This window comes from Oncorhynchus clarkii, chromosome 12, assembly GCF_045791955.1.
Source record: "Oncorhynchus clarkii lewisi isolate Uvic-CL-2024 chromosome 12, UVic_Ocla_1.0, whole genome shotgun sequence".
In the NCBI taxonomy this organism is placed as follows: Eukaryota; Metazoa; Chordata; class Actinopteri; order Salmoniformes; family Salmonidae; genus Oncorhynchus; species Oncorhynchus clarkii.
Window position 1 is genome coordinate 43364880 of NC_092158.1, and position 72089 is coordinate 43436968.

The window sequence follows — 72089 nt, forward strand, 5'->3', positions numbered from 1 at the left end:
TAGAAGACTAACAGGTTGTCCTGCTGTTGTTCATCCTCTACAAGTACATGAATTGTTGAAAGTGCCACTGGATTACACATTTCATTAAAAAGGTTTCGTGTCACATTTGGATTGAACGGGATGTAGTTGGAGTCAGATACCAGTTGGTTTATTTTTTGTGTGTGCAGGAGATCATCCTGAGCCACAGGATGAGATTAGTAGTCTCAAAGTATCAATGATTTAGCTTGGCTGCCGGTCTGTTTTTGCTTTTGAAAAATGTTGGTAGTCTTGCCAAACAACGGGAAAGTTTGGCAAGGCAAGGATGAAACTCTCAGGAAAGGTACTGTACCTAGGCTAATGTCCACTGCTACTTTAGAAAGACCTCCTAGAATAAGTTTTCATAACTAAGAACTTACCAGACTGAGACTTTATATGTTTTATTATCAATAAGGCCACAGTAGAAGATATTGGGTTAGTTAAGCTTCAAATGATAAGTAATGCATGAAAATGTATATAAAAAGGAATAATTATTCCTCATCTCGGGTGAGACATATTAGTCCAGTCCTACTGAACCTATTCTTATAAAAGGAGGACCTTTACAGCGTGTGAGAAACATATTCTACTTATTGCTCAACGTGCACATTTCAGCAGGTACATAGGGCCAAATCCTAAGTTTCATGTTAAAAGGAAGAGAAATGAAACAAACTCTGAAAGAAAACATAACTACATCTTCCAAATTCTAGTCAACCAACAAATGGTTAGCGCTCAAAATTGTTTTTGTATAGAGACAAAAGCACATTTAATAATAAAAAATAAAAAACGGAATAAACGGTCTTGTGTGAACAAAGTGTCATTAAAAGAAAAGAAGCAGAGAATGGGTTGGAAAGTCAGCGTTCATGGTTCTTTAAATTAAATCAGTCGTAGATATTTACATTCTATTGCAAGTAAATGGTCTGTACAAATTCGCTCCGGAAGTTTTCAATTTGCTGTAATTAATATGAAACCAGACTGAATGCTGCCCTCACCAGTGTGCATTCAGTCTGTTTTAACCAGGCTAGTTGGATCATAGCGCTTGGAAGATTCTGGAAGACAAAAATAGTGCTGTAGTACAGTAACAGTGCCACTAAAAGCACAACACTCTCTAAATATTTGTTTTGGAACAACCTATGATATGACAGAATTTTGACTGACACTTGTTTTGGCACTGCGGTTCATCTCTTGGAAAGCCCAACCCAGGTCATATGAGAACACAAAACAGTGGACACACCATAGAAGATGTCCATTCTAGGAATTCTATTTTCATAGGCGAGACTGCCCTGAGGTATTGTGGGAAACCTAGTTCAGGTAACCAATAGTGGTCTGGACGGGAGATGTTGAATGGTCATTTCAACCCCAGTTACACTTCTACTGATGACTTGTAAAGCACTCACAGAGAAACAAAGACCACTTAAAAAATAATGAATGAAACCCATGTCGAAATGTAATCGTTTTTTCTCATGTTTTTCATACTTAACAAATCAAGAGTAAATACAATTCATGTCTTGGCATTGAAATGGATTTGACCAAAAATCATCAACAAACAGATCATCGGTGTGGGGTTGTCCTCACCCCTCCTCGTCCTTCACCCCTACTCCCTCCGGTGGCTCGGCGGTTGTCATAGTGAAGATCGTCACGGCAACGCCCCCAGGTGTTGCAAGCGGGGGCTGCTGCCTGAGAGGGGTACTGTGCACGGTACTGCGCCTCCATCTCCTCCACCCAAGCTGTGCTCCAGTCCCAAACGGGCATGGGGTCCAGCTGCCTGAAACACTCCTCTTCTTCCCCTCGAACTGGAGGGAACAGGGCACTGAGGGGCGACGCCGGGGGAGAGAAGTCTGGAGAGGAGACAGTAGAACACAACTAGAGTTAACACACACACTGATACATGACACCATGTCACACTATCGGACATCACGATAGAGATACTATATATTACAAAATACATGAGATATGACACCATGATACAAAGAGAGATGTGACAATTGACATCGTGATACAAAGAGAGATATGACAATTGACACCGTGATACAAAGAGAGATATGACAATTGACACCGTGACACAAAGAGATATGATACGACAACTGACGTCATGATAAAAGAGATGTAACAGAAGAGACACATTTTTACAGTGCCAGATAGTCTCTTTGTACCACATCAACAGTAAAAAAAAAAACAGAGGCACGATTACCCAGCCAACTTCTTCATTGGAATTGTCCCCTTGGCCAGTAATTAAAGAGGAAAATGACATTGACGTGAATGGCACCCTATTCCCAACAACAGATTCAGCCGTGGGCCGAATTTTTCTTATGCGGATGGTCGGGGGGCCCGGAATATATTTACAAATACTTAGTAGACTGCAAATTGAGCACAAGAAGCCCAAACAGATATAATATTTGACTAAAACAATTTCAAACCTTGCTTACATTTGGATATGATAATTTTTTCTCTCTATTATGCATGGGAATTCTTGGTAACAGATTTACAAAATTAAAATAAAATATATATATATATTTTTTTTTTTTCTCAGAAAACTTGGGGGGTCAAATAAAACCACCAGTTGGGGAACCCTGACCTACATAGTGCACTACTTTTAACCGGAGCTGTATGTGCCCTGGTCAAAAGTAGTGCACTATATAGGGTAGGGGTATCCAAATATTACCCTATGAGGTCTGGAGCCTACTGGTTTTCTGTTCTACCTGACAATCAAGTGCATCCACCTGGGACAGTCCAATTCAGATTTTTTTTTTTATCACTAATTGGTCATTTGACCAATCAGATCAGCTCTGAAAAAGGTCTGATGTGATTGGTCCAAAGAACAATAAATGGAAAAAATATCAGAATTGGGCTGCCTGTGTAAACACAGCCCTGATGTCCCAGGTCTAAATGAGTCCCTGATTTAGAGGGGAAGAATAAATAAATATGTCTGCATTTACACAGGCAGACCAATTGCAATACTTTTTCCACTAATTGGTATTTTTCAGTGCTGATCTGACTGGTCAACAGACCAAATACTGAAAATAAAAAAATCTTACCAAATAAACAGACCAAATAAATCATAAGAAATAAGGTTTGAAGTGCCTGTCCTATATCTAGGAGATATAATACATCTCAGAAAATATATATTGTTTTGACATATTTTGGCACAAAAGTACTTCCATATTTCCATTAATTATTTAATCTGGTACCAGGTAACCGTCAGATGAGTCCCTGGACACTTGTGGGGGTCACAGAGAAAAACGGAGAACACCATGGTGTTTCTGAGTCTTTCCATAGTGGTGTCATAATAGTTTGTAGCCCAAACCTTTCGGACGCAACAGATGTTTTCATGAGACCGATTTTATTGATTTTTTTGTTATTTTTTTTAAGAACAATTGTGCAAATCGAGTAAAGTTGAATCGGACATCTGCACATTTGGAAAAAGGACAGAGTTATTAATTAAGTAACAGTCTGAGAATGCTGGCTCGCTAGCCCCTTTAATTTGCTGAGAGGTCTTAAGTAATCACCTATTGCCATCCCCCGAATCCTGAGCTAACCCCCTGCCCAACACACACACACACACACACACACACACACACACACACACACACACACACACACACACACACACACACACACACACACACACACACTTTCTCTTTACATTGTGTGTGTCTGTGAGATACACTCTCAACTCAATCACATTTAACTGTCCCATAGGTCAGCTTCAGGGGCCACACAAGCACGGACAATTCCCACATGTAGCCCATCTATGCATCCTCGAATACAAGACCACTGCTTAAATCTAGGTAAGGCTACATCCCCAATGGATACAGAGAATGCCGATAAGCTACACAGAAAACGGGTGACACCTGATTATGGGTCAACTCCATTTCTTCACCAGCTACTTGAATACACTGTAATTCCATTTATTAGTTGTAAAATGTTTGTTATTTGTTAAATACTATGGACAATGTTAAATTAATGAATAATACCTAACCCTGACGTAGCCTGACACATCCATCCAGAAATCTTCATACACAACTATATGATGACCAAACTATAGAGGCTAGTGGAATCAGATTAAATGTCTGATGTAAATCTGACTCCAAGGCACCATTTTAAGATTGTCTTGTAATAGTGCACCATCTAGTGCCAGTTGGTGGAAAGACATCTGAAGGAATAACATACATCAATAACCTGTCTAAAGTATGATGATTGGCTACATTTGGGCAACCATATTAAAACATGCATTAACATTTTAATAATGTTTATCCAGCAGCCTTGCCTGAGAAGGAGGCTTCACTCATGGACTCGGCGGCCACAGTGGCGAGCACGCGGGCAAAGTTGGAGTCGTTCATGAATGAGCCATCCGACGAGCTGATGAAGCTGTTGCGGGTGCTGTACGCCATGTTTCCCTCTGACACCGAGCCCCAGCCGTTCCACAGCGAACCCTCCCATTCGCTGCAGAGCGACGAGGGCGTGCTCTGAAACCGGGCCCGCCGGGGGCCCATTGGCTCCTGTTCGTCAGTCATCCCGTCCTCCAGTTGGTCGGAGGGGAGGGGCCCATAGATATAGCCCAGGGTGGGAGTGGGGGAAAAGGTGCGAGATAGGGAGGAAGCGGGAGGATTCTCCAACGTGGTGCTGGAAACAGGAAGTGAGGTAAGAAAGAGGTGAATAAAGTAAAAACTCACAACACCTGTAAAGCAATACTGTAGCAACAACAGAATTATTCTTGTAATATCAAACATTTTACTGATAAAGAGACTAGCTACTGGCTTTGGAGAAAAGTCAGATTAAATATTACTGACAATATTTTCGGTTGTCTAAGTTTAAAAGCCCTTATCAATTGACGTAGTGGAATAGATAGCGTGAAAGCCCTTCAATCAATGACTCTGACAGTAAACCTCTCGCCCTCCCTCAGTTGCCACCCCTAGGTTTCTATGGCAACCATACCTGTGCTTCTCAGCCCTGGGGCTGAGCTCCAGGTACTGGGTGACTTCCTGTGAGGTCATCGTTGCATCCTGCTCCTCATCCAATGACATGCAGTAGGAGGCAGTGGACAGGCGGCTATAGGAGGGGCAGCCAGTGGTGGTGGTGTTAGTGTTGGTGGGGGGGCCGTGGTGACCAGGCGCAGCACACACAGACTGAAGAGACCCGGCATCTACAGTCAGCTTAGTGGACCTGCTGGACCTAGGTGTGATGAATAAAAGTCCGATGGTAATTTCCAATAATTAAAAATAAATTCATGAGACATTGATAAGTGACATTCTTCAAGAATCAATAGGTATATTATTAAATAATTAACAAAATGGCTATATCACAAAGTGGGTCTTTAAGCCAAAAATATTAGCTTGATATTACAGCAGCTAATGTCCCCCACGATGAAATCGGGGAGGGGACTGTGTATCCGTCTCAGTCTGTACATTCGTCACGCTTATTTGCCTAAATGTACTATAGTTACAAGATATTCCAATTTTGTTTCTAACAAAAGTGCTATTCCTTGCAAGAGAATAGTCATACTGTAACGAGAATTGAGCCGTTTCCTGTTTAAACTGTGGTTACGTGTCATTCATGGGCAAGTAAATTGGCATTTGATTGCTGGGTGTTGGTTGCTGTTCTCTGAGCCGTGTCGAGGCCCTGTCGTCGGGGCTAAGAGCAGGGAGGAAGTACAATCATTTTCTCCAGCAGTAGACAGGAAACCATAAGGTTTTACTATAATGGCCAACCAAATGGAGGAAAGCATGGCGCAGTGGCTCATTAGAGAGTGGGGAATGGGAGAAGTTATGGATAAATTGGTGTCAGGAAGTAGTCCACAGGATGTTCCTCACCCTTCCTCTGAGGTGAGGCTGTGTGTGTCAGTGGTGTCGCCCATGGGCAGCGGGAGTGGCAGCATGTCCACCAGCTGCGCTGAGGCAGAGTAGTGCAGGTTGCGGGGTGACTCCAGGGGCTTGAAGCACTCTGAGCGCCCACCTGGAGGAAAAATACACACAGGCACCAAGGTTAACACAACAAATACAATACTGTCAAGGACAGTGGTTCTGACTGTACCATCCATTCCTGGAGGAACCCCCAGGGGTGCACATATTTGTTCTAGCCCAACACTTAACACACCTGATTGAAGATAACTAATTACGAAGCCCTTGATAAAATCAATTAGATGTGCTGGGGTAGAACAAAAAGGGAAAACACCCTGTGGGGCAGTGAATACACTGGTTAATTGTTCCTGAGCATTAAACTCCTTTAGGGTATGAGTGGTATAAGAACACAGTACAGTACCTGGTGGGAGGTGGCTGAGCCTCTGTGTGTAAGGCATTCCCCTCATAGCCAACGCCTGGCTCCTCGACGACAACAGGGGGGCGCTGATCACCGCATGGAGATCTGGGAAAGGAGACAAAGTCTGTGACTTAAAAGTAACTACAGATTGACATTCACCAATAGCAAGGACATCAAAACCATGCAAGGAAGACACCATATTGACAATCACCTTGCTTGTAATTATTTTCCCACGACTCCTTGAGCACGCCCATCTTGGGCTGCGAGGGCAAGGCCTGTTTCCATGGCAATGCCTGGCCACCCTGGACAAGCGTGGTCTTGACAACTGTGGCAGGCTGGGAGATGCACACCGTCGCTGCGCAGTGCTGCGAGGAGGTGGTGGTGTGGCAGTGGGGCCGCTTGGGGCATCGGGCAGGGCTGTTGAAGGTCTTGAGGCCATTACCCGTCAGGTCCATGTAGAACGTCCCGTAGACACCGCAGCTGTCGGGCACAATGGGGACAGCCACGTCCAGAGAGCTGGGGTCCTTCTTGGCTGTGATGGGCAACGCTGGGAATAAGAAGAGGACCACTATTTGTCCCCCATGATGATGTTAAATGTTGTGCGTCCACTTGTGTGGCTGGAATTGTATTTTTAAGTTGTCAAATAAATGATATCTATCGATCTAAGATTGGAGAAATTCTGAGGCAGAATGGATCAAGTGTATTGCTTACGTAGCAGAGGTTCTGAGCTTCCATGATGAATAGCAGAGTTAGTTGCATAATCAACTGGTCCAGAACCAGTCTTTGTTATCCAGCGCATACTGGTCACAGTAAGAAATGCGGTAGGAGGAACTTTTTTTTGTTTATTTTTTTAACCTTTACTTAACTAGGCAAGTCAGTTAAGAACAAAGTCTTATTTACAATGACACGGCCTACCAAAAGGCCTCCAAGGAGACGGGGGCTGGGATTAAAAATAAAATATGAATATAGGACAAAACACACATCACGACGAGAGAGACACCACAACACTACATAAAGAGAGACCTAAGACAATAACACAGCACGGTAGCAACACAACATGACAAAAACATGGTAGAAGTGATTCTAGACCAGCTTTAAAGCAGAACTCACTAGTCCTTCTGAAGCCGGGGTTCTCCTGGCTCTGAGCCCACAGTCCCTGGTACTTCTCGTCACTCAGGGTCGGTCTCCACACACCCGAGATCCACGGAGAGTCTGGGGCCGCCATTCTGCAGAGACACAGATCAATCAATTAGTCAGCCAATCAATCAATCCCATGTAATGGGTGTGGTTAAAATATCAAAACTAGGAGGCACATATAGTGGATCAGATCATATTACACATGAGCATACACGGAGTGTACAAAACATTAGGAATTACCTTCCTCCTTTTGCTCAGAACAGCCTCAATTGATCGGCTATGAAAAGCCAACTGACATTTACTCCTGAGGTGCTGACCTGTTGCACCCTCTACAACCACTGTGATTATTATTACCATCTGACCCTGTTATGAACATTTGAACATCTTGGCCATGTTCTGTTATAATCTCCACCCGCCAAAGCCAGAAGAGGACTGGCCGCCCCTCATAGCCTGGTTGGTTCCTCTCTAGGTTTCTTCCTAGGCTCCGGCCTTTCTAGGGAGTTTTTCCTAGCCACCGTGCTTCTACACCTGCATTGCTCGCTCTTTGGAGTTTTAGGCTGGGTTTCTGTACAGCATTTGTGACATCAGCTCATGTAAGAAGGCCTTTATGAATACATGTAATTTAATTTGTTGAGGCATGGGCTCTACAAGCTGTCAAAAGTATTCCACAGGGATGCCCATGTTGACTCCAATGCTTCCCACAGTTGTCAAGTTGTCTGGATGTCCTCTGGGTGGTGGAACATTCTTGATACACAGGAAACTGTTGGCTGTAAAAAACCCAGCAGTGTTGCAGTTCTTGACACAAAACGGTGCGCCTGGCACCTACTACCATACCCCGTTTAAAGGCACTTAAATATTTTGTCTTTCCCATTCTCCCTCTGAACGGCCCACATACACAATCCGTCTCAATTGTTTCAAGGCTTAAAAATCCTTATTTGACCTGTCTCCTCCCATTCATCTGGTTGAAGTGGTTTTAACAAGTGACATCAATAAGGGATATATAGCTTTCACCTGGTCAGTCTGTCAGGGAAAAGGTGTTCCTAAAGTTTTGTCCACTTTGGGTTTAACGAAACAAAAGGTAGTGAAATTGTCAATGAGCCACACTGTTTGTCTTCCACCTACCTGTGTTTTATGATGAGGTCCTCACTGGCCAACCTGTACAAACCTGCAAAATCCAGAGTCATAGTAACTTTACAGTCTCGTTGATTTCCCAATGAGGGAACACACCTTATACAGGAACACTGGAGATGACAATGTTAATTCCATCCTTGATATAATTTATCATATGAGCATTTGACCTTGAATGATGAGTCCAGATCAACCTATGGAATGCATGCCCACTACAATACAACCCTGTGAGGGGTGAAACCTTCAGTTACACATCAAATAACCAGAACCTCTTGTTTTAGCTAAATAAAAAACCTGATTAGCTGCTAAAGCTAATTATGTACCCATAATGGCACAGTGGACTAGCGTACCATGACATATCCATGCTCCAAATGTCCTATGCCAAGCTAATACTAAAGATACAACATATAAGCTATCCCCCAATTCCTGCCCAGACAGACCTTTAGCCTTGATGTGGCCTCGTCCCAGGTGGTCGCCAGGCCGGGTGTGGCGGCGGTACAGGCAGACGGCTGTTATCACCAGGATGCACCACAGGAGGGCGCCAACACTCCCAATGAACACTGGGCCCCTCAGCAAGGCCAGGACCTGAGTGAGGTCCCTACTGGGGCTGTCCGACTGGGGGGCCCCGGACCTCTGGGAGTCTGGAATAGGGAGAGACGGGAAAGTAAAAAACAAGACAAAAATGAACACATGACAGAGAGAGAGAGAGAGAGAGAGAGAGAGAGAGAGAGAGAGAGAGGTTTCAGGCTCTGTTGTGTGGGGGTTTAAATAATATTTTAGATTCTTCAAAGTAGCGACCCTTTGCCTTGATGACAGCTTTGCACACTCTTGGCATTCTCTTAACCAGCTTCACCTGGAATGTGTTTCAAACATGAAGAAACAATGTTCTTTTCCGGATTGACTGACCTGCATGTCTTAAATTAATGATCGACTGTCATCTCTGCTTATTTGAGCTGTTCATGCTATAATATGTACTTAGTCTTTTACCAAATAGGGATATCTTCTGTATACCACCCTTACCATGTCACAACACAACTGGCTCAAAAGCAATATTGTCTCAAAAGCAATAAGAAGGAAAGAAATTCCACACATTAACTTTTAGCAAGGCACACCTGTTAATTGAAATGCATTCCAGGTGACTACCTCATGAAGCTGGTTGAGAGAATGCCAAGAGTTTGCAAAGCTGTCATCAAGGCAAAGGGTTGCTAATTTGAAGAATCTAAAATAGAAAATATATTTTGATTTGTATAATTGTTTTTTGGCTACTACATGATTCCATATGTGTTATTTCATAGTTTTGATGTCTTCACTATTATTCTACAATGTAGAAAATAATACAAATAAAGAAAAACCCTTGAATGAGTAGGTGTGTCCAAACTTTTGACAGGTACTGTGTCCAAATGTTCCCCTAAAAAACAACAACAAATAAAACACTGAAATATCACATTTACATAAGTATTCAGACCCTTTACTCAGTCGTTTGTTGAATCACCTTTACAACAATTACAGCCTTGAGTCTTCTTGGGTATGACTCTACAAGCTTGGCACAACTGTATTTGGGGAGTGTCTCCCATTCTTCTCTTCAGATCCCTTCAATCTCTGTCAGGTTGGATGAGGAACGTCGCTGCACACATCTCTCCAGAGATGTTAAATCGGGTGCAAGTACGGGCTCTGGCGGGGCCACTCAAAGACATTCAGAGACTTGTCCCGAAGCCACTCCAGAGTTGTCTTGGCTGTGTGTTTAAGGTCATTGTTCTGTTGGAAGGTAAACTTTTGCCCCAGTCTGACGTCCTGAGTGCTCTGGAGCAGGTTTTCATCAAGGATCTCTGTACTTTGCTCCGTTCATCTTTCACTCGATCCTGACTAGACCCCCAGTCCTTGCTGCTGAACAACATCCCCACAGCATGATTCTGCCACCACTATGCTTCACCGTAGGGATGTTGCCAGGATTCCTTCAGACGTGACACTTGGCATTCTGGGCAAAGAGTTCAATCTTGGTTTCATCAGACCAGAGAATCTTGTTTCTCATGGTCTGAGAGTCCTTTAGGTGCCTTTTCAAACTCCAAGTGGGCTGTCATGTGCCTTTTACTGAGGAGTGGCTTCCGTCTGGCCATCCTACCATAAAGGCCTGATTAGTGGAGTGCTGCAGAGATGGGAGAACCTTCCAGAAGGACAACCACCTTCACAGAGGAACTCTGTCAGAGTGACCATTGGGTTCTTGGTCACCTCCCTGACCAAGGCCCTCCTCCCCCGATTGCTCAGTTTAGCCTGGAGGCCAGCTCTAGGAAGAGTCTTGTTGGTTCCAAACTTCTTCCATTTAAGAATGATGGCCACTGTGTTCTTGGGACCTTCAATGCTGCAGGCATTTTTTGGTACCCTTCCCCAGATCTGTGCCTCGACACAATCCTGTCTCGGACTCTACGAACAATTACTTCAACCTCTTGGCTTGGTTTCATAACCTTTTGCGTTCGGTTGACCATAGATAACCGTTGCATGTTGTCACTGACCTATGACCACTCTAAGGGGGTCACTCTGCACCCCGACGCCAGCTCCGTTGACCGTTGCCACCCGGACCCAGTACTGTTTCCCTGGGTACAGAGGGCTTATTTCCAGACTGTAGGTCCCACCGCCCACTGTCCAGTTCAGGTACTGCTGCTCTTCCCACTGCACACACCACACCTGGACAGGACACACGGACACACACCCAGAGATCAAAGAGGGAACCAGGGAAGCGTTACACTTTGTGTGTGTGTGTGCTTTCAGGTGATTGATTCTTCAACAGGAGTAATAGGCAACTCTGGCCCTGGAGAGCTGGCTTTTGTACCAGTTCAGCACACCTTTGATTAAACTTATCATGGTCTTCTTCCAGAAGTTAAACCACTTCTATCAAGACTGATTAGTTGAATCAGGTATTTCGCACTTGAACAAAAGCCTGCAGGCCAGGGTTGCATAGGACACCCTGTCAATACAATGTCTCATTAGAATATGTGAATGTATTATGTCAGGTACTGAACATAGAGAAAAAAACTCACACTGGAATTTCTTACATTCTCACAAACGTTTCATAAAACACATTGGGGAGCATACAAGAATGCCAGTGTGCTTGAGCAACTTCTTCAAGCACAGATACAAGAAGGTAAAATGGCTCTTTAGGGCTTTTTTGTTCTTACCTGATATCCCTTGATGATGCCGTTGTGAGATTCATGGGGGGGAGGCTTCCAGGTCACATGGACCGTGTCATTATGGTCAGGGGTCATCGTTATGGAGATGGCCTGAGGTGGGGCACTAGGCACTGTGAGAGGATGGAGTGTCATTAAAATAACAAGATGTAAAAACCACATACACACAACTCATCTTGATTCAAAATGTCGTTTTTAATCTTCATAGTACAAAATAGCACTAAAGTTGGACTACTCCTGAGCTACAGTATCCAAAGAAACACCTAGATTTTCATAAATGTTTATTTTGAGTTGATAACAGCCAACTCTAACCGTTTTGAACCCTTACCTGTCTCAGGTACACCTAGGTGCCTGGTGTTGCTCTCCCGGCCGTACAGGCTGCTGCCGTAGGGACGCACTTTGAATTCATACTTGTAGCCCCTCTTGAGCGGGCCAACCAGTGTTTGGAAGTTTGGTAGTACAACCCTCTTAGCCGCCCAGTCCGAACTGGCAGGCAGGAGAGAGCGATAGAGGACCTCGAAACCATCCAGGTAGTGTGGCTGGGTTGGGAAAGACTGGAGCTGAAAGGAACAAAACAAAAGGAAAGCCAGAGTTAAAAGATATGCCTTTCTGGAGTAGAAACTCAAAAACAACAACCTTAAATCCGCATTATTTGAATGTTCTCTGTGACATGAAAATAATGTTCTGAACAAACGTGAAAAATGACACACCTCAATCTTAGTTCAGCAAAAGGTTAATACCTAACAGTTTTCATAATAATACATGTGCCTTCATGTGACGTCTGATCTCCGTACCTTCCACTGCACTTGGGACATGTTGGAGTTTGGAGTCAGCACCGTCACATTCTCCAGAGCCACGCGCAGGGCCGACAACTCTCTGTGAAGGTCCCTCTGTCTGGTACTTGAGGCTTCTGTGAAGTAGGGAGAAAAATCTTCAGAGACAATAATATTTTCTGTTCATAAATAGAAGTTCCCTACTGGCACTGAAATTGACACAAACTAAACTCCATATACATTTCCATAGTGATCCTAAAAACGGTTTACTTTAGAACCACACTCAATTCCGCTGCCAATTCACAGACGTCAGAAAAAACTATTGTGCCTAATATGGTCTTTGTTGTGCATTCCAGTTTCCTGTGTTTCCTTAGGAGAAATAGATATAGACTCAGCAAAAAAAGAAATGTCCTCTCACTGTCAACTGCATTTATTTTCAGTGTAAATAATATGTGTAAATATTTGTATGAACATAACAAGATTCAAACCCTGAGACATAAATTGAACAAGTTCCACAGACTAACAGAAATTGAATAATGTTCCTGAACAAAAGGGGGTCAAAATCAAAAGTAACAGTCAGTATCTGGTGTGGCCACCAGCTGCAATAAGTACTGTAGAACATCTCCTCCTCATGGACAGCACCAGATTTGCTAGTTCTTGCTGTGAGATGTTACCCCACCCTTCCACCAAGGCACCTGCATGTTCCCGGACATTTCTGGGGGGAATGGCCCTAGCACTCACCTTCCGATCCAACAGGTCCCAGACGTGCTCAATGGGATTGAGATCTGGGCTCTTCGCAGGCCATGGCAGAACACTGACATTCATGTCTTGCAGGAAATCACACACAGAACGAGCAGTATGGCTGGTGGCATTGTCATGCTGGAGTGTCATGTCAGGATGAGCCTGCAGGAAGGGTACCACATGAGGGAGGTGGATGTCTTCCCTGTAACTTACAGCTTTGAGATTGATTGCAATGACCAAGAGCTCAGTCCGACAATGCTGTGACACATCGCCCCAGACCATGACAGACCCTCCACCTCCAAATCGATCTTGCTCTAGAGTACAGGCCTCGGTGTAATGCTCATTCCTTTGACGATACACGTGAATCCGACTATCACCCCTGGTGAGACAAAACCGCAAGTCATCAGTGAAGAGCACTTTTTGCCAGTCCTGTTTGGTCCAGCGACGGTGGGTTTGTGCCCATAGGCGATGTTGTTGTTGGTGATATTTGGTGAGGACCTGCCTTACAACAGGCCTACAAGCCCTCAGTCCAGCCTCTCTTAGCCTATTGTGGACCGTCTGATCACTGATGGAGGGATTGTGCATTCCTGGTGTAACTCAGGCAGTTGTTGTTGCCATCCTGTGTGTCCCGCAGGTGTGATGTTCGGATGTACCCCATCCTGAGCAGGTGTTGTTACACGTGGTCTGCCACTGCGAGGACGATCAGCTGTCCGTCCTGTCTCCCTGTAGTGCTGTCTTAGGCGTCTCACAGTACGGACATTGCAATGTATTGCCCTGGCCACATCTGAAGTCCTCATGCCTCCTTGCAGCATGCCTAAGGCACGTTCACACAGATGAGCAGGGACCCTGGGCAGTAGAAAGGCCTCTTTAGTGTCCTAAGTTTTCATAACTGTGACCTTGATTGCCTACCGTCTGTAAGCTGTTAGTGTCTTAACGACCGTTCCACAGGTGCATGTTCATTAATTGTTTATGGTTCATTGAACAAGCATGGGAAACAGTGTTCAAAACCTTTACAATGTAGATCTGCAAAGTTATTTGGATTTTTACAAATTATCTTTGAATGACAGGGCCCTGAAAAGGGGCCGTTTCTTTTCTTGCTGAGTTCATTACATTTAGCTGTAAGGAAATAGGGAACGATAGGATAAACTTTGATTTCACAGAGGCGAAACTGGCTTAGACACACAGTACTGCTGTACACAACATAAACACTGTACATTACATATTCAACCAATACACAACACATAAACGTATCGTTGAGGGCCCAACCTAAGCAGTCTTACCCTCCACCACTAGCTGTGCACTGGCGGTGACCACCCCCACGTCGTTGACAGCTGTGCAGGTGTACCTCCCAGAATCCAGTGACGTCACATAGTGGATCTGGAGGCTCTGGTCAGGATTCACTAGATACCTACAGACATGACACAGAAATCAGTACAACATTCACTCTATCAACTGCATGCAATTATTAGAAATCAAAGAATGACATATTATTGAACAGTATACTAAGTATTGCCTTTATTGACATATGTACTGACTGTGCTGTGGAGTAGCTGAGAGATTGTTTAAATGTTACATATACACCTCGTGTCAATGACAGTTTTTAGTTCAATGTACAGTTAATGGACAAAGCTTTTTTAGTTGAATGCAAGAATCAGACCTGCCGTTGGGCAGAGGGCCCTGCTCACGGATCCACTCCACAGCAGGCATGGGGTCTCCTTTAGCCTCGCAGTAGAACTGGGCAGACTCCCCCGTCCCCACCGACACATCCTGAGGCTTCAGCACCAACACTGGCTTAGCTGGGGATTGAGAAAGCACGGACAAATATGAAAAGTATGGTTAGTCATATCATACCTGTATGCATTCAATTCCATGCTATCCCTTTTATCAATAGCAAACATTCTTAGCGGCATGACATACCTTTTCCACAATGTTGTGCAGACCCAAACTGTACTGTGCTGACTCAGTTCTTTTCACATTGTCATTTCCAGCAACAAATCAAATCTTATTTGTCACATACACATGGTTAGCAGATGTTAATGCGAGTGTAGCGAAATGCTTGTGCTTCTAGTTCCGACAATGCAGTAATAACCAACGAGTAATCTAACCTAACAATTTCACAACAGCTACCTTATACACGCAAGTGTAAAGGGATGAAGAATATGTACATAAAGATATATGAATGAGTGATGATACAGAACGACATAGGCAATGGTGGATGCATAATCAGGCCAGCGCAGTACAGCTTGGCTCAGTAGTGCGAAAAGGTTATTGCTAAAACACTGATGTACTGTATATGGGGTCAGGGTTTATCTTACCTAGGACAGAAAGGCGGGCAGCCCTGCTCACTCTTACTCCCACTGTGTTGGAAGCCACACAGATGTACACGCCAGAGTCATTCTTCTGGGCTGGGGCAATGATCAACTTCCCATTCAGCGCCTATAGGTCACACGGGTAGCAATCACATATAGTAAAAAATAAAAAAAAGTTTATTGCAGAGGATAAATAGCCTTGTACAAGCCTTGGCTTGTGTGAGCCGAAACGGCTCTCCTGTTTCTGTAGAGTGAACATCTTGATGTACAAGTACACCCCCTGGACGGGGCGATAGTCTATCACAGGGCGTTACCCCCAATCTGTCTCCTTAATGCTGAGAGCCAAACAGAGACGCATTGGGTCCCATTTTTTGTCTTTGGTATGACTCAGCCAGGGATTGAACTCTCAACAGTCAAATCTCAGGGCTGACCCTCTAGCCAGAAGGCCAGTGAATATGCCATTGCAGAGGATAAATGATCATCATTTTTGGTCCAAGATGATAGGTCCTCTTTTATTAATGAAGAAGGAAAATGAATGAAGCAGCCTGTGGTTTTAATCAAACTTTTGTACAACAATGCCCTCTATTGGTAAAAGGATGATACCACATCAGGATTGGAGAAATAAGTAACCAAACAAAACATTAAATTTCAGCTCCTGCCACCTCTGGGAATTAACTAAAATTAGATAAATTCATTCAAATATGGAAAAAGCTACATGTTTTGAAAATACATTTTCTGCAATGAAATGCAGACTGACAACTGTCCCCGTGTTCATTTCCAATTTCCAAACCATACAAACCCCCTAAAAAGCATGTAGCTATGTTTAAGGAGGTCTCACAGTGTAATGCGGGTCAGTGTTGTTGATGAGGACCCCGTCTTTCCTCCAGGTGACGTTGGGTTCGGGGTGTCCCACTGGCGGGCTGCAGTTCATCACCACCACCTCCTCAACAGCCACCTCCATATCACCGGGCTGCACCCGGAAGTCTTCACGGAGAGCTGGAAGAAGACACGACAGAGGAGGTCCATTCATAACCAGTGAGTCTGAGACAAGCTGGTGCACAATGCCATAACAGTGCATTGTATGAAAACGTCAAAGTTAGTCTACAACCCTGTAGTTCATAAACATTGCCTGGGAAACGTGCCGAGCACAACACACATCACTGCGTGCTTGAATTGTCTTCCCTACAAATGAGAGTTTTGACCACCAAAAACAAGCAAGGCTTACAATAACCTCATCTAATGATTTTTTTAAACAAATACATCCATACATCACACAGCTCCAAATATTCAGATATTCTTTACACGGAATACATAGTGCCTTTGTCCATTGTCGCCCCATCAACAACCACATACAGTACCAGTCAAAAGTTTGGACACACCTACTCATTCAAGGATTTTTCTTTATTTTGACTATTTTCTACATTGTAAAATAATAGTGAAGACATCAAAACTATGAAATAACATATGGAATCATGTAGTAACCAAATAAAGTGTACGTTCACCTACTCTGAATCTCACAAAGACACCAGACCAAAGGACATATTTCCACCTGTCTAATGTCCATTGCTCGTGTTAATGAACTTATCCTCTGCAGCGGTTAACTCTGGGTCTTCCTTCACTGTGGCGGTCCTCATAGCGCTTGATGCCAGTTTCATCATAGCGCTTGATGGTTTTTGTGACTGCACTTGAAGACTCTTTAAAAGTAATTGAAATTTTCCAGATTGACTGACCTTCATGTCTCAAAGTAATTATGGACTGTCGTTTCTTTTTGCTTATTTGAGCTGTTCTTGCCATAATATGGACTTGGTCTTCTACCAAATAGGGCTATCTTCTATATACCACCTCTACCTTGTCACAACACAACTGATTGACTCAAACGCATTAAGAGGAAAGAAATTCAACAAATAAACTTTTAACAAGGCAGACCTGTTAATTGAAATGCATTCCAGGTGACTACCTCATGAAGCTGGTTGAGAGAATGCCAAGAGTGTGCTAAGCTGTCCAAGGCAAAGCCTGGCTACTTTGAAGAATCTCAAATATAAAATATATTTTGATTTGTTTCACACTTGTTTGGTTACTATATGATTGCATATGTGTTATTTCATAGTTTTGATGTCTTCACTATTATTCTACAACGTAGGAAATAGTAAAAATAAAGAAAAATCCTTGAATGAGTAGGTGTGTCCAAACTTTTGACTGGTACTGTACGTTCCTCAGAGGTCCTAAACAATTCATAGAGCAAACTTGACCTGTCTACAGTGACATAACCACAAGTACATGACAGACAAGCCTGACCTCTTGACAGGTACAAGTCATGTTTACTCAATCATTAAGAGTAACTGTGAACCATTTAGGTTGAAGGTCTAAGGAGCTTCCTCCCATTATATCCAAAAGGACAGAAACAATGGCCTTTCACCTTGAATGTATAAATTACAACATGTTTAGGATGCCTGTTTAAATCTTCACTGATACCATTACATTGCAACACCAAATGGAATCATGAGACAAAACATGTTTGGACACACAATGGTCTAATGCCATAAAGTACTAGTAGAATATCTCCAATCTTTTGTTCAGCAAAATATTAAGGAATGATCTTAAACTGGAATTCTTTCAAATGTAGATACGTGTATTCTTCAACTTAATAATTAGCCGGAAATTAACTTAGTCCAACTCTTGAATTAACAGTGATGCCTGGTTTATTGCTGTTTAGGCTACTTGTCCTAACCAATACAACTATACTGACAAAGGTCACGATTGCACGATTATCTTAATGAAACTAACCCAGATAAATAAAGGTTAATTTCTAAATATACCACAATCCTTCTGCTACTGTTCTCTAAAGTACTGTTGATCTGCCAACTGAATCTAAATTAGGTACCACTGTCTATTGTCCCAATGGCTCCACCACCAAATGTACTGCTCCAGGGAAGTTCCGCCAACAAGTCAATCAGCCACTAATTATACCATCCAGCTCAGGAATCCAGTGGTCTCTGGGTGACCCTGTTTTGGGTGCAAACAGAGGCTGGGGGTCAGGGGTCATTTAACAGTGTTTGTCCTGGAGAGGGGGTATTCATTGACATTGGACCCCCTTACTTATTCTCTGTAATCACAAAGACAATCTCGCTCTCTCTTCCTCTGGAGCAGGATTCTGTGGGTCTGTGGATACTGGGGGCATCCCGTTGACCTCAAAGATCATATATCAGCTTGATATAATGTTAAAGATCAGCATGGAGGTAGAGAGGAAGTGAATGGGACAGGATGTAGGAGCCACAAAGAGCCATACAACCAAGACAATAGAATGTATTCTAAGGCCACAGTTTCACATCCATCTGGCATAGGGTTCCACAGTCTTGGTCCTGGAAAGCAGCCTTGTGTGGTTTTGGTTCCATCTCAGTATTAGCACACCTGATTCAGCTAATCAATATCTTGAGTGGTTTATTAGTTACCGCACACTGCGGAGACTGATACATAGTCTTTTCACTCACATGATCCATAACAGTGTGATGGTACCTCTCTTCATTGTAGTGTGCAATTATTTTTGCATGGTATCTTGGCATTTACAGTGCCTTCAGAAAGTATTCATACCCCTTGACACATTTCTTTGCCAATTTATTAAAAACAAAATACAGAAATAGCTCATTTATTCAAGTATTCACACTCCTGAGATGTCAGAATCACCTTTGGCAGTGATAATGATCAGTCTTTCTGGGTAAATCTAAGAGCTTTGCACACCTGGGGCCTCATTTTGACAATATTGGGAGGAACTGTTCTAAAATACAACTTACGAAAGGAATTTAGAATGTTAATACGCATAGAAAATGTTTGAGTTATCAAACAATCCTATGAGTGCACACCGGTAGGAGATCACCATTGATAAATACCAATTGTTCTCCGCCTCAGTGCACGACCTTGGCTATTTGCATTTCGAAATGTCCCTAATTAACCATATATGGTCAAAATCATCCCTTTAAAGCATGTGGGGAAAATAAAGTGGCGTACCATGACATACAACCCCGCAAAGAAAAAAATCATAGAAAATATAATTTTCCAAGAATGAAATACAGGTGCTAGTGTCAGAGATTGAGTACAACCAAAATATTATATTTGGCTCGCTCAGTTGTGGCTTGACCAGTAAAAATTCAAACATAGCAAAAAGAGAGGACCATTGAGCCAATTAGTTACATTAGCAATGGCAAATATACTTCAAACGAGCAGACAACACTCATCAATAAGCCATCCATCCTCAACAGCTCCTTCCTGTAGGCGTAGAGGCCAACATTGCTGTTCTGCAGAATGAACGAGTTGTGCGTATCACCTGGCCACCACATTCAGCAGCGTCTTTTGCTCACCACATAACCTATCGCCTGCACATGAAGAGTGGAAACCTTTTCTGTTGACATAGCTGAAATCGTTTTAGGATGGCGCTTTTATGGTCATGTGGGTGCGTTCTATTGCTCCGTTCCTATTTGGGAACCCATTGTTGGCAAAAATAAATAAAAAAACTCTCGACTTCAACCTGTTGTGTGATGGTGTATGAAAATTGCATGTTACAGTTCGTTTTGCTGGTGATTGTATCCAGAACACCCCCCCCCCCCCCCCCCCCCCCCCCCCCCCCCCCTCCGCCAACACACAAAAAAAGCACCATTCTGCACTAACTCATTTTTATTCTGACATTTGGAACAACAAATAAATAATCGTAACATTTAAAACAAAAATAAATATCAAAATATATTCAAAAATAAGACTCAAAAATATCAAGACAAATAAAAACACATTGTAGTATATAAATACAAATAAAAAATATCATCAAATTATTACACTATTACCCTATAGCTCACAAACACCCATAACACTAAATTGCACAAATCCTATATCACGCAAATAGAATAACATGATTATTACACTACTGCACTTCAAACAAGAAACACAAACTAAATTGCTCAACTGCCATCTAAACCCTGACCTTTCTTGCCTTCCTTGATGAAAAGTCATCAATTACATCATCATAAGACATCTGCTCAACAATTGCATGGTTAATACTGATGACAGCAAGGCTACTAAGGCATTCCTGTGACATGGTAGACCTCAGGTAGGATTTGATGAACTTTAGCTTTGAAAAGGGCCTCTCTGCTTGAGCTAAGGTGACTGGAAGAGCAAGACAAATTCTGAGAACAGTCCACAAATTTGGATACATTTGGACTGGTTTTATATTATTCTTAATGATTTCACACAAACCAGAACAAAATGCAACAATATGTCTGTGAAACTATATATTCACAGTATTATGAATAAATTGTGGTTTATTTGGTAGCATTTCGTAGTGTGACTGATGTTACTAATTGCATTAGTACTGTACAAAGTTAGAGGTGCGCTATTTGATTGAGTCCCCTGCTCCCCCTACCTCTGGCTTCCAGTGGGGAGACCTGAGGTCAACATGCCCCCGCCCCATCTCTTACTTCTGAGTGGGAGACCTTCCCAGGCAGTAGCCTGTCTAGCTCACAAACTAGAATCAGGGCTCCCACTCCGACAAGATTAATTGACCCACAGTCCCACAAGGTGACATGATATCATTGACGTGACGTGCAAATGAGCGATGGAAAACCGATTGCGTCAAATGTCACTATTACACATTTTTGGGTGAGGGCGCCCCGTGCCGCCCCCGGCAAGATGCCGCCCTGGGTGGCTGCCCATGTTGCCTATACCTAAATCCGCTACTGGTTGTGAGATGCCGATCGGCAAGCTCCCACTGAAAAGTGCATGTTGCCAAAAACCCGAGGGTGGATAGCACTTGGATTTGCACTGGAATGGCATGCGTTTATCTTTTTAAAGTAGGTCTTAAATCCTCGCAAATTGGTTCATCAGATAATTTCCCAAAACCAATCTGTACTTCCTGCCAAAAACAATCCCACCTGTCTCTATAAACGCGCTTTCTACGAAATGCAGCGTGCCAAATCTTCAAATAGAGTGAGATCAGCCTAGTGCGATTTACCATTATCTCAGTCTTTTATAGTATTTCAACAATGGTTTCACTTTCACACGTGCCTCTAATTTAACAAATTACTGTATTTTATAAGAATTATTATTGTGACAAATGCACTAATGTACTCAAGTTATATGACTGTCAAGATATGTTTCATGAATTCACAATGGAAATACAACTATTATTACTCTCAATTCTCAAATGTTCAACATATATTTTCCCCATTCTACGCTTGACAAGAAGTTCTCTTATACCACTTGGCATTGAGCATTATGCATGGTCATAGCTGTGCGTAAAGTTACTAACACTCTCAAGCAAACATGCATATTGACAAATCTCACACTTTGCGTGGAACGCATGGTTTATGCACAGATGTGCCTACACATGATTGATAAATGAGGCCCCTGGATTGTACAATATTTGCACATTGTTCTTTTAAAAATTCTTCAAGCTCTGTCAAATTGGCTACTGATCATTGCTGGACCGCCATTTTCAAGTCTTGCCATAGATTTTCAAGCCAATTTAAGTAAAAAATGTAACCAGGCCACTCAGGAACATCCAATGTTGCCTTGGTAAGCAACTCCAGTGTATATTTGGCCTTGTGTTTTAGGTTATTGTCCTGCTGAAAGGTGAATTTGTCTCCCAGTGTCTGTTGGAAAGCAGACAACCAGGTTTTACTCTAGGATTTTGCCTGTGCTTAGCTCTATTTGGTTTCTTTTTATCCTAAAAAACTCCCTAGTCCTTGCTGATGACAAGCATTCCCATAACATGATGCATCCACCACCACCTGCTTGAAAATATGAAGAGTGGTACTCAGTGATGTGTTGTGTTGTATTTTCCCCAAACATAACACATACAGCTATGAATTCAGAACATAGAGTTCATTTATTTGCCATGTCTTTTGCAGTTTTACTAGTGCCTTATTGCAAACAGAATGCATGTTTGGAATATTTGTATTTTGTACAGGCTTCTTTTCACTATCGTTTAGGGTAGCATTTCTGGAGTAACTACAATGTAGTTGATCCATCCTCAGTTTTCTCCTATCACAGACATTCAACTCTGTAACTGTCTTAAAGTCCCCATTGGCTCATGGTGAAATCCTTGAGTGCTCTCCTTTCTCTCAGGAAACTGAGTTAGGAAGGATGCCTGTATCTTTGTAGTGACTGGATGTATAGATACACCATCCAAAGTGTAATTAATAACTTCACCATGCTCTAAGCTAAGGGATATTCAATGTCTGCTTATGATTTTAAAAATACCTCTTTGCAGGGGGTATTGGAAAACTTCCCTGGTCTTTGCGGTTGAATCTGTGTTTGAAATGTACTGCTCGACTGAGGGACCTTACAGATGTATGTGTGGGTTACAGAGATGAGGTAGTCGTTCAAAAATCATGTTAAACACTATTATTGCACACAGAGTGAGTCCATGCAACTTATTATGTGACTTGTTAAGCAAATTGTTTACATCTGAACGTATTTAGGCTTGCCATAACAAAGGGTTTGAATACTTATTGACTCAAGATATTTCAGCTTTTCATGTTTTATTAATTTGTAAAAACTTCTAAAAACATAATTCCACTTTGGCATTATGGGGTATTGTGTGTAGGCCAGTGACACAAAATCTAAATTTAATCTATTTTAAATTCAGGCTGTAACACAACAAAATGTGGAAAAAGTCAAGGGGTGTGAATACTTTCTGAAGGCATTGTATGACAAGATAAATGCATGTCCATCTAGTTTGAAAGACTTCCCCACAGTCTTACCTGCGATATAGAGGGAGGCATTGCGGCTGGTAGCCTTGCCTGCGCTGTTCTTTGCCACGCATGCATACACACCCTCGTGTGACTGACTCCGCCTTCCAGGGACCACGCTGAGGAAGAACAGGCTGCCCTCTGACAGAACGATGGGTCGCGATTGGCTGTCCAGCTTGTCCATCTCCAGGGGCTGGCCATTGCGGAGCCACTCGATGGAGGGCTCGGGTGTGCCTTCGGCACGGCAGGAGAGGGTGGCAGGGCTGCCTACCATGACCACCACGTCTGAGGGATGGTGGACGATCAGCGGGGTTACCTCCACTACCTCCGCCCTCAGCCTGGAACCTGGAGGGAACAAAAACAGTGGATCGAGGAATGATGGAGAAAATAAGGTTCTGTCAAAATAGGCTATTGCATCTGTTCATTCACAGAAGCTCTGGCAATAGTTTATTACTATTACTATGCATACTATTCATTTAGCAATGAATGGGGTGAGGAGGACGGGATCGGGCGTATTCAGGCTGGTATGGCCGTAAGCCATGGAACAAGAGTTGGATAGACTATTTCAAGTTCATGTAACTCAAAACACTTTGAGGAACTAGAATAGCCATTCCATTTTAAAATGGTCCTGATATTATTACTGTGTTTATAACAGTATACTCTAGTGAGCAAAAAGCTTACAGCACCTTGATATTCCCAAGAGGTCTCCCAACCAAGTAGTAACCAGTTCTGACCCTGCTTAGCTTCTGAGATCGGGCATATTCACGCTGGTCTGGCCGTAAGCCATGAAATGAGAGGTGGATAGACTATTTCAACTTCTTGCACACTCAAAAAAACTAACTTGCATTAATATCCCTTGGGACCTGATAGTAGGAAAGGAATGTACTGATTCATACACCCATTCTAGTAATATCACAAACAAACATAACGTAACTCACGTAACGGGAGGCCCTGTACAATCTGATCTTGGGTCAGTGTTTTAGGCTACATACGTCAACAAGCATCTCCTTTTGGAGTCTCGCCAATGCTTTTCATGCCATAAGCAACTCCCACCTTCAAAAACAGGTTTTACTGTGTTGGAGAGCAACAATGTAGTACAGTATGACTCAAAGGCGAATGACAGATGGAGAGGTAGTGAGGCCAAAGTGGGCCAAAGTGGTCTCAAACAAACTCTGCCTGAAGTAGTCTGAAGTGTGTGGTCCCCTTTTAAAGTGGAACAAGGGTATACTTAAGAGTCAGTAATAGTGGACTTTTACAGTAGAGACACCACACCCAGAGAGTGGCCCCTAGTTCAGGGTCAGCTCACACACTTAAGTAAAAGCATCCACCACAAACAAGCATAGCCACTGGCTACCAACAAACAATGCCTATTCTTAGGACAGCATCATTGGTATTCCATTGTTCGGCCCGTGGTATTGGATGACTCCAAGTTGGAGGAAGTGGGGGGATTCTGCTGTACTTCCTGTATGGGACAGGAAGCTAAACCAGTCGCAAGGCTGCCCCCCCCCCCCCCCACCCACCCACACACTAAACAATAGAACAAAATTCCTTCACGCAAACACAATCAAGAGGGCTCAAAGGGAAATCTGTCACCTGTGCACTGAGTGCGTGGCTGTGGACCCCTGCTATTATTGCCCCGACGACAATGCCCTTATTGAGTGGCAATGTCAAAACACTATTGATGCTAAGGCTTACACTGGCGCTATGTACTATTGGATAAAAATTGGACTCTGGCCATTGAGCTGTGGTAGGCTATATATGGTTGTGTTGATTTTGATAATGAACATTGCAACTGGAACAGTTATCTGATGGATGCTTTCATCATGTACGAGATGACATGCTTTCAAAGACTGTCAAGGTTATTTTGATAGGATTTCAGTTGTGTTACAATCAGCTAATCTTAACACTAGGCTAGCCATAGGTCTACCCCTGATTGCGAGGTAAGACATTTTTGTCAGTGGCTTGCAAAGTTTACATTGTTTCAGACAAAGCTATTTCCTGAGGGAGAGCCCACACTTAAGTCATAAAATGGTTTTGAAAAATTGAAAGCAGTTTCAATTAAATATCTGCATAATATGCATATTATTTACAAAACCTTAAGAGTAGACTAATACTACTTTCTAAATGGTCACTTCCATAAAGATTGGAATAACAATAGCCTAGTACTGTGTCAAACAGATGGACTGACTCGGAGGGTGCTGTAGGCAACATCAACTGTTCATTATTTACTGAACAACAAAGTGCCATTGAAAAGTAGGAACATTATTTGAAGCAAGCAGGGGAAACAAACAACCATCACAAACAGGAGAGAACTCTATTTGCTATGTATCACATATGGCTAAAGCCTGGTGTTAAAAAGCTTAGCCTATCAATAAACAAATGGTGTCTGATACCACTAGAAACTTATTTTGAGAATAAGCTCCATTCCTTCAACTAGGCCTCACAAACCAGGCCACAATAACAGAGCCATTGAAAAAAAGGGTGGAAATATAGGCAGGGGAAACTTCTATAATGAACTTTATTTACTCAAATTGCTAGCAATAATTAAATAAACTATAAATGCATTAGCTGATATGTTTACCATATGCCTACAGTGCATTACATGTACCATATACAAATAACAGCCTTACCTGCAAGGTTTCCAAGAGCTGCGAAAATTACCAACATTCTTATAAACACCTGTTCCGTCATTTTACGTTAGGTCACCAAAGTATGTAAACAAATCGTTATCGCATCGTTCACCTATCTGATGAATATTACTTCACTTGAGGTGGCGCGTTTCCTGTTTTACGCTCAAATCCAAGTTCCATTTGAGGAGGTTTCTTCTCCAGATTGATTAAGGTTTTTCAGATAATTCCATTAGTGTTTCGTTTGCCATTCCATCACACATTGATTACCACCTTATCTAAATCCAAGAGAGCACCAATGCAATTAGCAACAGTCCCAAGTGACTACCATGCGAATAGAAGAGTTAGGCAAAGTGGCAACAAGTCACCGCCTAAAAAATGCGCCACTCCCCCGTTTTAATTCCCAGGCTGAAAATGTGTCTTTCGTCGCATGAGTAGCTTAAGCCACCTTTTTAATCACCAACACATCATTGGGATAGTTGCAGAGGAATAAAAGCCCTGCCACATAGTCTACATAGGATATAGGCTATTGTGGTTTACTTTGAACATACATCGTTTCCTCAAATGCAACACTTTTTCATAGAATAATAAGATCATTTGCATCTGTTGAAACCTGTTTACATCTATTTCAATGTTCCCTCATTTGAAGTGCCAATTTGAGATTATCACTTCGGGTAGCCTACAGCAATGTTGATCCTCATAAGCTATATTGGTTGCCTTTATATTTGGTTGCCCGCATTCTTTGAATGATTATACACTGAGTGTACAAAACATTAGGAACACCTTCATAATATTCAGGTGCACCTACTTTTGCTCTCAGAACCTCATGGACTCTACAAGGTGTCGAAAGCGTTCCAAAGGAATGCTGGCCCATGTTGATGCCAATGCTTCCCACAGTTGTGCCAAGTTGGCTGGATGTCCTTTGGGTGGTAGACCATTCTTGATACACACGGAAACTGTTGAGTGTGAAAACCCAGAAGCGTTGCAGTTCTTGATACACTCAAACCAGTGTGTCTGGCATCTACCACCATACCCCTTTCAAAGGCACTTCAACATTTTGTCTTGCCCATTCACCCTCTGAAGGCACACATACACACTCCATGTCTCAAGGCTTAAAAATCCTTCGTTGACCTGTCTCCTCCCCTTCATCTACACTGATTTGAAGTAGATTTAACAGGCAACATTAATTAACGGATCATAGCTTTCATCTGGATTCACCTGGTCAGTCTATGCCACGGAAAGAGCAGGTGTTCCTAATGTTTTGTACACTCCGTGTAATACAGCCATAAATGTGGAATGGTCGTCTTTTTTTTGTTGAAAACAATTTGTAGCAGCAGTTCTGTCAACACTGCATGGAACGACAGAAAATGAGGAGGCTCCCATGCTTCTAAACAATACATGGAAATGACTTCATCTCATGTTTCATGAACTGGTGACATTCTACAGTTCTTGCAGTCGAATGTCATCTGAAAATAAGACGTTGCAGAGCAAAAAAAGGGAAATGCTAGGAATTGTTTTGCAGATAGAAGCGATCACAATAACAACTGCTCATGTCAATAGCCTTTTTCAACTGATTGAAATGACTTATGGAGAGGTTTGACTTGCTCTAGCCTACAGATGCATGCAGAGTAGGCCCTAAGAATAACAGATGCATTCTGATGTTTTCTTTTAGCGTTTAGAGTTTTAATTGAGACATTTTAATTGAACCAAAATGGATACAACATCTCTCCTTTACACCCTTCTACAAAGACACTCAGATGTCATCACCTAGTGATACATTACAGCAGAAACAAGGAGGCCCGGCTAGAGCATAGCTGTGAGGAGAAAAGAAAAACGACTTTAGGAGCTAATAGATACTGATCCCAATTACCCCAAATCCTGTAAAAACAGGGCTCCCGGAGGGAGATGGCGAGAAGAGAAAGGGATAACTACCAATGGAAGTCCATTCCCTCCAACAAACACATAAATAAAGTTGCTGTTTAGTGAACCGGCCATTGTTTCAGTCTAAAAAGGCCCAGTCGAGGTGACGGAAGCTTATATTGATCCAACAACTCGGGTTAGATGGCCCCGGCCAGCTTCCAGACATGTTCAAAAGGTTTAGAGAAGCTGAAGGAGGAAGGCTCGCTCTAAACACATGGCATGGAAATGATGTTGGGTTAAATATGTGCTGAAGGATGGCTTCAAAAAATGTACCCAGTAGGTATTTTATAAACATGAAGAAGTTCCAAGTCAACTGTTTGAGGCACAATTGTTCCGAAAGACAAGTTGAAAGAAGAATGCCATAGAACAAACTTATTGGCTGCAGTTAATGAGGTCTTCAACAATTTGGATGCCAATTCAGGAACAAGAGTAAACTTGGATGAATCTGACCCAAGTCGACTCATACTGATTTTCTTATCAATCGTCCAATACATTTTTTTTTGTTGTGTGTTTTCCATCTTAAAGATGTCACGCATTGGTCCACACACTGGGACACATGCTGAGTGCAATGTCTCTCATAACAGCTTGGGGCAGGCATAGCTGTCTCACTCTACAAAGAAATAATACACTTCATATGCGCAAATGACAAGCTTGCATAATTCATATAGAACTGATCATTTATGTATTTCACTTTTCATAAGTAGTTCATTGGATACAAAATATGTATGGGACCAACATTCTTTAGACTTTGATTGCAAACTTGGTGATGTCATTCTGTACATCATTCTCTGCATTTTGATACACCGACAGTCGATCAGATATACATTACCTAATCAGTAATGCATTATCAATAAGACGCCTAATTGCAGGAAAGCATTACTAATTCATGATATAGCCTAACTCCACAACTTCTATACTGCAATGAACTGCACCAAAGATGGATATAGTGGAACATGGAGAACCGTCTGAGCTAATAGCATTAGCACTCCACAACACTATTGAGCTCATCAATCCTTCTTTACTATGGTACAGGTTTCCCTCAAAAGACATTTGAGCAAGGTCAGGGGGGAAGGAAGGGTGGTGCTTACCTTTTCTCCGGTGTGGCCTGTCCCTATGAGGCCGATGCTCCAATCGATGACGGACATGCTCCTTATGATCCTTGACCTGTGTCTTTGACCCCTCGGCCAATCCCGGCTCAGGTAGACAGGTGCATTGGCACTGAAGTGACCCTTCCGCCCAGGTATAGAGCCAGGTCGCCCAGAGCAGACACATTCCAACCTGCATCTTCTAGCGTCTGCGTCTTCCCTATCTGGATGACAGCTCTACGCCAAAGCTCCGTGCCTAGCGCACAATCTCTGCCCTTGGTAGAGCCCCAACAGGCACATCTCAGCTAGTCTCTCCCCAGACAACTCTTAGACCTCCCTGCGTTAAATTATTTGGAGATTGTTATAAAGAATGTTTTTTCTTTATATTCCTTGCACCCTGGCTTTTGTGCTCCCCTTCCTTCCCTCCCTCCCTCTTTCTTTTTTTTGCCTCTCTCCTTGCTCTCTCACTTCTCTTTCTCTGTGCCTCTTTTTTCTTCTTTTTTTTGGGGGGGGAGAGAAATATGTTGGGGGGGGGGGGAAACAATGATTGAAAAACAAGTTCAGGCCCCATACTGGGAGAGGAGTGAAGAGAAGGGGACCAAGGGGTCCTGTCTCCTCCAACAGCATATGTGTCATTCGTTCTGCACGGAGCAGGGGGACAGAAAACAAGGCCTGGAGGGGGAGGAGAAAGGGAAGAGAGTTTGGGGCAGGGGGAGGATACAGAGAAGCCTGTTTTACCAAAGCTTGATCAGTTCCATTAATCAAGTGTCTACCAGCTGACTGATCAAGTCCAGCACAATACCACTTTCTCCACTCCGCAACATCAAAGGGATTGGATATGCATCACGCCTCCCCACCCATTGGTTTGTGTTCTGAGATAATTTTTTCAAGGGAGACTGACTAAAGTAGGCAGGCGGTATCTGTTACGGTGTGCCCCCCTTTTCTGCCCATAGCGCTTTAGACCAAGGATTGGAGAGGGAGTGTTTCAGACCCTCTCTGAAAACTCTAAATGCATCAATGCAAGAAAGGGTAAGCCTTTGTTGGAGGATATTCATGCTTTTCCAACAAGGAATATTACAATATGCCATGAAAAGCCAAATGCAAGATGGAACAAAACTAGACATCAAGGCCGGTGCATTCTCATTTGTTGAGGTGTAGATAATTCATTTTCACCGGTGACAATTTCAATTTTCGGAGCTCACGTATCAATTATCTGTCCAGAAGAACGCCAGTTCCCTTTGATAAGAAGGGAAAGGGAAAAAAAGGGGCCACAAAGGGTTATTTTTTTCACTCGCGGTCTTCCTTTAACGAGGCAACTCAAATCCCCATTGCCCACCCCCCACTAGTGCAACTAGCAAGGCAAATTTGTAGCCGCCTGCTCGCACAGTATGAGCCCTCGTACATCATCTTAGATCAGCGATCACAATCAGACAAAAGTTTTTTTTTTACAACGACCTTGTCGAAACGTTCTGGTCCGATGTTTCAACAACCACCATCCAGTCCAGCTGGTTGGAGACGAGAGGACTTGGGGGAACAGAGGTACCATGCTGGGCTAACACATCAGACCTGATCATGGGTTTTATCCCAACAACCTCTTGACAATTTTCTCTTTGTGCCCAGCAACCGCCAATGGACAAGGAGACTTGACGTTGATGTACTAAAAGTCACTATGGGGCAGGGAGATGCATACAGGGACACCTTCTGCTGTATGCATCTAGTCTAGCAGTGAGCAGTACACATTACGATACATAGCTAACCAAACTGTAAACCTCATAAAACCACCCTGATTTTAATATCTGATTGGCTACATCATCTTTCCAGTGTGAATTCAGCTCCAAAGTCTAACGATTGAGTTCAATGGGCTATCACTATTCCATTTCAGGAACATGTCTGTGCCAAGTCAATAGTACAAACACCTCTTGCATCGTTAACCATTTCTTCAACACTTCATTGAGCTATTCCATTGAAAATCACTTGGATTCCATTTGATACAAAAAGCAAGACCAACAGGTATGTCCTGTCCTCCCTATGTATGAACTGACAGGACCACCAAACACACACACATCTTTCCTTTGGACCACAGTGACCATCTACCACAGACAACACATCTCTCACTCCATCATTACGACCAGTCTTTTTAAAGCCCGACATCGTAACCCTTTCCCCGGGAGGTGGCCCATGTTCGGACACCTCTCCCCACAATCACAGAGGGATCCCCGAAGAGCCACGCTTTGCCCCGTGATGGGCCGTCGGGTCTGAGCTGACAAGAGACCATTGGAGAGCACTCTGACCTCTAAATTGGGCCTTCGTCTTCACCCTGGGAGGAGGTAATCCCCTCCTGAGAGAGGGCTAAGAGGAAAGAGGCGACGCCGGCTCCTGGGACTCTGATTTGTCCCAGAGTGTGTGGGGCACTGACAGCACCTTCTGGCCTCACACAAAGGGCGTAATCGAGCAAGACCGGGGCGGCAGTGAGAAAATCCAGTCCTCTGCCCCAAAAATACATCGGCAGTTGCCAGGGCAACCCTGCACCAAGCAAATTTCTACCCCCCAAAACAACTAATTTCCCAGCTATGGTGAAGCAGCCAGCCAAGCCAGGGTAGTGAGGGGACTCACTGGAGGTTTGGATGTTCCCAGTTCCACTCGTTGGACAGGGAGCCTTAATCAAATTCAGGCTTTGAGGGATTTAGAACCAGTTCAACCATTTTTGGGGGTTTTCCCCTGTATAAGCCCTCAACAAAAAATGTATACTTTTGAAACCTATAACAAATTGGCAACAGAGGCCTGCTGAAAACTTGCCAGCCGAGTGGATCAAAGATCCATCATCAATACCGGCAGTGCTAAACCATTGGCTCTTGTCTCCTGTCAAACAACTTGGAAGGGATGCTCTAACCATGGGTCAGGATGTTGGAGCACTGATAGAGGATCTTCAGGGTTAGGTTGGGTAAGAGTGGAAAGGCTTGATGACACTGGCCATATTACACCAGGAACGGAGGATGAAGGATAGGGTGCGGGGGGGGGGGGGGGGGGGGGGGGCAAGGCAGGAGTTCTGCTTCAATGCATCTCAAAACAGGCTCTAGTGAGGAGCACACTCCCCTTCCCCTCCTTTTTCCCCTCCCCTGCTTCAAAACCAAGCACCACTCCCACATCCTGAGCTTTGCACACCTCTTTGCCCCCACATCTCTATCTCCCTCTCTTTTTCTCTCTCCCCACCCCATCTCTTTGTATGTCCAGCTGGCTGCTCCACAAAGGCTCTGGATCGAGGTTCCAAAAGAGCTTCAAACCCCCAGACGCTTTGTTCTGCCCATTTTCCCACTCCCTAGAGAGGGAGTTTGGTAACAGAAATGATAATTTAAAAAAAGGGATAAAGCAAAAGAAAGAGTGAGAAAGAGTTGGATTGGCTGGAGCAAAGAACTTTGGGCGTGCGTCTTACGCAGGCCCTAAACTGTCAGATTTGGAGCCTGAGGCAGCTGAAAGATGTGGTAATCGGTGGCATCTGCTGCATGGCGACCTTGAAATATCAACTGTTGTTGCAGGAAAAACATTTCAAAAGGTACATTTCAACGACAACCCCCACACAACTAGCAAATAAACTAGTCTCTGCTAACATTTCAACGCATAGGCCACATTCGTTTTCTACACTTCCCAGGTAAATCCTATCCAACAAGTGTCACTATGCTTCAAAACATTATACCACTCTATGGCGAAGATCATGTTTCATGGTAATCACATGCTCGATTACAGGCAAGGAGCCCCCCCGCACACCCCCACCTATACCCCTTGTGTTGAATGATCTCAGATCCATCCCATGCCAGGCTGCACCACCCATTTCCAAGACTGTGTGAGAGGGACCTGTGGTGGTGGATGGGCCTGACCGTGTAGAAAAGGCCACTGTGTGGAGATGTGGGCCGGAACTAATAGGATTGGTTTTGATTCATTAGATTCTCTTTCATCATCCTGGTTGGAATTTCACTGCACGTCCCGTCGGGCTTTGCACTTTAAATAGGGGGCTGCAAGGAGCCAAGAGAGGGGCTGAGCAGTGGAAATTGAGCCCCTAGATTGCAAAAAGCATCATACTCTGTGGAATCATTGGTGATACTATCCTAACCACGCCACTGTGCAACAGAATGGTATGATTAGAGATAAATGATTGATGAGAGCAGACATCCATCTTACATCTTACTTACTATCCTCTAAGGGGCAAAAGGAAACATGTTAGTGTCATGGTGATATGTTACCAATAATATACCCCTGCTGTACCCCTACTGCTTGTGACTGGATTCCTTTTAGAATATATATTTTTTGTGATGTCTTTCACAATACTTATACAGGCCTGGCCTCCCAGTTTCACATTTGTTGCAGTCTGAATAATATAGGGAAACTTGATATACCGTATGATTACAGTTTGTTGTCCTGGAGATTACATCTCATTTTAGGATTAGTGAAGATGCGTGTGAACGCTACACAATGCACACTTCTGATGAGCATTTCTGCAATTTTATCTGAAAGTTGAAATGACTAAATCACTTAAAAACAATAGCGCCCATTGTTCAAGGAAAATAAATGCTGCATTAAGTTTTTTGTGGGACAACAGCAAAACCAGAATTTGTGCTTTCCCACTTTGTTTTATTGTTTGGGGGTATGAGACCGAGAAAGACGGCATCAGTCAGTTGAAAAATTTACATTTCAATGTAGTCGAGTGCAGATCCAATCTATCTGGTTTAAATGCCGGCAAATGTGACAGAACACAGGATGCATCTGGAGTTAATGAACACGCTCACTCCATTTAACTATGTGAGAGGGCTACTACTTCACATCATAGTATGTCACAGCATTGCTACTGACAGTTCTCTCTTCATTCAATTTACTTGACTGACTTGAGAGGCTTCATGAATCAGACAGCTATGAGAAGTGTAATCAAAGAAGATATCTTAATTAACCAAACTCACTCAAAAAGACACCTGGCTGCATCTGAACGTAGACAAACAGCGCTATGCATATTCTTAACAGGGCCTGCTTCAGCAGGACTAGGCCTGAGTTCTTTAGTGGCATTTTGATGCTGGATGATTTTGCTAGAAGGAATTAGTTTTCAGTAGGCGGGATAACCAACAATGAAATGTTTAATGAAGTTGTCTTGTAAAATATTTGTATTGTTAAAAAAATATACAAGTTCAGTAAAAAATATATACATACAGTTAAATTACAGCTATAAGTCTTATCCTCTGAACTTTAGAGGCCCAAGATATAAATCCATTCTGTTAATGCAACTGCTACCCCACCACACCAAATCAAACTAATAGCTATCTATATACAAAACATCAAAACATATAATCTATGTCAGGGTGAGATACCAGGCAACATTTTAGCCTATCTTTAATGATGGTTGGCCCAAAACTCCCCCCAACAACAAACACAACAGTTGACCACAGAGAAAACATTGGCTCTGCCTGTGTTTTGGTTCAGGTGCCAACTTGTCCGGTGCTCCATTTAACTAGGGCCCCTCTTAGTTGGCCTTTTCTCATCTCCAGTGCTGCACATACGGCCCTGGCCACCAGTCTAGCGAGTCAACTTGGCCTGGCCCCTCCGCTCTAATGTGTTCTCAAGGGCTTGGCATAGACGGCTTCCAGGAAATGCAGTGGCAGCAGGCCAAACAGAGCAACCAGGAAGCCCACACTGGCCACTGACAACAGGACGTATCGGCCGATGAAGAAAGTGTCTACGATCTGTGGGAGTAGAGAGATAGGGTTGTTATGTTCATTCATTGGTTGACCAAATATACTGAACAAAAATATAAAACACAACATGCAACAATTTCAAAGATTTTGCTGAGTTACAGCTCATATAAGGAAATCAGTCAATTGGAATAAATGAGACCCTAAACTATGGATTTCACGACTGGGCAGGGGCACAGCCATGGGTGGACTTGGGAGGGCATAGGCCCACCCACCGGGGAGCCAGGCCCAACCACTCAGAATTAGTTATTCACTACAAAAGGACAAAGCCAAACTAACAGTACTCTTCTCATATTATGAGCCCCCCCCTCAACACTTTAAATGTTGCCTTTATATTTTGGTTCAGTGTAGATCAAAGTCCAAATGGATGATGAATGAGTTAGTTAGGATCGATAATGGTTTGTGTATATCTGATAAATGGGTAACTTGTGTTTTAATTATCCTAATTCCTCTTTCTTCCAACAGATGTCACAAGTGAGCCACTGTAATCAGTGCTGGAGGGAAATGAGAAGGCAAGGCAGGCTTCTCTCCTCACACTTACTTCACTACTTACTTACTTACTTCACTTACTTCACTCTGACTTGACTTAGTAGATCATGACCCATGTTGCTCTATAAAATGTACACGTTTCAGGCAGTAACTATATTGTACTCAAGCAAACATGGCCTCGTTCAATAAATGGACATGATAGGGGAAGAGACTTGTCAATAATGATGTGAGTAATAACAGGCCTTATTTTAAAAGATAATGATCACACTCAATGAATACAATATGATCACTTGTTGCATCATCCACTTGAAATGGCTCAAAAAACTAAACACTTAGGTAAGTTGAAACAATGGCAAACATACAAATGATTCAAATCACCCCAAAAAATGATTGAATGCATTATGACCAACCTTCCTCAAAGAGACACTAACTACACTTAATATGATTCATTTAATATAATACATAATTCACAGAAGAGTCAATAGTACTGTGTTCCATCATCTTGGTCAATACAATTTCCAGCCAGCGTGTGTGTGTGTGTTAACTGGGGGCCCCTATGACTTAGATACAAGGTTACACTTGGACAGTTGTTGGTTTTACTGCGTTGCCTGTTGGAACAAAACAGAAGGACCTGGGGGGAGGAGTGGAAGAGATGACTAACCAAGAGACCCAACTCCCTGAAGACCTGCTCCACCGTACAGATGCCAAATATTACGAGGCGGTAACAACCTACTGCTGACTAAAGATAGGATACTGGGGCCTTGGTGGGAGCTTCGGGGCAGGGGTGGGGGGCATTGTCTCTGGCGGATGCAGTGTTCTCTCATTTAACGCATCTCATTTTCTAATTTGCCAATTAGCCAGCAAGCGGAGCCCAGAGCTGGGGCCCATGTTTTATTAATGTGGCATCGAGCCGTTCGGTACGGAGGCCCTGTCTGGGGCCGGCCTAATTGGCACTGTGATATTTTGTTTTTGTTTAACAGCAAGAGGTTAGCCGTTTCTTACACACACACACACACACAGACACATGCATACACATTCACACATTATCGTGGTCGGTCACACACACACACAGTAGCTAGTTATTCAGAGGTAATTTAATAGGATCTCTGTGGTAAGGAATAACTGGTTGAGCCTCTTCTATAAGACCACCTTCTACAAGCAAATTGCATGTGTAATAGGTCTGCCCTTGTGTGTTTCAATAGGCTTAGGCTACATCATACCGAACGGTATGGTTTTTGATGTAATGATCGTTTAGTACACCAGTTGTAGACTATTGACACAACTAATTACAATGTGCAATCAGCCGAATTAAAACTATTTTAGCTACGCTTGTTTATTTTAATATGGCCTAGAAATTATGCACTCCACCATCTTTTAAAATCAATAAAAAAAAATATATATATATATATTTTTATTACATTTTTTTATACACATGCCTAAGATTTGAAACTAATTTAAAAGTCAATGAATATTTCACTACATAAACCTAAATACATTAACACTTTTCTGTGGAAAATTGATTTTTAAAGTATGACAGAGCAGCAAATAGTGAATTTATTCACATAAAAAACAGAATCCATAATGAATACATCGTCGAAAATATATTGCCTGATTCATCGGGTCTGTGTGTCAGCTGATCTTGCACATTGGCCTAAACTAACAGGAAAACAGGCACAGAACCATGTTTAAGGCCCAAATGGCACCCTATTACCTATATAGTGCAGTACTTTTGACCAGAGCATTATCAAAAGTAGTCCACTAAATAGGGAATAGGGTGTCATTTGAGACTAGGTTGCAAATTTCAATAAATTCCCTGGTATTTCCGAAATCCCGGTTGGAGGTGTTCTGGAATCGAGAGGGAATAAGCAGGAAATCCGTAGTCGTCCAACCAGGGTTTCTGGAAAACCAGGGAATTTATGGAAAGTTCCCGTAATTTTGCAACCCTATGAGACACAGCCCATGCCTCTTTGTACTTCTGGTTTTCCCATGCACAGACAGCGCAGCAGGAAAGGCAAGCGCTGTGGTCTGTCTGTGCTGTGCTGCCTTTGGGGAGAGATAAACCAGACCAGGTCTTTATGACAAACACACCGCTACATGTTCTGACTGCAGCTCTGCAGCCAGGGCCAACAGGCCACTCTGCTTGGCCTACATAATGTACATGGGCCACAAAACAAAACAAAAGCCACCATGACAAAAAAAAAATGGGTTGCAGTTTACTTGTTTGGGACAAATCCCTCTGTGTTGTTCAGGGGAATCATTTGATGAGCGCAATACGCTATTCATATTCCATAGATCTTCATAGATGGGTTAGCTAATAATGACACGAAAATTATGCGCATGATTCAATGGGGCAGATGTCTGTAGCTGTGCTCGAATACTCATACTAACCATACTATTTGTGATGTGAATTGAGTATATAGTATGCTTATTGGTCATAGTATGGATATAGTCAGTATACCAAAAGTTACCAGATGAGGTACTAAATTCGCAAAAATATGAAGTATACGCACAAAGGACACTATTTCCATACCTTGGGGCCCATAATGCAATTCTTCAGGAAATTTGCGTGGCTTCACATCGTTTTCAGATTTGAAGAAAATGGTGGAAAATATGCAGCCGAAGTACAACGAGAGCGGATACAAAATAATTGCATTAACTAATTATAACAAATGTTAAGAAAATGTTGAGCAATATAATAATGACTTTTCAAATAAGTTACCTGATACGTTATGCTGGTTGACAATTTGTTAGCTACTCTGTCCTTACGAACCACATAGCATATCATTACAGCAGTAAGTACTGGTATGTTAGTTCAAACTTATCAAACTTGCCAGTATATTAACTATAGGCTATCTAACTACCCAATGTTTATTGACTTGATTATTCCTGTCATTCTTTGCTTAGCTAAATGGTATAATCGTTGTGCGTTCTCAATGGACATTTGGGTGCTTTCGTAAATTCGCTCTGGCTATCTACTCCGTTTTCAGAGCACTCTCGTCTGAGTGTACTAGAGCCCAGAATAATGAATTTATGAGCGCTCAACACCCGTTGAATATGGCCAGTGTCAGTAAACGTTGGCAAAAAAGCATATTTAAAATTGTTGCCAGCAGCACAGTTACAGTCACCAAAGCTTTGGAAAAATAAAAACAGCCTACCCAGCTCTGCTAGGGCGAGTAAAATGATCAGTGTGGTCTCATTTGTGTCTGGAAGTAGCTAGCAAGCTAGCCAACGTTAGCTTGGGTCCTTGACTGCTGTTATAAATTCAGAACGCTCAAATCAACTCTACCTCGCGGCCCAAGCGTCCCGTGTGCGCCCCGAGAGCGAAACACTCTGAATTTACAAAACAGACAATCTGACAACGCTCTGAATTTACGAGCGCACACTGGCACTTCACATTGAATTTAAGAACACACACAAAGTTGTAAAATGTCTAACTAGTCATTTGTTATGCTAAACTAGCTAGCAAGAGGTTGCATAGCAACAGCATCAACTTGTTGTCTTGAAGAGTAAGCTAATTTGCATTGACTCTAGTGTTCTATTTGCACATGTGCATTTACGGGGCACCCCCCCAAAAAAAATAGCCCAGCATCACACAGTTCTTCTCCCTAAATTCCCTTTCCCTCCGTGTCTCATTCACTCAATTGCATGCGCACACAAGCTCCCATTAAGCCTACAGAAATAGATGCATATAAAACTGTATCCAGCTGATGGGATACACAAGCAACATTCCTTGCAAAATGACAACAGTTTTATCACAACTTCAAAATGAACTGATATGTGTTGCAGTTTTGGAACGATTGTGTCCCGTCTATTTTCCACTTTGGCTCCTTTGTGAACCGCTAGTGCCGTTTAGAATTGTTTAGCCTAAGCTATAACCCCACTAAACATAGACAGGTTCCAAAAATGAAACTACGCAAAAACCTAAGTTTGATAAACACAAAGAGTATATTTATCAGAATCATTAAGCCTAGACCTACTCAAACAGATGTCGTGATTGTAATTCATCACCACGCAGTGTTCAATGTGAAATTGTTAATCCATTTAGAAAATTCCAAAGAACCGGCAGAATAAACTAAATTGAACATCAGAATATCAAAAATACAGATTTTGTTTTGTAACCCTGAAGAAAATAGGCTTTCAACTCGCCAAATAGAGCTCCGTTTCAAATGATCACTGAGAATAACTGTTCCAGACGTGAGATGCTCATCACTTCAAGGTGGCAACTTTTTTCATTTGGAAAAATATTATATTTTATTCTATTATATTACTTATTTTTTTTAAACTATAAAATAGGTGTCTAGACTGTGATAAGGGCTCGGGAAATAAGAGTGTCTTGTCTGCTAAATGAATTAGGATTTGTTATCTATAATGGTTATAACAAATTAGCCATTGTCGCGCACTGTTGGCATAGGCCTATAGATAAATGCACACATATTTCTTTCCAGTGCGGGCCTTGTGTTCTAAAAAATATATGGGGGGTTTTCAGTCGAGTACTCAAGTAAAAATCTGAAATGCCCATCCCTAGTTGAGTATCAATATTAGAAAACACATTACACCAGTGGCTCCCACTTCTAAAGAGAAACTTTGACACCCAAGAGCCTTCTGCAGCTGGCTGCCTCTACGCTGGAGTACATTTGCGCGTGCGTGTGTGTGCATTACAATTGTATTACAGTTTTTTTGCTTACCTCGATGTCTTTGAATGGTGACGGAGTCTCTGAGCTGCGGGGGAAGAACACCAGGATAAGAGTGGCAATGAAGGCCAGCAGGAAGACAGGGATGACGCCTAACCTGTTAAAAAACAATACAGATATCCTTAATATCATATGGGGTCAAATTGTATTCTTCAAATATTTTGACTGGTAATCAATCACTTTTGATTGTGTGTTCTTTAGGACTAATGCAAAATAGGCCAAGGTCATTGCAATCAGCCCAATCAAATATGTATAACCAGTAAACTAACCGCCTTTTACACGTTTTAGTGAATCAATTCATTTTCTCAGAGTAAAATCTTGACATTTCAGTAGCCGTCAGAAACATGTGACCTAGACAGTAACAGTGCAAATAGCAGGCTGGTCTAAAGTCGAATAACAGTAGACCGAATACGGCACTGGGCTAGCCATACATCTGTATAAAACATGTAGGGCCTAACTATTTGATATAATCTCTGAAATACATTATAATCCCTCTGAAATACATAATAATGTACAGTATAAACCACAAAAGTGTAAGCCAGGGATTTGATGTGAACAGCCAGTGCAGCATACACCTATGAACCTGTGATTTCACCTCTTGGCAGGCTATTCGGGGCAATGTAAATGTACAGTGTGGTATCATGTCTGCACAAGATAATGAGTAAAAACTGTGTTGAGGTAGCCTATTTAGCTAGGCCTGCATATGTGTATGTATTCACAACTACCGGTAACTTACTTAGTTGGTCCAGTAGCTCGCAAAAGGATCATCCCGAGCACGAGAGCCACAATCCAGATAAGAGTAATGAGGAAAACCCCAGTGCCCACGCCCATTACCGTGCCAGCCATTCTTCACCAAAGGGTTAACCTAGCTAGCTGCTCACAGTCATCTTGAGAAGATTCAAGCGAGCTAGTTAGCTGCTCACAGTCACGTCTTGAGGAGATTCAAGTGAGCTAGCTAGCTAACGTAGCTATACGCGTTAGCTAGCGCTGTTGTTCAGCTCAAGCAAAGCTAATTGCGTTAACTTGAGTTTCTGCAAAACAAGTTGTACCCTAGAATGCGAATTGCATCGTTTAGAACTCTAGACGTCGCATTTTGCACCCGCTGATGACAGTAAAGTTAGCTACCTAGCTAGCTAAATAGCTAGCTCGTACACTCAACACAACATCCAGGCCTGTGAGCGCGTGCTGATTCAATAACTTGCTTTCCAAATAACTCAAAAGTTTGAGACCGCTCGTGATAACCCACAACATCAAAAAATGGATTTCTGAACGCAAACAGAACTTGCACGAAATCACTTCTGTACTATCGCCTGCGTGCAAACTGTATAACAACTACCAGCTGGATCCAATGGTTGCAAATAAACTTCAATTTGATAGGATAGAAGCAGCCTGGCAAAGTGGTTGTTACTAATACCGAATAGAGTGCTGGGAAGTGTAGTGTATTTCAAGAAGAATCTGAAATTGTGTACGCTCTCTTGGTTGCCATAAACAACAAACAATGATGCTTTAACTTTGAATGCTTAACCACAATAAATCAAACTAACGTGATATTGATTTTATCAGTGGGTAACTAAAATGCTTTTCAGATATTTTACCAGTCACTGATCTTACATTATAATGCTAATAAGACTTTTTTATATTATTATTAATTGTTCAAGGGCAGAACGAAAGATTTTTACCTTGTCAGCTCGTGGATTCGATCTAGCAACCTTTCAGTTACCGGCCCAACGCTCTAGCCACTGGGCTACCTGCCGCCTAGTGCCACTGTAACATTGGGATAATAGATCTTTGTGAATAATTTGATAAATAAAGCACTTTTTTCACTGGTGTGTTATTATTGCAGTGGTGAAAAAATTATCAAATTGTCACACTAAGATACCTTAATAGAAAATGAAGTAAAAAGTAAACATGAAAGGCACCCAGTAAAATACTACTCGAGTAAAAGTTTTAAACATACATAACTATCAAAAGTAAATGTATAGATAATTTAAAATTCCTTATATTATGTAAACCAGACAGTACTTTTTTTTAAATGATTTTAGCCAGCGGCACACTCCAACAACCAGACATTATGTATACTAACGAATAATTTGTGTTTAGTGAGTCCGCCAGATCATAGGCAGTAGAGATGATGACCAGGGATGTTCTCTTGGTAAGTATCCTGCTAAGCATTCAAAATGTAACGGGTACTTTTGGGTGTCAGGGAAAATGTATGGAGTAAAAAGTACATTATTTTCTTTAGGAATGTAGTGTAGTAAAAGTAAACGTCAACTTTATATAAATCATAAAGTAAAGTACAGATACCCCCCCAAAAACGACTTAAGTAAGTATTTTTACTTAAGTACTTTACATCACTGCATCATTGGGAAGTGACAGAATGTATCCATCCTCATTCTGGATAACTGGAATGTTTGCTAATGTTTCCAATGAATGTAGCATATCAGTTGCTTGTCTGACGGTAATTTTTTAATATGAGCCGACAGGGGGGCGGCAGACTCCACGATTTGAATAGATGCGCAGTGCTGGGGTTTGTGTGGTAATACTGGAGGGAGAGTAGTGGAGGTGATGGGAGGGGGGATAAGAGGAGCCAGAGGGGAGGGGAGGGGTGGGGTGGGGGGTGGGAGGGGTCTTACATGGCAGACGTCACAGTTTGTGCAAGGGAGTATAGGCTGTGTTGTCAGCCTAGTGTCAGTCTGATGAAGATTGGCATTCAGGTAAGCTGTCATTCATTTTCAATGTCAGAGCATGGAGCAGGCTAACACTCCAGCGTCTTTTTTTCCCCCTCGCCCTCATTACAAAAGGCAGCACATTATTCATACAGACAGGGCCATGCTAGGGAGAGAGAGCGGGAGAGAGATAGAGCAAGATAGACAGGGAGAGAGGGGAGGAGGGAGAACGTGTGTGAAAGGGAGGGAGGAGAGGAAAAGAAAGAAACAGAGAAGAGAGATACATTTTTGTACTGGATGGGAAGACTGGATGTTTTTTTCTTGATGCATCGTATGGATTAATAAAATATGTTGGTTATGTTTCTGTTAATGGCATTTAGGGCACGTTTTGCGAGGTGTTTGCGAGGTGTTTGTAAGGGATATGGAGAATAGAACAATGTTTTCGTTTGAGAGAATAATCGAAGGACTGCACAAGACAATTTTAGACACTGCGCACGTGAACGCGCTTTCCACGCGTGACAATGTATCATGCTTATTGAATAATGATTTATTAATAAGTTATTATGCATTTTTCTATTTGTTTGTTTAATTAATTGTATTGGAAAATATGTTTTGACTGACATAGCCTATATGATAGGCCTTTTTCATGTATATGGATTTGTATATTCTTCATTGATTTTGCAGTATATTCTTCATTGATTTTGCACCTGGATGACTGTCTTGAAATGGCATTGTATCCGGTCTTATCCTTCTCATAAGCGTTTTGTTATTGATGGGCTATAGGTGGAACTAATGTGTCCTCTTGTTTAAGGCAAAATAACGCTTTGCTGTCAGACTATGTTAGGTAAAGTAAGCAATAGTCTACGACTAACTTTAGGTTATACTGTGCTGTTTTGCACCACTTACAGGCTATCTAAAATCCACTGTAAATAACTGCTAATGTATGTGAAAGAAATATGTGTATGAAAGGATGTCAACAAAATGGTTTATGTGTGTCAAATGGGCTACATTAAAAGTATATTTCAGTGAAGACCATTGGGGTGCATTATTTTGCATTTATGGCACATATGGTGGTTAAGCTTTATCCCACTGAGTACAGACATCACTTCAATGTCTATTCCACGTTGTTTCAACGTAATTTCATTGAAATTAAGTGGAAGCAACGTTGATTAAACCAGCGTGTGCCCAGTGGGATGCTAGTCAGTCTTTGTAGCCTAATCATTCGTAATTGGTCTAAAATACAAATGCCATAGTTAAGCAGGTAGACTGGTAATGATTTGTCAGTCAAATCTTGTAATAGCCTGAGCATGGCAAAACGTTTTTAAAGGTCCAGTGCAATAAAAAACATGTTTTCCATATTTTCTATACCCGTGTTTTCTATATATGTTTCCACACTATGAGGTTGGAATAGTACTGTGCCCTTTTAATGTAAGAGCTGTTTGAAAAGATGGCCTGAAATTTCAGCCTGTTTTGGTGGGACGGAATTTTTGCCTGCCTGGTGACATCGGCATGCTGTAAAGTTAATAGACCAATAAGAAAGAGCGGTGCAAACCTCTCTGCCAATAACAGCAAGTTTTCAGTTTTCCCCTCCCCACTCAGACAACTCCCAGACAGTCTTAGCAAAATTCTTGCTTGAGAAATTGCTATTTGATAAGAAGCTATTTTTGTTTATTTTTTACTATTTTAATTGAAAACAATCACAAGGTACTTCATTGTTACCAATATTTTTTTTGATATTGAGATAAAAACAACTGCATTGGACCTTTTAGATTTTATCTTATTGGATTTGATTATACTTAAAACAAAAACAAAAAATCCTATAAGTGATTTGGTTTGCATTAATCTGAAATTGCGTAATATAATGTACATGTCATTGCCCTTGTCAGCATGTAATCCATGTCTATCAAAATAGATTCAGTTTGGCACTTTATTATTTCTATATTTTAAATAGGGATACAGAGGGTGATTTGTCTAAAGTGAATGGCTTGTGGCTGTCAGCATCACAGTGACTCCAATGTTTGCTTTTCAATCCTGAGGCATACCATGCAAGACCTCTCCAGACTGAACATTGGCTCTCTTTGTGTGGCACGATTCATTGCCCAGTCGCTACTTTCTATTTTAGATGACTTGTTTATTCCAGAATTGGGCTTTTAGTGGGCTAGGCATTTGACAGGAACACACTCAAAGTTTTTCCACATAATTTGGAATTCACTTCAGTCGTGTATCCTCAATTTATTGCCATGTAGATTATAAAGAGTTAAGCTTTTTTGTCTTTCCCTCACGAAATTTCAATGAATAAAAAGGCATAGGGAGTTCTGATTCACTATCATGTCATGCCATACTAATGAGTTCAATATGTATCCATTTGCAATGTTTGGACATCTGTTATTATTTTATTTAGTCAAAGTAGCTGAGGCATTCTTTTCGTAAAACCCTGCATCTGATATAAAGAATTTGTTTTGTTTTGTCTTTTTTTTCAGAGGGCGGGTTTACAGGTACAAAAAAACAATACAAAAAATATATACAAAGATAACCCCCCCCCCCCCCCCCCCCCCCCCTCAGTCGCCATCCACCCGCCGTATCCTCCCTCCCACCCCTTTCCATCCAACCCAGAAGACCCCCTCCCCACACCTGAAGAAAACATACCTCCCATCCCTTCCCATCCCATCCTGCAACTGAGGTTGCCATCAGTCCCCCTCCCAACTATCTGAATCTGCATCTTATTTTTTAAGTGGTGTTAGAAATTAATTAATGTACATGCCAAGTAATTGTAGACATGACATATAATATATGCGCTGTAAAGATAACTGCCAAAATAATGGAAACACTTGAGTAAATAAGGGATACAAAGTATATTGAAAGCAGGTGCTTCCACACAGGTGTGATTCCTGAGTTAATGAAGCAATTAACATCCCATCATGCTTAGGGTCATGTATAAAAATGCTGGGCAGGCCATTATTTTGGCTACCATGGGTATGCCTACATAGGAGGACAATGCCCCCATCCACAGGGCACGACTGGTAACTGAATGGTTTGATGAGCATGATGTAAACCATATGCCATGGAGATCAGTGACCAGATCTCAACCCAATTTAACACTTATGGGAGATTCTGGAGCGGAGCCTGAGACAGCGTTTACCACCACCATCAACAAAACACCAAATTATGGAATTTTACGTGGAAGAAAGGTGTTGCATCCCTCCAATAGATTTACAGACACATTGAAGCTGTTCACACACACACACACACACACACACACACACACACACACACACACACACACACACACACACACACACACACACACACACACACACACACACAATTTAGATGCTCCAAAGCCCTGCTGGGATCCTAATTGATGATTTGTGTCATGGGACAAGCAGCCCAGGGGCAAAACTGCAGATACCGAACACCCATACATTATTTGCATATTCCCATTCCCCAGTTTATGGGTAAATTACATTATTAGGTGCGATGCTGTGCTCTCCTGCAGCTTTTAGAGGATAATCACTAATAAAGTGATTCAGTTGCACTAAATGAATGAAATAAACAGAGCAAGTACAGCATCTGTTATTAACCAATTTGTGCATTTATGTATGGCCATAAAGCGTTTGAGAAAATTGAAGCGATATGCAAATGGCTGCTCTTTCCTTGCTGTAGCACCTAATACCACCTCCTTCATATTGCCAAAGTAACAAATACGTAATTTTCTCTGTGAATATCATCAATGTATTTCAGGTCTCGTTCTAATAGTCCCAGGACCGGCTCTACTCTTTTGGGGGCCCTAATCGAGATTTGGCTGGGGCACCCCCATCACGCGGCAAAATACCTTAGTGTTTTAAAGCAAGTTTTCTGCAGTTCTACCCATTTTGCCATAGAGTGGAGAGGAAACATTGCAATTTTATAACACATTTCATGCAATTCTACTCATTTTCCCATTGGTCAGAGAGAATAAATTTGCAGTTTTACAGAAAGTAACCTGCAATTCTACCCTATTTGCCATGGGGTAGAGAGAATGTTTTACAGATTTAAATAACATTTCCTGCAATTCTACACATTTTGTAATGACTTATGCCATGTTAATATGATATCTGAGTGAGAATGACTAACAAAATCAATGGGGGCCCCCTGGAGATCTGGGCCCCCATTCGGCCATGATAACTACAAGTTTAGATAGCTGGCAAGACTAACTACCAATCAAACAAATTGTTAGCTAACATCGATAATTGAGTGACTGTCTGTGACTGACATAACAAGAGAAACAAGAGAAAAACCGCTGATGCACAACCAAATTCCGAAAAATTGCACCTGGTGTATTCTACTATTCTTACTCTCAATCGTGTCGTGTCCCCCCCCCCCCCCCTATTTTGATCACACCGCGTATGTCGCTTATGCCTGGAACCGGCCCTGAAAAGGCCCATTTCATCTTCTTGTTAGCAGTCAGATGAAGCGATAGAAAGAGAGAGATCCTAAAGTATGCATGTTGTTTGGTATAATTCATGAGGCCTTAGTCTGCTGGGTAGGTACAGTATATCATTTTGGAGCTCACAACAAGTTGGGTCTTTTTCTCTGCAGCACAGGCCTCAAAAGTGAAGCACACCAGCACACCTCGAGCAGTTGGGATGCATGTTGTGGCACCTACATCAGAGGTCCTCACCGGCCAGGCACTAAGCCTACTTGATCCCTATTGCTTTCCTGAGGAATGACGAGGCCTGCTTTAGCTTTCCGATGGCTCAGTGTAAGGAGGACCCTGCATGCTTTTATACTTTACCCCTCGCCCCATTCTCCCTCTAATGCAGCATGGGCATCACTCTTACTCTAAGTCCGTCACCGGGGACTGACACGGAGAGGAAACGGATTTGCTTGATTTATGCTCCGAGAGGAGCGATGGGCGTATTTAACGATCCTCAATATTGTTTGTGTCATGTGCTATTGGCTGATCTTTTGCTGCAACTTGCTCAGCAGAAGGATAGAAAATAGACATGGTCATGAAAATGCATTAGAACTCTCCAAGATGTTTTCCATGATGTTTCCAAAGCCACTACTGCTGAATAGTAACCAGCAGATTTTGTTCCTATGACTTTAACTACATGCTTTCCAAAATCAACAGATCACCAAATACTAGGCCAGATCTATATGGTTCTATAGAGGTTGTCCAGACAACCCTCATGGTTGGAGATCTGTATAACTATAAAACAGCACAGCATAATATAACATTGAACAAAGGTTTTAGTCATTTGCTAATGATTTTAGCATCAGCACTTTGATTTTATTACCCTTTTTTAGAATGATGAAGTAGCAACAGGAAGACATTCTGGAAACTAAACAAAACTCACAAAACAGAATGCTGATGTTTTAATTGTGTTTAGCTGAAGCGGAGGTAATTATAGTTTGGTAGATTATGTTATATAATACAATTCAAAACAAAGTTAATTTCAAGTAAATGTAAACATCTTAACAATATTATTGTTATTATTGTTGTTATTATTGTTATTATTCAAACCAAAATCAACATTGTATTTAGACTGCAATGATTATTATTATTCAAGGATCAAAAGTTAAATAAATTAACAGCAGCTTATTATTTATCCTGTGTTTAAAGACAGGACTGCAAACCTGAAACTTATTTGATTCTTATCTCTGGTGGAATGCAGATAATTCTAATGAATTAACACAGCCTTACAGAGAGAAATATGAAGTCTGCCACTAAATCCAGAATGTATTTTATTCTAGTAGCAGCTGAGCAGGGTGAGGTAAAACCGCTATGGCTGCTGCATATTTGTGTTCTCCGTTCTCAAAAAATACATAAATGTATGGGCAAAAATGGTAAACCTAAAGTTGCTTAAAAATCTTATACCCTTTAGGTTCAAGCTGCAGCTAGAGCAACCATTCATATTCCCTCAATTAGTTTTGGGGTGTGAAGTGTCATTGTCGAGTTGGCTGGAAATTTCGACCAGTTGTGTTACAAAACGTTGGCTGAGACGCAGACAACATGGAGAGAGTTTCTCTATAGTGGTTGTAGCCACCTGGCAAAATAGGGAGTTTCTTCTGAAATTGTCTTGATGGAATCCGGTTTGTCCATTGCCTCATGTTGATGATTGGCACCATACAGTAGTAGACTGTACTTGGAAAAACAGTATAAAGCTCCATTGAATGGATGCAATCGCTTTAGTGCTATTTTGTCCTAAAAAGTGCCATCTTTCACAGTTTACTGGAATGACATCACTCATTCCTTTCTGACATTTCTATTTCCTGTGCATTTCTCAAAGCATTGTTCTACAGGATATCATTGGTTTGGAGGACAACATTTTCCCTCTGTACCCCCACCTCCTAGCTTTTTAACATTAGTCGATATTTAAGTTTCCCTTCCTGCAAATCTATTTGTGCACCTTGTTTTTGTTCTCCCTACGAGGTCCATAGAGGTTTATTATCAAAAGTCAGATGCAACGTCTGACATAGGAAATCAAGGACGTTTTTCTCATGGGCTTTGTAATAGCAGAAGCACTGCATCAATGGACTGAAAGCATTGCTTAAACGGTGACATCAGAATCATTTATTGTAATGAGTTTTAGTGGTAATACCACAAATGATTTCCTCAATGTGTCCAACCCCTTACTGTAAAAGCGCAATGATTTTATATGAACGTCGACTACTGGAAGTGCATTTCTCCCTGGTAATGTTATGTCTTATGTTTTACTAGACTTTGACTCTCCAAAATACTTTAAGGAGTACCATTTTATCACTGTAATATAATGCATTAAGGCATTTTGGCCGCAGGGAGACTGTAAAGCTTCCAGCTTCTCTCAGCTTTGACATAGGTGATTTAGGGGTTCTAGGCAAAAACATTAGGCCCCTCTATAGCTACCTCTTCTAGAATTTGAGCCAATGATTCCATGGTTCTGTGCATTGTGCAAGCTGAACTCGTTGACTCAGTCTATTTTAGGGATGGAAGTAAGCTATTCTCGAAATCCATCTTGTAAATATATACAGTGCCTAGTGAAAGTACACACCTTGCACAGCTATCACATTTTGCAGCCTTAAAATTTAATCTAAAAAGGATTCATTTCGATTTTTTCCCAACAGATCAACACAGCCTGCTTCACATTTTCAAAGTGAAAGAAAAAGTATAGAACATTTTCGAAATTAATAACGATAAAATACAAAGCTGTCTTGTGTATGTCTTCACACCCCAAAGTTAATACTTGGTGGAAGCCCCATTGGCAGCAATTACAGCTGTACATTTTTTTGAGTAAGATTCTACCAACTCTGCACAACTCTTAGGGAGACATACTGTATTACCAGCTCATAAAATGTTGTTATGGACAGCAATGTTCAACTCAAGCAGATTTAAAGTTAGTATTGAGACTGGACCCACGGGAACACTCAACACCTCTTGGAAAGCCATTATGGTGTGTCTTTGGCATTACAATGTGTTATTGCTGTACTGAGAAATATAACTATATCCCAGGGTTAAGTATTCAGAAGACTGAGGCAGGTTTTCATCTAACATCTAACTCATTCCTGGTTTGAATATTGCTGTCCATCAATGATTCCCAACCAACTGTACTGATCTTCAGCACTTTTGACAAAAACAATGGATATACAGTGCCTTCTGAAAGTCTTTTTTTTCCACATTTTGTTGTGTTGCAGCCTGAATAAATTGAGATTTGGGTCGCTGGCCGAAACCCAATAGTCCATAATGTCAAAGTGGAATTATGTTTCTTTCAAAAAAAATTACAAATTCATTTAAAATGAAAAGCTGAAATGTCTTGAGTCAATAAGTAGTCAACCCCTTTGTCATGGCAAGCCTAAATATTTCAGGAGTAAAATATTGCTTAACAAGACAATCAGTTGCATGGACTCACTCTGTGTTCAATAATAGGGTTTAACATGATTTTTGAATGACTAGCTCATCCCTGTACCCCACACATACAATTATCTGTAATGCCCCTGAACCGAACAGTGAATTTCAAACGCAGATTCAACCACAAAGACTAGGCACTGTAGGCTTTCCAATGCCTCGCAAAGAAGGGCACCTATTGGTAGATGGGTAAAAAAAAGCAGATATGGAATATCCTAACCGGAGAGGAAGGAAACATTTCAGAGATTTCACCATGAGGCCAATGTTGACTTTAAAACAGTTACATAGTGTAATGGCTGTGATAGGAGAAAACTGAGGATGGATCAACAAAATGGATCAACAACATTGTAGTTACTCCACAATACTATTCAAATTGACAGAGTACAGAATACAAATATTCCAAAACATTTGCAAATCCAATACAACTGTGACAATAGCTCTAGTACAAACTTGGACCCAGGTGCAGAGAAACACAGCAGGCAGAGTTAAGGGTAAATCCAGAATATTTACTTAAGGTCTTCATAGCAAAACAACACAGCAAGGGCACACAAGAACACATAACAAAACATGAGACCTGAGCAACTGTCCCAGTCCACAGAGGAACCTAAATAACCATCCAGCAGTTGATCCCAATAAGCTCAATCAGGATCACCTGGATACAGTTCTTGATTGTAATGTTATTTAAACCCCAGTAATCGATTCAGGGGTGATATACCCCATCCTTCTTCCCAACAAAGAAAAAACCTGCAACTGCAGGTGAAGTGGATGGCCAAATATAATCTGCCGCCAGCACCTCTTCAATACAACTGTTCATGGCTGCAGTCTCTGGACCTGAGAGAGAATACAGCCCTCCTCTCTGTGGAGTGGTGCCGGACAGGTCAATGGCACAATCGTAGGGCCTGTGAGGAGGTAGTTTTCTGGCCATTTGTTTGCTGAAGACCTCACCCAAATCCCAATAATCCCGAGGTACGCGGGAAAGATCGGGCTTGTCATTCCCAGCCAGCAGAACAGGAGGATCGGATGTCTCCAGACAAGCAGGACCGGAAAGGTTAGGAGAGAGTTGCTGGCAGGTGAACTGGCATGAAGGATTCCATCCCAGAACTCTTCCCAAAGGCCAGTCAATTTGAGGATTATGGGTGGAAAGCCACGGATGGCCAAGACCCAGGGGAAGCTCAGGAGAGTCCACCAGATGTAACTGGATAAGCTCCACATGGTCATCCAGAACTCGTAGTTTGATAGGCATGGTGAGTTTCTAGACCATCCAGTGCAGTGACCGACAACGGAGTGTCCAGCTTAGTGAATGGCAGCCTTTGTTGGCGAGCTAATGTGCGATTCAGAAAACTGTAGCCCTAGTCTTTGAAAGCTGGAATATCCAACTGTTCCTTGTCCCACCACAGGTTGTCCAGAAGCAAGGTGAGTACCGTATTGGTCGCAGGAGACTGTATCTGACTCTCCAGAGCGGAAAGTCTGGTGCCTCCCAATTGCATCGGCTCCTCTGAAGAATATGAAGGAGGACCATAGCCGAATTGAGAACCCTGAAGGGGTACAGGACAAGCAGGCCCAGCATACGGCAGTGAAGAGTCGACTCCCTCAGCATGGCCCGAAACACTGGAACCAACTCAGGACCCCTCCGTCCTCTCATGACGATGTTCCCGAAGCCGGTTATCAATCCGGATGGCCAGAACGATAAGCTCTTCCAGAGTGTCAGGGTTGTCCCGGGAAGCCAGTTCATTCTTGAGAACCTCGCTGAGTCCGTTCAGAAAGACTGAGTGAAGTGCCTGTATATTCCAACCGCTCTCAGCGGCGAGCGTCCGAAAGTCAATGGCGTAATCAGCTACGCTCCAGCTGCCCTGTCTTTGAGTAGCATTTCTGCGAATGATGGGGTGATCAAAAACCCTCCTCATCTACTGGGTGAAGCTTTGCCAACTGAAACAAATGTCTGATTGCTGCTCCCAGATGGCCATGGCCCAGGCCAGAGCCCGTCCTGAGAGCAAGCAGATGACGTATGCCACTCTGGAAAGCTTGGTGGGAAATGTTGATGCCTGTAGCTCGAAGACCAGCGAACATTGGAGCAGGAACCCACGACACCTCCCAGGATGCCCCTCATAGCGCTCCGGTGATGAGAGATGAGGCCCCCGAGGGGAGGAGGATGATGGGTTGGTAGGAAGTGGAGGGTTAGAAACCGCCACAGGTCCAGCAGCAGTTGCTCACGTCTGTCGAGTCTACAGAGTGAACACAATAATTCCTAAATCCTCCGACAAAGTCTTCAGCCGCGCCTCCTGGCGACCAATCACTGTTCCATGGTTAGTGAGAGCCGACCGTAAGTGGTGGAGCTTGGAGTGTCCCTCGGACGATTGAAGAATCTCTGCTGGGTCCATTTTGCAGCTCAGGTCTACTGTGACAATAGTGCTAGTGCAAACTTGGACCCAGGCACAGAGAACCACAGCAGGCAGAGTTAAGGGTAAATCCAGAATATTTACTTAAGGTCTTCATAGCAAAACAACAAAGCAAGGGCACACGAGAACACTGAACAAAACATGAGACCTGAGCAACTGGCCCAGTCCACAGAGGAACCTAAATAGTCATCCAGCAGGTGATCCCAATTAGCCCAATCAGGGTCACCTGGATACTAGAGGAAACCCACGGGTGCTCTCCAGTGGCAACCACAGGTAGTACACTCCAGGAAGAAACCCTGACCTGTGAGAACAACACATTACTGAGTACCACCCTCCAGATGTTCAAGCATAGTTGTGGCTGCATCATGTTTTGGATCTGCTTGTAATCGTTAAGGACTTCAGGACAAAAGAAACAGAATGCTGGTCTTCGAGCTACAGGCATCAACGTTTCCCACCAAGCTTTCCAGAGTGGCATACGTCATCTGCTTGCTCTCAGGACGGGCTCTGGCCTGGGCCATGGCCATCTGGGAGCAGCAATCAGACATTTGTTTCAGTTGGCAAAGCTTCACCCAGTAGATGAGGAGGGTTTTTGATCACCCCATCAGTGGCAGAAATGCTACTCAAAGACAGGGCAGCTGGAGCGGCAAAATATGGTAAAATCTTATTCAAAATGATTTACAGCAGTAATTTCAGCCAAAAGTATTAACTGTGAAGTATGAAGACATTTTTCTTTTACTTTGAAAAGGTGGAGGAAAAAAAAATATTTGAATAAATTTTTAAGGCAGAAAAATGTGACGAGTACAATGAGTGTGTAGACTTTCACTACACTTGATAGTTGATACTATCCTTATTTGACATATTGTTCAACCTTTAAGTATCTGAAATATACTGTTGTATAACGTGAAGTTTGTGTACCTTTTCCCATGATGTTACGTAATCTTAAAACAGAGAAGTTAATACCCTTTGAAGGTGTGTCTCTTTCTGCAATAACTAACATTGGTTTACTGTATAGGTTGGAGAAATGCATCATCAGATAACTGCTGGCTATTCATACACAGTTTTCCTTTATTTTATTAACCTTTATTTAACTAAGTAAGTCAGTTAAGAAATAATTCTTATTTTACAATGATGGCCTACCCCGGCCAAACCATCCCCTAACCTGGATGACGCTGGGCCAATTGTGCACCCTATGTGACTCGCCATCATGGCCAGTTGTGATACAGCCTGGGATTGAACCAGGGTCTGTAGTGACACCTCTAGCACCAAGATGCAGTGACTTAGACCTCTGCACCACTCGGGGGAGCCCGAGGATTTTTAAAACCAAAATTGATAAGCTGTCAACTTGGAAAGTGCACAGTTCATCCAGACGGCCATATCTGCTGTATTCCCAGTCATTGCTTTTCCCTCTCCTGTTCTCACCCCAAAACATTGATGTTATACCGTAACTTTAAAGCTACAGGATTGCATTGAGAGTCAACCCCTTAACACTTAACTTTTAGTCAGTTAGGCTCGATTCTGTTCTTCATTACAGTTTTTTTTATTTTGTCTGGAATTTTCCTCAGCTGCTTCCCTCGTTAAGACACAGAGTATTCTTGCAAGATTCCTCTTTAAATACTATTTCTTGTAGAGAATCGAAGTAGGTTTGTTGTGACATGACTAATGTGAAAATGTAATGTTTTGGCCAGTTGCTCTGCAGTAGAGGTTGGGAATGTCTGAATCTTGCTGCTCTTTCAATGCTTCTGCAAGAAGATCATGTTTAGCCCTAGCCATGTGTCAGACCCTGCTCCTTTATCACCGGAAGGCTGAAGCCCAAGGGGGCCGGTTTGATTTGTAATTAAGGAGAAGGTTTCTTTGAAATAGTATGAAGTATTGTAGGTCCTAAATGCTGATCTAAGGTCAGTTTTGCATCCATAACCTCTAATGAATAAGGCTAGGCTTTTGAGACGGTAAGCTGATCTAAGATCTGTGTGTAAGGGCAACTTTTACACAGTGCAGGTTTTCACTCCTCAACAGGAAATGCTTAGTGACATGTTTATGAAGATCCCATTGAACGTTGTGTCCAAGAATTTCATTCGGGCTTGAAATGTAGTAAAGTCAGGGATTTAATATGAAATCCAAACCTTAAATGCAGTCAAAGGTAAATTAAATGACTGTGTACGGATGTGGGGATTTTTATGCCTTGAATTCGCAGTGGCACACACACACACACACGCACACCTTTTGTGAATGAAAGATGTGTGTTTGTAAGACGTTTTAGGCTAACCACATTTCAGTTCTGAAATGGTTGCATTTTTATGACTCAACTCACATCTAACTTCCCACTGGCTTTTCCAAACAACACATGCCACTTCTTATTTTATGTCCTTTCACATTTGTTACGTTTGAGGGGCCCAGGGCATCAAGTTGTTGCCTTTCAAGTCACATTATAAACAAGAACATGGCAGATTTATCAAGTGGATGCAGAGGCTCTGGGAAGTAGTGTGTGTTCTTGGGATTATCATATCAGACTCTAAAGGAATCTGCACACAGAGCAATTAGCGACAAAAGGATGCTAGTAGTTTCATTGTACATGTTACCCATTGTACCAAGAGATAAAGAGAACACTTTTGATTCCACTCAGTCTTTATGTGTCTTAAAACAATGGCCCCAGTTCCTATTTTCCAGTTATTCTGTAATTATCAACATACAATAAAATGAACTATTTCATGTTAAAATGAATAGACATTTACTATTGTCTTTAAATGCCAAAAACAAAACGTCTTATCAGGGTTGCTTTATAGTAATAAATGAACCCTTTAAAGCCCAATGTTACATATACACTGACTGTACAAAGCATTAAGAACGCCTGCTCCATAAAATAGACTGCCCAGGTGAAATCTATGATCCCTTATTGACGTCTTTTGTTAAATCCACCAATCAGTAATATAATAATAATAAATGCCATTTAGTAGACGCTTTTATCCAAAGCAACTTACAGTAATTTTACATATGGGTGGGCCCAGGAAACAAACCCACAACCCTAGCGGTGCAAGCGCCATGCTCAAGCACCATGCTCTACTAACTGAGCCATACAGGACCACAATAATTGTAGATGAAGGGGAGGAGACAGGTTAAAGAAGGATCTTTTAAGAACTTTGAAACAATTGAGACATGGATTGTGTATGTGTGCCATTCAGTGGGTGATTTAAGAGCCTTTGAACGGGGTATGGTTGTAGGCAGGCGCACCGTTTTGAGCGTGTCAAGAACTGCAATGCTGCTGGCTTTTTTCATGCTCAATAGTTTCTCGTGTGTATCAAGAATAGTCCACCACCCAAAGGACATCCAGACAAATTGACACAACTGTTGGAAGCATTGGAGACAACATGGGCCAGCATCCCTGTGGAACGAGTATCGTGGTACAGACATTTTCTAGACGTTAATTCAGGCTTGGTAGTCCATTATCTATAGTATTATGTAGAGACAGCCCAGAAAAACAAAATTGGTTTTGTGAAAGTTCCCAGAACATTTATTAGGTTGCGGCAAATGTTCTCATAACACAAAAACGTTCCAGTTGTGCTGATGATTACAGAATGTTTGTATAAAAAAATTGCCTGATGTTGCAAGAATGTTCCTAGAACGCATTTCATTTGTTTTTTAAAGATTCACAGAATGTTTCCAGTTTGTGGAAACAGTCTGGTGGGAGCATTGTGGGGACATCACAAAAGATACTGTATGTTCCCAGTACTCCAACACTGTCTAGTTGTGCAGAGGATTTTACTATGTTTCTTTTAGGGTGCAAAAAACATTCCCCTGATGTTGCAAGAAGTTTTCTAGAACACATTTAATCCTATCTTTAAAGGTTCCCAGAATTGTTCATTAGGTTGTCGGAACAGTCTGGTGAGAACATTGTGGGGATATCACAAAATATACTGTGTGTTCCCAAAACATTAAAACTATCCAGTTGTGCAGATGATTCTACAAAGTTTCTTTTAGGGTGCAAAAAAACATTCACCCAATGTTACAAGAATGTTCCCAGAACACATTTCATCTGCTCGTTAAAGGTTCCCAGAATGTTTCTTTGTGTTGTGGGAACATTTTGGGAATTCGACAAGAGATAGGTTCTCAAACATTTAATTTGGTTGTGGGAACAGTGTGGGTACATTACAAGAGATAGGTTCCCAAAACACGTAATATGCTTAGTTGTGATGACATTCATACAATGTTTAAGTTTGGTTGCACAGGACAATCCTATAATGTTCACAGAGCCAAGTTTGTTATGATGGGAAAACATTGCTGGTACATTGTGTTATTACATTACCTATAAACCTAATGAGAATATTTGAGGAATGTTCTGTGGTGATTGTTACAGATTTTGTGTAGAACATTTTAGTGAATGTTAGAACACTCCAAGGATATTTCATTTGAAACATTTGTGTGATGTGGTCATCCTAATGTTAGCAAAACCCCTAACTACAACTTATTGGGAATCGTAGCTAATGTTCTGTGTTTGGTCGGAGTACTCATTTTCAACCTAGTCTTTCATTGAGCATTTCTTCACTACAACTACTAATCACATTTGGTATCGTTTGTCTATAATTTGTTACCACTCTTTTGTCTTATTATGTGTGCACCTAATTATTGCAGTCATCACATTAGATTATTTCATGCATAATAAACAGACTCAAACTGTGTGCCGGGTAATTAATATGTTAGGATGTGTGCTGCAAAATGAGCTTTGCTTTTCTAATGATCCTATTGTTCCCGCTGTCCCTGAAAAGTGAGAGTTACTGATCCAAATTTAACACAGTTAAATAGCAATGTCTTTCATCATACCTTTTTTCTTTCTCTACACTTTCTTCTTTTTGGAAGATCCAGCAAATACAAAAAGATGCTAAAGAAATACTGCAGGGAGCATAAGTAGCGATAGACATGATTTAATTCTTGTTTCTGGTAGATAGATCTTAGTCGATTTAAATCACAGATGTGCTACACTCCATTCACAAGGAAAGAGTCTTTTGATCTTTTATGTATTGATAGCTCCGCTCTGGCCTGTGGAAGTTGCGATGCAAAGAACTGTATGGTTTTGATACAGGTTTGGAACTTCTTTCCAAGTTAAGGCCCAGTGGCTTAACGCTAAACTGACTTTTTAAAGCAGACATGTTCGTGTTTTTAGGAAGGAAGTGTACAGTTCTCTGTAGAGGTCTGTCAAAATCTGGGATTTTGGAGCTGCTGATAGCAGCTTTCGTCAACAGAATTGAAGCTACTGTTTGATCTCTCTGCACTGTCCTCATCTTGTCATGAATGACTGGATTAATCCTGTACAGGAATAAACAGAGTCCGGACATGTTTTTCACCCTCTATTGTGGTAAATTGTCAATTCTCCCCAGGGTTTGGGGCAATTTCAATTACAGACAGTCAATTCAGAAAGTAAACTGAAATTACAATTCAATAAATTGAAAAAAATGCATTGATTTCGAATTACTTCACAACAAACTGAAAAGTAGAAGGTATGTATTTCAATATTTTTCCAATTCATAATATTGTATTCAAATCACTTCATGAACTGACCGCCTTTAAATCAAATTGACCCCAACCCTGCTTTTCCCCAATAAATAGTACAAAAAACACTGATAACCAGATGACTGTGGAGGTTTTTGCTGGCTACTTTGTTGAGCAACTATATGCCTTTTCAATGGCCATAAGAGACCATGTATACATACAGTGTGTTTATAACCCCACTGCAACCTGTTTATAACCTATCTGCAACCTGCTCCACCACCAACTCACTGTAACAAAATACTTTTATCACCTTTGATTGGACAGTTTGGACCAACATGGCCCAGAAATATTTAATTTCTGTCACGCCTGCTCCTGCTCCCCATCCTTGGCGCTAGAAGGCGCCAGGCGCCCCTGCATTACGCGCTCCTGCCACCATCATTACGCACACCTGCCTTCCCCCCGTCACGCACATCACCTGGACTCAATCACCTCTGTCATTTCCTCGCCTATATCTGTCTGGTTCCCCACAACTTTTCCCTGCTTCAGCATTCATTGTTGCTTGTCGTTTTGTACCCGTGTGCTGACGCTGTTCTTGTCTTGGTCTTTGTCTGTTGCCTGATTAAATGTTGACTTCCCGTATCTGATTCTCATCTCCGGCGTTGGTCCTTACAATTTGTCTGTCACAAGAGACTAGTCACGTCAGAACGTTAACATAATGTCATTGGCTGATCCAGTGAGTTTACCAGAGTCATAACCACATAACCGCCAGTCTCTGCCACCATATCATTCTAAAGACAGTGACCAACCAATCAACCTGCTTCCCCAACCATCGTAAGGTCAGAGTTGAAACACGACACCTATAAGGAGCCACGGCGGGTTCAAAAAAGGCACCATTGTGTGGCACCAGAGAACACCAGTTATGTCACCTAGTGGTGAACCCCCAACTTCCATCTTCCACTTGACCTCAGTCCCTCCCGTTTCTATAACTTTATAATGGTGTCCCTGAAAAGGTTGATGACAGCTCTGTTCTAAAAGATAGATATAAACAGCTGCTGTGTAGTGTAGAGCGACTGGTGTGGGGCTGAACACAGCAGCTAGAGTGTCTGTGGCCCGCTTCCATGTCTGTGCTAGAATGACAAGGCCTAGCAGCAGGGCCAGATTACTGGACGGGCACGCAGGGCACGTGCCCCGGACCCCCGACCTCCAGGGGGCCGCCAGATAGCATATGATAGTAAAATAGGTAGAATTGCAGGAAGTTACCTTTAAAACTGCAACATTTTATCTCAGCCTCATAGCAAAATGTGTAGAATAGCAGAACATTTGCTTTCAAACTGCACAAATGGGGAAATCTGAACAAAATATGAGCTATAAAACAGCAAACAAAATAAACTGCCCCATGCCCTCAATGGTGAAAGGCCGGCGGCAGGAGGCGAGATCAGATGGGAACATTCTAGCCAATGAGAGGCCCCAAATGCTTTAGTCTGGCCCTGTCTAGCAGGGTGAGGAGAGAATCCTTTCCACACAGACAGCAGTTATATCTGGTACTCGGGGTCTGTCTGGTCAAGGTCCCTTCTCTGTGGTGAGTACCTGGCCCTCTCCATGGGTTCGGCCGTCCAGGGTCAGTATATGGTGTAAATGGACATTGTAGCCTCTGAGTGCTGATCTGGGGTCAGGTGTATTTGTTTAATAGTAATGGGTATGTTTAGGTAACTGGGAAAATAAAACTGGTCCGAGACCAGTGCTTAGATGGAGCTGTGGAACTGTCTGTCAGTGCAGCTTTACTGGAGGTGAAATGTCCCCAGTAAAGTGCAGAATGGTGGAGGATCACTTGTACCTTCCTCTTGAGTCCCCTGGTGTGTGTGTGTGCGTGTGTGTGTGCGTGTGTGTGTGTGTGTGTAACAGCCATTTAACAGGCTGGCTGCTGTCCCTGGTTCCACTGACGCCCTGCTGTGGTAGTATTTATAAACTGTTATAGACATTTAATACAGATTGCAGCGCACCTCTCAGCTTTCCCTGCTCTCTTAAATACATCATGTCCTCAGAAACAAACAGACAAGCACATTCATGATACATCTACCCAGAGTTTGAATTATTGAGTCGGCACCTCAAAGTTTCTACTGCTTGAGTACCAGCATCTCTTATAAAATATTCATCCTAAAATATTGACCCCTGTACAGAAAAATGAAAGAGTATCAACACCTTATCAACCCACTTCAAGAACTGCATCTAAACAGAATATTCAGATGGAGAAATCTGGGGAAGTTGGCTAGATCACGCATGCACGTCTTGCATAGAAAATGGATGAACTAGATTATGCACAAACATCTATTCTGTACATACAAATGCCTGGCGAAGCCCCCGATTGCAATGTGCCTCAGAAAGGGTTAACCTTTTCTTTTCCACTTGAAGAGAGAGAGAGAGAGAGAGCGAGAGAGAGAGGAAAAAACAGGCTAAAGGTCAGCCAGCAAGCCTGATTTCAGACACTGACGGGGAATTCCACACTGTCTTCACTTTTTAGGATCTTGCCCTTCTTCTGCCAAGTTCATTATGTTCCCTCTTCCCTCTGCTCGCGCTCCCTTCTGCTAGACAGAGTGACAACAAATTAACTTCTGGGAGAAATTGTGGGCTTATCAGAGGCCCAATGAAGGAATATGAAACAGGCATGTCTGTCTCTGACCCTCCGAAAAGAGGGAAGACTCCACCAGGGGAAGATAGTTTTAGTGTCCCCCTACGTGCATTAGATCAGCCAGCCTACTGTGCTCTACAGGAGGGTCCGTCCACCATCCACCCAATCCATCCCCAAGCCTGAGGAATCTGCTGAAAGCTCAGTGCCTCAGTCTTTTCCCCTCTGTTACCCCTATCCATCCTTTCCTCTCCCTCAGCCCCCCCCCCCCCCGCACTCACCAGATCTCATTCCCATAGTCCTTAGACAGGAAGCTTGTCTTTAGATGTCTGAGCAGGGGGAAGTGTTGATTGGCCTGGGCTGGGCTGACAGGTTGGAGCTGGAACTAGGACTAGGGATTGGGCTGGGGCTATTGGGCTCGGACTATGGGGCTGAGGATAGGGCTCATTGGACTGGGGCTATTGGGATTGGGATGGGTCTGGGGGCTATTGGGATGGGGATGGGTCTGGGAGCTACGTTCTAGTGCTGGGGCTGGTGCTACGTCTATAGAGCTGAGGCTGAGGGACTGGGGCTAGGGCTGGGGCCTGGGCTGGCTGGCCGAGAGCCAGGTTGTTCTGGTGCTCAGCTCCAGTGTGAGCGAAAGAGCATATGATGCATAAGAGGCCGACCCAACAAGGCCCATGGGGGCCGAGGAGCATGGTTCAGATCATACGAGTTATGTACGGTAGCAAGTGAGCTCCTTCAGTTTTATTACATTGGGGAGGGAGTGATGGAATAGAATAAACTGCATAGATGCCTTAGGACATGTTATATCATGTGGCATTTTAATAGCATTTTCATAACATGAAATAGGATTGACACAGATTGTAAAATGAACATGTATCATCTGGGACTAAAGGGTCAAGTTGTTTTGCCTTATTAGCCAAAAGGCCTTAGTTATGGCTAGTGTAAACAGTATTTCTAAACACTAGATTGAGGAATGATTTAGTTATCCTCATATGTAATTTAACAGTAAATTATTTAGAGGCAAATCATTTAGAAAATATAGAATGGAAGTTGCGCTGCATTAGGGCATACTGACTGACCAGTGACCACACCCCAAAGCTCATATCTCTTCAACTTGACTTTCAAATGGTTCATCCCGACACCTTTTGCTTTACCCTCTACATCTGCACATGCACCATTGAAAATAAGGATATCAATTTGCTAACACTTTAGTATAGTCGAATTGCTGCAAAGAAATCACTGCTAAAGTACACCAATACGAATAAGAGACTTGCTTGGGTCAAGAAACAGACCGATGGAAATCTGTCCTTTTGTCTGATGAGTACAAATGAGAGATTTTTGGTCTTTGTGAGACGTAGAGTAGGTGAACGGATGATCTCTGTGTGTGTGGTTCCCACCGTGAAGCATGTAGTAGGAGGTGTGATGGTGTGGGGGTGCTTTGCTGGTGACACTGTCTGTGATTTATTTAGAATTCAAGGCACACTTAACCAGCATGGCTACCACAGCATTCTGCAGCGAAACGCCATCCCATCTGGTTTGTGCTTTGGGGTAATTTGTTTTTCAACAGGACAATGACTCAAAACACACCTCCAGGCTGTGTAAGGGCTATTTGATCAAGGAGAGTGATGGAGTGCTGTATCAGATGACCTGGCTGCCACAATCACCTGACTCACCTGACCCTCTCAACTCAATTGAGAGGGTTTGGGCTGAGTTGGACCACAGAGTGAAGGACAACCAGCCAACAAGTGCTCGGCATATGTAGGAACTCTGGCAAGACTGTTGGAAAAGCATTCCTCATGAAGCTGGTTGAGAGAATGCCAAGAGTGTTCAAAGCTGTCATCAAGGAAAAGGGTGGTAACTTTGAAGACTTTGTTTAAAACTTGTTGGGTTACTACATGATTCCATATGTCTTATTTAATAGTTTTGATGTCTTCACTATTATTCTACAATGTAGAAAATAGTAAAAATAAAGAAAAACCCTTGAATGAATAGGTGTGTCCAAACTTTTGACTGGTGCTGTATGTGTTGTTTGGTGTTCACTCGCATTTGTTTGTAGATATAAAGTACAGATAGTGGATAGTGCTGAGTGAAAGTCTACACACCACTTGCACAGCTTGCTTTCAACGTAAAAATAATATTATAGAAAATGTTCCACATTAATACATTTTTTAAAACAAAGATGTCTTGATTGTGTATGTCTTCACACCCCAGAGTTAATACTTGGTGGTAGCACCTTTGGCAGCCATTACAGCTGTGAATAATTTTGAATACGATTCAACAAACTTTGCAAAACTCTTAGAGCAAAATATATCCATTGTTTTTGTCAAAATTGCTCAAGCTCAGTACATTTTGTTGGGAATCATTGATGGACAGCAATATGCAAACATTGTCTAGTTATGTGGAGTGAATGCAATGTTATCGATCCTCTGTATTTTCAAGTTTTGTTGTGGAATTTGCCAGGATCAAAATAAATATGAAAGGAACAAAGCCCTGGTAAAAAGTTAGAGGAAAAGCTGCCTCAGTCTTCTGAAAACCTAACCCTGGGGTAAAGTTCGACCTTTTCAGTGGGACAATTACACACATTTTAATGCCAAAGGCACACCAGAATGGCTCTCCAAGAGTGGTCATGTGTGGTCCAGTCTCAGTCCTGACTTAAATTTGCTTGAAAATCAGAGACACGGTTTGAATATTGCTGTCCATTATTGTAGGGGCCCTTAAGAGTTGTGAAAAGTTGGTAGAATCTTTTTCAAAATGATTCATAGCTGTAATGGCTGCCAATGGAGCTTCCACCAAGTTTTAACTCTGGGGTGTGAAGACATACAAATGTATATTTTCTATTCATTTTAAACATTTTATATTAGTTTTCTTTCACTTTGAAAATGTGAAATAGGTTGTGAAGATCGGTAGGGGAAAAAAATCGAATGTGATCCCTTTTTAGATGTAATTTTAAGGCAGCAAAATGTGAAGACTGCAAGGGTTGTGTAGACTTTCCCTAGCAACTGTATATGCATCAGTGTCTGTGTGTGTTATTGTTTTGTGTGTGCATTTAAGGGTGGATATGGTGTCGTGCGGTGTGTGTATATTATGTGTGTGTCCTGTGCTTTGTCTACCACATCTGCCTATTATTAGCTGCTAGCTCGTTAAACGTTGGGGTAAACCCCTCGTGATGCCAAGGAGTGTACTGTTACCCCTATGGGAATACCTACCATTGTTACCCAAAGCTCCCTGGAATTCTATAGTTCTTATCCTTAAACAACAAAGCCTTAGTCGTACTGACCTAGTAATAATCCCCAATATTGAGCTTAGAATGACTCTTAAACACATGCAAATGTATTCTGTGCTGTTCCCAATGTTAAGTGCAGACTCAGTAGCCTCGGTTTTTCTAATAACTGCCTTGCCTGGTTCACCAACTACTTTGCAGACAGAGTTCAGTGTGTCAAATCGGAGGGCATGTTGTCCGGTCCTCTGGCAGTCTCTATGGGGGTGCCACAGGGTTCAATTCTCGGGCCGACTCTTTTCTCTGTATATATCAATGATGTTGCTCTTGCTGCGGGCGATTCCCTGATCCACCTCTACGCAGACGACACCATTCTGTATACTTCTGGCCCTTCTTTGGACACTGTGCTATCTTACTTCCAAACGAGCTTCAATGCCATGCAACACTCCTTCCGTGGACTGCAAATGCTTTTAAACGCTAGTAAAACCAAATGCATGCTTTTCAACCGCACACTGCCTGCACCCGCACGCCCGACTAGCATCACTACCCTGGATGGTTCCGACCTAGAATGTGGACATCTATAAGTACCTAGGTGTCTGGCTAGACTGTAAACTCTCCTTCCAGACTCATATCAAACATCTCCAATCTAAAATCAAATCTAGAGTCGCATTTCTATTCCGCAACAAAGCCTCCTTCATTCACGCTGCCAAACTTACCCTAGTAAAACTGACTATCCTACCGATCCTCCTTCGGCGATGTCATCTACAAAATAGCTTCCAATACTCTACTCAGCAAACTGGATGCAGTTTATCACAGTGCCATCCATTTGTTACTAAAGCACCTTACACCACCCACCACTGCGACCTGTATGCTCTAGTCGGCTGGTCCTCGCTACATATTCGTTGCCAGACCCACTGGCTCCAGGTCATCTACAAGTCCATGCTAGGTAAAGCTCCACCTTATCTCAGTTCACTGTTCACGATGGCAACACCCACCCGTAGCACGCGCTCCAGCAGGTGTATCTCACTGATCATCCCTAAAGCCAACACCTCATTTGGCCGCCTTTCCTTCCAGTTCTCTGCTGCCTGTGACTGGAACGAATTGCAAAAATCGCTGAAGTTGGAGACTTTTATCTCCCTCACCAACTTTAAACATCTGCTATCTGAGCAGCTAACCGATCGCTGCAGCTGTACATAGTCCATCGGTAAATTGCCCACCCATTTTACCTACCTCATCACCATACTGTTTATATTTATTTACTTTTCTGCTCTTTTGCACACCAGTATCTCTACCTGCACATGACCATCTGATCATTTATCACTCCAGTGTTAATCTGCTAAATTGTAATTATTCGCCTACCTCCTCATGCCTTTTGCACACAATGTATATAGACTCTTTTTTTTCTTTTTTCTACTGTGTTATTGACTTGTTTATTGTTTACTCCATGTGTAACTCTGTGTTGTTGTCTGTGTCACACTGCTATGCTTTATCTTGGCCAGGTCGCAGTTGTAAATGAGAACTTGTTCTCAACTAGCCTACCTGGTTAAATAAAGGTGAAATAAATCACAAGAATAGTTTCAAAATAACCTGTGTCTGTGATGGTGAAAGAGTATATATTTTGCACGGTAAGGGTTGGTCTTATGTCAAAATTCTTGATTATTGCTATTGATTGTGACCTAAATAAGTTCCATCCCTGAAATAATGACCAAATAAATAGTTGTGCTATATTACCTTCTGAAAAGTGGTAGAGACATATTGGTATAATAGCTTTTTATAAAAGACAGTTGAAAGAGTTGAATTGTTGATGTCATCTATAGGCTTTATACTGTAAATGTGGAAGTACTATTCTGCATTTCTTATAGCATCAGCACCCTATAGAAATCGCCAGTGAAGATGGCCAAATGACCTCACTTCCTGTTTGGCTAGTGGAAAGACAATTGTATCATTGTTGTACATCCTGTTTGACAGTGATCTGTGTGATATTCTGTACAGCTGTAGGGCATGACAGAATATTTAGGTCCCATTGTGTGTGTGTGGAAACCACTGTAAGGATTTTATATTTTGTTAGTTCTATAGATACAGTTACATTCTGTTTGGTGTTTATTGCAAGTGTGGGGTGTGAAGTTTGTGGGGAACGGGTTTTTGAGTTTGGGTGCATCTGCTACAGAACTCCAAAATGAATCCAAAATGAATTTGCTTCTTCATGCCCTGCATCTTTGTGTAGAAAAACCTTGCTCGCCTTTCTTGTGTTTTATGGAAATTAAATTATGGCATAATGTCACTTTCGTTATTAGAACAGAGAGACTGTGCATATGAATCAGTCCACTGTTGTCATAGTAACATGAAGCACTAAACCTCTGAGCAGCTGTTATTGCAGGCTTTGAACAGCTGGGGGCTATTGCTGGCAAGGGATTGTGGGAAATGAGTCCTTTGGTCCACCCTGCTCATCTTGACCTTCCTCTTCCAAAGAGGAGAGTTTGTGGATCTTAAAGAGGTCCATCTGGAATATACCAATGTGTACTGAGTCTGTGTACGATTATAGGACATTTAGTGAATATTCATTACCTACATTAACACTATATCTTCTCTGAACATATTTGCCTGAAACTAAAATAAACTGCCTGTACTCCACGTGAATTGTAAAAATAAAAAAAAATTGAGCAAATGAGCTGAATTGTTTCGTAACGCGTGGCCGAAAACAAGTTCGAAGCAGCCGAGCGCATCCCATTATTCGAGAAGAAATATTGTACAGGGCTGCGATAAAAACTCACAGGAAGCACAATAACTTGTCATGGGGTAGCACTGCTGCCATGTCCAATTCCTTCAGCTTTAATCAAGTCAAAATGTAACCCGAGAGCAGCGCCCCATCCTCCCACTGTTCAATTTAATGAAGAATTCCTAGACTGGGGGACTGTGTGTGCATGTGTGTGAGTGTGTGTGTGCTAGGCCTGGACTGTTTGCACAAGGCGACATGCCAGACTACTTGAGACTCTGAGACCAAGACAGTGACTGAATGTGGGAAAATCTAACGCTCTCCCCCTCCCCCTCTCCCAAGTCAGAGAGGCCCACTCTCTCCTCTCTGTGTCTGTTTGGGGGCCCAGTCAGCCGACCAGGCTGACAGGCCTTAGTGGGGCTGGTGTGGTGGTCTGCTGCTCCAGGAATGCTAATGCTTCCTCTGTGGTTTGCGAGGAACACAGTGATTAGCCCTCCAGCCCCCCGGGGGGAGCCGCTGCTGCTTCGGCCCGCTTTAATTCACTTTGACGTCAACAGGAAGGCCAGCCCAGGTTGAGCGGCTGGAGAGGAAGGCCACTGCTGGTCCCGGAGCTTAGGGGGAAGCTTCCAGAGGGATTACAGACCAGGCTAAAATGTTTTCTTTGTAGCTGGAGGAAACCTTAGAAATGCCTCCCCTTCCACCTCCCCTGATCTTCCTTCGGTGACTGTTGTGTTGGTGAAGTGAACAACCCAGGCTAGAGGATAGCCCTCCCCCCTCCCACAAAAAAAAAGCCTACTCTCCTTGTTTACTTTCATGAGCACTGGCTTGAAATGAGTTTATACATTGATGCAAAATGGTGTATGGTGGAATCCTATCCAGTCATTTAATTAACTTGTTAGTGGTCTTGCAGTGAAGGAAACTATAAAGCCATGTAACTGCTGCAGTATGTACATCCCCCCTCCCCCTGTCTGTTAAATATCCAGTCTCCAAGCTCCCTAGCCTATACCTCACACACAGTCCCAATTGAGCAGTGCAGGTCTTGGTAAACATTCACTGTTCAGAGCTCCAGTGTTAGCAGGTAGCAGCTGGAGTTGCTAGCCTGCTGGGAAGCCCAGCACACTCCCACTGACAGGATACATGACTAGCCGGTCAAGCGAAAGATCAGGTGTCCAATCCTAAATGGAAGATTGAACTTAAATCGGTTACATGTGCATACTGACTTCCTGCACTGCACCTGAACTCCTTGAAATGAGTCCAGGAGCCTATGGAGGTACTAGGCACAAAGGAATATGTCTAAAAGAGACTACGGCTACTTGCAGCCAAGATATTCTATATTTGACATATAGAGTTGTGAGACCCTAACGTGGACCCTTCGTGGCCAGAAGTAATTTAGCCATTCATTGTAGCCATTGGTGCTCTGTAGAGTTGATATTTTCTCAGGTTTTCTCTTGTCAATTTACTCGTGACATTCCTGGATTACTCATTATACTAATAAAGTCAGATAAATGTTTTCTATTGAACCTTTATTTAACTAGGCCAGTCAGTTAAGAACAACATCTTATTCACAATGACGGCCTAAATCAACAAATATGATAGTTAGTTTAAGAACGATTAAGGGTACAAGACTGTGTACATATCTGTCTGTGTTGGCAACATCACGACATCTTCCATCGAGCCAAGTGAGGAGAGGCTGCTTGTTGTCATAGTTCCAAGATCAGTCAGAAACGTCTAGCTAACCCTATGCCACTGAAACCGGTGGATCTCAAAACTGAACTTGGATACTCGTTAAGTAGCAATGGTATCGTTTGCCACAATTGTCTTTCGACACGATAGATAGGTCGAACCAGTCATGACTATTCAACAAAACAATAAGTCAAGTTTCTTTCCAGCAATTTTCTTAGTTACATGATCGTATAACTAGCAAAGGAGTTTTGAAGTTGAGGGTGCAGTATTTATGAAGTTTGACAATGATGGCGAAAACTAGCTCAAGTACTGATACTAACCGTACTAACCATACTATTTGTGACACTAACCATACTATTTGTGACACTAACCATACTATTTGACATGAATTGAGTATATAGTATGCTTATTGGTCATAGTATGGATATAGTTAGTATACCAAAAGTTCCCGGATGTTGTTCTAGAATTCGCCAAAATATGAAGTATACATGCAGTGGACACTTTTTCCCTACTTTTAAGGCCCGTAATGTAATTCTTCAGAAATGGGCATGGCTTCACACCGTTTTTTAAATTGGAAGAAAATGTTGGAAAATATGCAGCCGAAGTCCAACGAGAGCTGATACAAATTCATTGCTTTAAGTGATTATGACAAATGTTAACAAAATGTTGAGCAATGTAATAAATGAATAACTTTTCAAATAAGTTACGTTACACTTTATGTTGGCTGATAATTTGTTAGGTACGCTATCCTTATGAACGGCATAGCAGTACAGCAGTATGTACCGGTATGTTAGCTAGTCACCTAACGTTAGTTGACTACTACTACAGTACATCCAACTTGTCAGGCAGTATACTAACTTTATGCTATCTAACTAACTACCCAACGTTTATTGACTTTGATTATTCACATCATTCTTAGCTAAGTGATCATTGTACATTTCAATGGACATTGTTAATTCTGGCTATCTACTCTAATTTCAGAGCATTCTCGCGCAGAATAACTGATGAATTTACAAACGGCCGGTGTCTGTAAACGTCAGCAAAAAAAGCGTAATTAAATTGTTTCCAGCAGCACAGTTATAGTCACTAATGCTCTGGATAACATGAAAACAGCCTAACTAGCTCTGCTAGGGCGAGTAAAATTGTCAGTGAGGTGTTCTCTCATTTGTGTCTAGAAGTATCTAGCCAACATTAGCCAGTGGTGTAAAGTACTTACAGTGCCTTGCGAAAGTATTCGGCCCCATTGAACTTTGCGACCTTTTGCCACATTTCAGGCTTCAAACATAAAGAAATAAAACTGTATTTTTTTGTGAAGAATCAACAACAAGTGGGACACAATCATGAAGTGGAACGACATTTATTGGATATTTCAAAGTTTTTTAACAAATCAAAAACTGAAAAATTGGGCGTGCAAAATTATTCAGCCCCCTTAAGTTAATACTTTGTAGCGCCACCTTTTGCTGCGATTACAGCTGTAAGTCGCTTGGGGTATGTCTCTATCAGTTTTGCACATCGAGAGACTGAAATGTTTTCCCATTCCTCCTTGCAAAACAGCTCGAGCTCAGTGAGGTTGGATGGAGAGCATTTGTGAACAGCAGTTTTCAGTTCTTTCCACAGATTCTCGATTGGATTCAGGTCTGGACTTTGACTTGGCCATTCTAACACCTGGATATGTTTATTTTTGAACCATTCCATTGTAGATTTTGCTTTATGTTTTGGATCATTGTCTTGTTGGAAGACAAATCTCCGTCCCAGTCTCAGGTCTTTTGCAGACTCCATCAGGTTTTCTTCCAGAATGGTCCTGTATTTGGCTCCATCCATCTTCCCATCAATTTTAACCATCTTCCCTGTCCCTGCTGAAGAAAAGCAGGCCCAAACCATGATGCTGCCACCACCATGTTTGACAGTGGGGATGGTGTGTTCAGCTGTGTTGCTTTTACGCCAAACATAACGTTTTGCATTGTTGCCAAAAAGTTTAAACTTTAAACTTCTTCACAACAGTATCTCGGACCTGCCTGGTGTGTTCCTTGTTCTTCATGATGCTCTCTGCGCTTTTAACGGACCTCTGAGACTATCACAGTGCAGGTGCATTTATACTTGATTACACACAGGTGGATTGTATTTATCATCATTAGTCATTTAGGTCAACATTGGATCATTCAGAGATCCTCACTGAACTTCTGGAGAGAGTTTGCTGCACTGAAAGTAAAAGGGCTGAATAATTTTGCACGCCCAATTTTTCAGTTTTTGATTTGTTAAAAAGGTTTGAAATATCCAATAAATGTCGTTCCACTTCATGATTGTGTCCCACTTGTTGTTGATTCTTCACAAAAGAATACAGTTTTATATCTTTATGTTTGAAGCCTGAAATGTGGCAAAAGGTCGCAAAGTTCAAGGGGGCCGAATACTTTCGCAAGGCACTGTAAGTAAAACTATTTTAAAGTACTACTTAAGTAGATTTTGGGGTATCTGTACATTAATTTACTATTTATACTTCTGACAACTTTTACTTTTACTTTAATACATTCCTAAGAAAATAATGTACTTTTTACTCCATACATTTTCCCTGACACCCAAAATTACATTTTGAATGTTTAGCAGGACAGAAAAATTGTCCAATTTACGCACTTATCAAGAGAACATCCCTGGTCATCCATACTGCCTCTGTTCTGGCGGACTCACTAAACACACACATTTCATTTGTAAATTATGTCTGAGTGTTGGAGTGTGCTCCTGGCTATCTATAAATTTAAAAATCAAGAAAATTATTCCATCTGGTTGGCTTAAGAAATTTGGAATTTGAAATGATTTTGTTTTCGAACACAGCTATAGTTCAGCTAGCCAGCTATTTTAGCAAGGGAAAACAAGCTCGGGACAGGATATAGGGTCCGTGCTATCCGGGCTCCTTGGGACGTCCCTACCCCATTGAAGTTGACATTTTAAATGGTTACGTTTAGGGTTAGGTAAGGGTTATGGTTAGGGTAAGGTAAGGTAGGGGTTAAGGTTAGCATTAGGTTAGAGACGTCCCACGTATTCCAGATAGCACTTACTCATGATATAGCTGGGCGCACATGCCCACTTGGCTAATTCAGGACATAGATTATAGTTTGTATGCCCTGATATCTGGAGCTGGCAGCGAAATGTTTAATTAAACAATTCAGAGACTGAAACAAAGAAATCAGATTACAAATATTTAAAGAGAGGGAATCGATATACAATTCTGAAATCAGCTGTAACTGTCAGTAGTAAAACAAAGCTTAAAACGATGTTTGAGTGAACCTGATTGCAGAAAATGAATGGTGATGTCGCTTCTAGACACGGTAGATTGCTTCACCTCACCACTCTATTCACACTCATTAAATGGCAGTATTTTAATGCCAATAATACTGTAAACATAAGAAAACAACCCAGACCACTATCATTGTGAAATTACAACTACTTTTCTGATTTTCCTTATTTTGTGTACAGTATGTTAAAAATGGACTTTAAACATGCATGTTCACTCACACAGCAACATTTCCCTGTTTTTTGCAGACTTTGTGTGGAGGACCGGACACTAAGGCGTGGAAGAGCAGACGACAACAACATTGACTGCTGCTGTGTTGCCGAGGGCAAACTAACTGTAAGTTCTCCCA

The 72089-nt window shown here is 42.2% G+C and overlaps 3 protein-coding genes across 5 annotated transcripts in view; 1 reads left to right on the plus strand and 2 right to left on the minus strand.

Moving 5' to 3' along the window:
• Positions 1–391: 391 nt before the first annotated feature.
• On the minus strand, positions 392–29238 carry LOC139423218 (roundabout homolog 4-like). 3 transcript variants are annotated; one of them, XM_071174977.1, is made up of 19 exons: positions 28903–29238; positions 23280–23612; positions 16373–16530; positions 15541–15661; positions 14883–15021; positions 14506–14633; positions 12506–12621; positions 12040–12271; positions 11703–11824; positions 11040–11211; positions 8973–9173; positions 8527–8569; positions 7378–7493; positions 6479–6814; positions 6271–6372; positions 5823–5964; positions 4948–5184; positions 4280–4635; positions 392–1850 (listed from the first exon to the last, which is right to left on the minus strand). In XM_071174977.1, exons 1-19 carry the CDS (start codon positions 29096–29098, stop codon positions 1564–1566), a joined length of 3537 nt encoding a protein of 1178 aa, XP_071031078.1. In that variant the 5' UTR covers positions 29099–29238; the 3' UTR covers positions 392–1563. The 3 variants fall into 3 exon arrangements, with proteins under 3 accessions (XP_071031078.1, XP_071031079.1, XP_071031080.1); XM_071174978.1 differs by lacking the exon at positions 28903–29238 and adding an exon at positions 25898–27255; XM_071174979.1 differs by lacking the exon at positions 28903–29238 and adding an exon at positions 26703–27210.
• Positions 29239–33469: 4231 nt separating this feature from the next.
• LOC139422044 (transmembrane protein 218-like) lies at positions 33470–41180 on the minus strand. Its single transcript, XM_071173181.1, has 3 exons — positions 40545–41180; positions 39803–39905; positions 33470–34619 (listed from the first exon to the last, which is right to left on the minus strand). Exons 1-3 carry the CDS (start codon positions 40652–40654, stop codon positions 34485–34487), a joined length of 348 nt encoding a protein of 115 aa, XP_071029282.1. The 5' UTR covers positions 40655–41180; the 3' UTR covers positions 33470–34484.
• A 30805-nt stretch (positions 41181–71985) lies between these two features.
• LOC139422469 (uncharacterized) overlaps positions 71986–72089 on the plus strand; it is a 71424-nt gene continuing 71320 nt past the window's right edge. The window contains exon 1 of the mRNA XM_071173637.1: positions 71986–72076. The gene's annotated coding sequence lies outside the window, so the exon portion shown is untranslated. The remainder of the gene's footprint in view (positions 72077–72089) is intronic.

Excerpts from the sequence above, each read along its gene's own strand:
- LOC139423218 (XM_071174977.1), bottom strand. The coding sequence starts at position 29,098 with ATGCAGGTTGGAATGTGTCTGCTCTGGGCGACCTGGCTCTATACCTGG. Across the intron at positions 14,634-14,882 it reads GGCCCTCTGCCCAACGGCAG|GTATCTAGTGAATCCTGACC; the intron begins GTCTGATTCTTG and ends TCATGTCTGTAG. Across the intron at positions 11,825-12,039 it reads CCTAGGTGTACCTGAGACAG|TGCCTAGTGCCCCACCTCAG; the intron begins GTAAGGGTTCAA and ends ATCCTCTCACAG.
- LOC139422044 (XM_071173181.1), bottom strand. The coding sequence starts at position 40,654 with ATGGCTGGCACGGTAATGGGCGTGGGCACTGGGGTTTTCCTCATTACT. Across the intron at positions 39,906-40,544 it reads CGAGCTACTGGACCAACTAA|GTTAGGCGTCATCCCTGTCT; the intron begins GTAAGTTACCGG and ends GTTTTTTAACAG. Across the intron at positions 34,620-39,802 it reads CACCATTCAAAGACATCGAG|ATCGTAGACACTTTCTTCAT; the intron begins GTAAGCAAAAAA and ends CTACTCCCACAG.